At 48.0% G+C, this 60007-nt stretch overlaps 7 protein-coding genes and 1 pseudogene across 8 annotated transcripts; 5 read left to right on the forward strand and 3 right to left on the reverse strand.

The window, feature by feature from the left end:
• Nucleotides 1–609: 609 nt before the first annotated feature.
• Nucleotides 610–2779, forward strand: LOC117855617 (E3 ubiquitin protein ligase RIE1). The gene is made up of 3 exons (XM_034738005.2): nucleotides 610–1323; nucleotides 1436–1790; nucleotides 2234–2779. The coding sequence occupies exons 1-3, from the start codon at nucleotides 647–649 to the stop codon at nucleotides 2375–2377; spliced, it is 1176 nt and encodes a 391-aa protein (XP_034593896.2). The 5' UTR covers nucleotides 610–646; the 3' UTR covers nucleotides 2378–2779.
• A 4738-nt stretch (nucleotides 2780–7517) lies between these two features.
• On the forward strand, nucleotides 7518–12640 carry LOC117856038 (farnesyl pyrophosphate synthase). The gene is made up of 11 exons (XM_034738448.2): nucleotides 7518–7860; nucleotides 8940–9080; nucleotides 10360–10446; nucleotides 10794–10910; nucleotides 11000–11088; nucleotides 11286–11337; nucleotides 11442–11537; nucleotides 11616–11660; nucleotides 11782–11871; nucleotides 11945–12016; nucleotides 12326–12640. Exons 1-11 carry the CDS (start codon nucleotides 7711–7713, stop codon nucleotides 12452–12454), a joined length of 1068 nt encoding a protein of 355 aa, XP_034594339.1. The 5' UTR covers nucleotides 7518–7710; the 3' UTR covers nucleotides 12455–12640.
• A 562-nt stretch (nucleotides 12641–13202) lies between these two features.
• LOC117856036 (disease resistance protein RPS2) lies at nucleotides 13203–16476 on the reverse strand. Of its 2 annotated transcripts, none has more exons than XM_034738446.2 (2): nucleotides 15973–16476; nucleotides 13203–15898 (listed from the first exon to the last, which is right to left on the reverse strand). In XM_034738446.2, exon 2 carries the CDS (start codon nucleotides 15863–15865, stop codon nucleotides 13337–13339), a length of 2529 nt encoding a protein of 842 aa, XP_034594337.1. In that variant the 5' UTR covers nucleotides 15866–15898; nucleotides 15973–16476; the 3' UTR covers nucleotides 13203–13336. The 2 variants fall into 2 exon arrangements, with proteins under 2 accessions (XP_034594337.1, XP_034594335.1); XM_034738444.2 differs by having other exon boundaries at nucleotides 13203–15908.
• A 155-nt stretch (nucleotides 16477–16631) lies between these two features.
• LOC117856037 (AP-1 complex subunit mu-2) lies at nucleotides 16632–20615 on the reverse strand. The gene is made up of 11 exons (XM_034738447.2): nucleotides 20251–20615; nucleotides 20011–20160; nucleotides 19861–19923; nucleotides 19600–19776; nucleotides 19406–19509; nucleotides 17982–18089; nucleotides 17801–17897; nucleotides 17608–17705; nucleotides 17385–17526; nucleotides 17180–17302; nucleotides 16632–17074 (listed from the first exon to the last, which is right to left on the reverse strand). The coding sequence occupies exons 1-11, from the start codon at nucleotides 20377–20379 to the stop codon at nucleotides 16976–16978; spliced, it is 1290 nt and encodes a 429-aa protein (XP_034594338.1). The 5' UTR covers nucleotides 20380–20615; the 3' UTR covers nucleotides 16632–16975.
• Nucleotides 20616–26681: 6066 nt separating this feature from the next.
• LOC117859264 (uncharacterized) lies at nucleotides 26682–27756 on the reverse strand. The gene is made up of 2 exons (XM_034742473.2): nucleotides 27428–27756; nucleotides 26682–27313 (listed from the first exon to the last, which is right to left on the reverse strand). Exons 1-2 carry the CDS (start codon nucleotides 27617–27619, stop codon nucleotides 26882–26884), a joined length of 624 nt encoding a protein of 207 aa, XP_034598364.1. The 5' UTR covers nucleotides 27620–27756; the 3' UTR covers nucleotides 26682–26881.
• A 4369-nt stretch (nucleotides 27757–32125) lies between these two features.
• On the forward strand, nucleotides 32126–34081 carry LOC117858261 (high-affinity nitrate transporter 2.3). Its single transcript, XM_034741300.2, has one exon. The coding sequence runs from the start codon at nucleotides 32283–32285 to the stop codon at nucleotides 33822–33824; it is 1542 nt and encodes a 513-aa protein (XP_034597191.1). The 5' UTR covers nucleotides 32126–32282; the 3' UTR covers nucleotides 33825–34081.
• A 16143-nt stretch (nucleotides 34082–50224) lies between these two features.
• On the forward strand, nucleotides 50225–52862 carry LOC117856470 (high-affinity nitrate transporter 2.3-like; annotated as a pseudogene).
• A 1345-nt stretch (nucleotides 52863–54207) lies between these two features.
• On the forward strand, nucleotides 54208–57296 carry LOC117858790 (uncharacterized). Its single transcript, XM_034741921.2, has 5 exons — nucleotides 54208–54412; nucleotides 54780–54846; nucleotides 54940–55329; nucleotides 55807–56144; nucleotides 56962–57296. Exons 1-5 carry the CDS (start codon nucleotides 54293–54295, stop codon nucleotides 57175–57177), a joined length of 1131 nt encoding a protein of 376 aa, XP_034597812.1. The 5' UTR covers nucleotides 54208–54292; the 3' UTR covers nucleotides 57178–57296.
• The last annotated feature ends 2711 nt before the right edge of the window (nucleotides 57297–60007 follow it).

Here is a 60007-nt window from a genome sequence, read left to right on the forward strand (position 1 = left end):
AGGGTGTTTGGCTGGACTAAAAATTTATGTCACATCGAATATTCGAAGACTAATTAGGAGATTAAATATGAGCTAATTATAAAACTAATTACACAGATGAAGGCTAATTTGTGAGATGAATCTATTAAGCCTAATTAATCCATTATTAGCATATGTTTACTATAGCATCACCTTGTCAAATCATGGACTAATTAGGCTTAATAGATTCGTCTCGCAAATTAGCCTCCATCTGTACAATTGGTTTTGTAATTAGTGTATGTTTAATACTTCTAATTAGTATCTAAATATTCAATGTGACAGGAATTTTAGGAGCTCCTAAAGAACAAACACCCCCTAGGAATCAGGAAAAAAAAAAAACCTCTTCGCTCTAAACACCAATGTGGCACTGGAATTATCACGTGCTGGAATAATTGCCAATCCAGTAACGAGCAGACCAGAAGATTGGTAACCTGAATGTTTAAGAAACCTAATACTAACAGCTAAATATCGTATGTAAAGCGTAGGGACGTAATCTGAACGTGCAAGAAAACCACTAATTCAGGCCATCTGCTCGCCATGACCCGGACCGCCCATGTTGCTTCCCACCTAAACAAAACCAAGCACAAGCCGAGGCTGCAAGAGCGGAAAGAGCCAGGAGGAAGGAAGCATGGCGCGAGCGAGGAAGGAGACGGTTAGGCCAACCGTTTGTATCCTCCAGTCCTCCACGCACCTCCTCCTCCACTCTTGGCGCCAAAGCAAAGCCGTTAGATTATTGGTCGCCATCCCGAACCCAACCCGCCCGCCCTCCGCCCCTCCCACCATTTATCCTTCCCGGAGAAAACAAGCGCGCCATGCCAATGCCCCCTCCGCCCTCCTCCGGCATCGTCGCGCCAGAGCAGCAATGCGGCCGCCTTCCTCTTCCTCTTCGTCGGCGACGGCAATGGCGGCGCCGGGAGGCCGCGGCGGCGGCCGGGTGTCCGCGTTCACGATGCGCGCGGTGGCGCGCATGTCGAGGGCGCGGTGGTTCATCTTCCTGCGCCGGGTGTACCAGTACCAGAACGGGCCCAGGTCCGACCTGGGCTCCAACCCCTTCAACTCGCCCGGCTGGCTCGCGCTCGAGCTCGGCGTCATCGTCGCGCAGATGGTCCTGACCACCGCCGTCGTCGCCACCTCACCCAGGGAGCGCCCCGCGTGGCCGCTCCGCCTCTGGGTCGCCGCGTACAACGTCGGCAACGTGCTCAGCCTCCCGCTCCTCTATTGGCGCCACCGGCATTCCTCCGCCGGCGGCCGCGGCGACGCGATGTCGGACGACCTCGAGATGCACGCCGCCAACGATGCTCTAAGGTACGGCGAACTTATTAGCGTCTTAATACATTCATCTGTGTTCGTACCAACGTGAAATTTCTTGATGGAAATATATGTAATGGGATTCTCTGGCGAATTGAATCGAATGCAGGAACAGCTCGTTCCTGATGAACAAGGCGCGGGCGTTCCTGGAGCTGTTCTTCGCGATGTGGTTCGTGATGGGCAACGTGTGGGTGTTCGACGCGCGGCTGGGGTCGTTCCACCGCGCGCCGAGGCTGTACGCGCTCTGCATCGGCCTGCTCGCCTGGAACGCCGTCGTCTACTCGCTCCCCTTCCTCCTTTTCCTCCTGCTCTGCTGCTTCGTGCCCATGGTCGGCTACGCGCTCGGATACAACATGAACTCGGCCTCCGTCGGCCGGGGCGCCTCCGACGAGCAGCTCGCCGCGCTGCCGCGGTGGCGGTTCAAGGAGCCGGATGTGCCGAGGGATCGAGACCACGACGACCAAGTGAGTAAATCGATCTCTCTTTCGCTCATGATGTTGCATACATTTGCAGACCAAGTTAGTTGTAGACTTGTAGCAAAAATTACAGCATTTCTAGCGTGGTGAGGTAGGAAACGGAGTTACGGAGTACTCCTGGATCGGTAAAGGATATCGCAAACAAATGATTGGTAATTAAAGTCAGCTGCAGGCCGGAATAGGATATCGCAAAAGTGACAAAACGTGCGTACGAAACTATAGAGAACATGCTCCCTTTTTGGATGATACTAAAGATAAGGAGTCCTAACCTTGCCTTTTTGGATCCTGCCAATTATAAGCACCTTTTTTCCTGCTATATCACCAACCGAACGAGCAAGCATGGACCCATCCTTAGCTTCATAGCTTGTTATATCTTGCTCATTGTTATGTGTCAAGCAAACTTGTTTCTGATGGAACTGCAAAAACCGCAGGAGTGCTGCATCTGCCTGGCGCAGTACAGGGAGAAGGAGGAGGTGCGGCAGCTGCCGTGCACGCACATGTTCCACCTCAAGTGCGTGGACAGGTGGCTCAGGATCATCTCCTCTTGCCCTCTATGCAAGCAAGAGCTCAAGTGATTGATGCCGACTCCACTCCTACAGATATATACATTCTCTGACCGCGCCCGCCGATCAGCGGGGCTTGCACCCTAAGACAGGGAGATTGGCCGGACGCGCCGCGCCACCCGCATGTACTGCGACCTCCGGCCGACACGGCGATGCGTGCGTCGTACCTCTCTCTCAGGGGTTTCGACGGACCTGTACTGACCTAGATGCTGACAGGCGATTGGGACACTTGCACTTGCAGCAGGTAGCTGAAAAGGGCGTGATATATACTTGGTCTAGGAAAGGTGGAAAATGTGTGAAGAAAAGGAAGAAGATTCGTTTGTGTGTGTAATTTGTTGTGCCTGCCTTTGCTCCACAGAAAACTGAATACAAATATTTGGCGTAGAGATCAAATGAAAACAACAAGTTCTTCTCTTTGTTCCGATTTATACAATTCGATGTGTTTAGTGTTTACTACTACCCCCTGTTAGATATAGTTGACGTTTCAAGAAGTATCTAATTGTAGGTCAAATCAGATGTCCAAAATGTCATTTGGTTCGGACTGGAACGTTGCTCGTTTCCTCTCCTCACCGTCGGCTTTCTTCTTGAGGCTATCGAGGAAACAGTTGTGTTTTCCGGCCCAGTCCAGCTGGTGCCTTCCGTCTCTCTTATATACTACACGGAGCCGGACTGGCAGGCAGGCGACAGCAGTCAACAGAGGTAGGCAGGCACTCAAGACTCCTGGGCTGCTGCAATGCTGCACTCTGTTTGTTCCCCAGTTTTGTTGCAACAATTTGGCCCATGTACCATTAGAAAGGTTTAGAATTTTTTCATTTTTATAAAGCTTTACATTACGTCATGGGCTGGCACAAGCAGCAAACTAAGAGTTGAATATATTAGGAGGGCTTGGGACAGGCCGTAAATCGGACCGAGCAAACGAAAATAAACGGGCGTCCCTGTACGTCTACCGGAAGTTGTTTAAACGTGTGAACTATAAAGCCCAATAGGTATCCAAAAGACCCAATTGTGCTGTTTCCGTTCCCTTCCAGGGACGCACCGCGGCTTGATTGGTTTGCTGTCGGCCGGAGCCTCCCGTTGGCCAGGCTCTCGAGATGCGGAGGCCTTACTAGCGTGCCCAGCAGTTTTTCTCCTCTTCGCGTCGCTCACGTGCACGCCAGCGCACCGCGCGAGCCTGGTTAAAGCGGAAACGAGGAAAAATTCTGGCCTAGCCGAAGAACAGCTTTCGGATGGCGAGAGCCTAGCCACGCTCCTAGTCTAGACAACCAATCACGCACACCCCCCCATGGGCCTGGATGACTGAAATGCAGGCATCCAACCATGCTCTTAGAGTTTTTTGATCGCGTGCGCCTCCGACCAGAATGGCCCGTGCGGGTGTTTATTTTTTTCCATGTAACACCAGTTCTCAACTGTTTTTTTGACTTTTTTGCTGGGTGACTTTTTTTTGACTTTTTTGCGGGTAAAACATTCAGCCTGTTGTGCTTTCGGCCGTGCGGAGAGGGGAGATTTAACTATTTGCCACTTTTACGGATGGCACTCATTCGTTTGCTAATTTTATGTTGGCGCGCATAAAAGTAGCAAACGAAAGAGTGCCATCCGTAAAAGTGTGGTAAATAGTTAAATCTTCCTGCAGAGAGGGGAGGAGCAAGTACAGCCTGCTGGGTTAAAGCGCGCCCACGACTTGTTCCTCTCTATTTGCACGGTCCAATTTTGGGGTCGAGTACGACCTGGCCGAACAAGCTTTGTTCCTCTCTATTTGCACGGTCCAATTTTGGGGTCGAGTACGGCCTGACCGAACAAGCCTATATGTATTCAGACCTTTTAGCTAGTGACGTCCCGCAAGGAAGTAAGAAGACAGACTCCTACTAGGATTGCTCCGTAATCCTACTAGGACTTATACCATATAATTCTACTAGAACTTCTCCCTGTAACCGACTAGTAATCTCGCCACCTGGAGTATATAAAGGAGGGTAGGGGTCCCTAGATCGACAGAACCACAACAAAGGACTAAATCCTCAATACCAAACAACACCCAAGCGCATGGCGTAATATACAACACCACAAACAAGATGTAGGATATTATGCTACTCTGGCCGACCTGAACCTGTATAATTTGTGTCTTGTATCCTCACTTTTACCTTCAAGTTCCAGATCCGACGATCCCCTACTAACCAATCTACTACCTCAGGATACCCCTCGGTAGGTTGCTGGATATAAAACACCGATACGTACGTAGACCAAATGTTGCATCAAAGATGGGACCCTGTGTGGCTGTGTGTGTGACGCATCTGCTCCAATCCGTTTCAAATTGTAGGTCATTCTAGATTTTTTAGTTTATAAATATTATTATGCATCTAGATATATTGTATGTATAAGTACATAATAATACATATGAATTTAGAAAAATCAAAACAAACCTACAATTTAGAACCGGTGAGCAGTTCACTGCTCCGACTGCCCAATTGTGTGATTCTGTGGAAGCTTCGCATAGACACCGTTCGTTCGGTCTTCGCTGCTGCCCAATTCTTTCGGTCATTGTATACGAGCAGACAATTTGCTTGATCCAGCAAGGCAGCGAGCCAGTTTCCCTTCTTCCCCGACTGCCCATTTCGCCCGGGTTACTTGTCTCCTCTACTCCGCCGTGCAGGCTCCAATTCCGCCGGCTGCCACTACGGGGAGACCGGCCGCCCCATGAGGCCACGACCAACGGAGCCCCCTTGGACCAGGATACGACGCTGCCTGCATGGTGTTCTAGTCCGTTTCCATGTCAACAATGAACAAAGCAGTAAATCACACATTGACAAAAGGGCTTCGTCGTCCCTATTTCTGTCTCCCGAAGAATTTTATATAGGTGTTTGGTTTTTTAGTCCGGACTAAAATTCATGTCACATCGAATATTTGGATGTTAATTAGGATGATTAAATATGAGCTAATTATAAAACTAATTACACAGATGGAGACTAATTCACGAGACGAATGTATTAAGCCTAATTAATTCATTATTAGCACTGTTTACTGTAGCACCATATTATCAAATCATGAACTAATTAGGTTTAATAGATTCATCTCGCAAATTAGCCTCTAATTCTGAAATTAATTTTGTAATTAGTCTATATTTAATATTTCTTATTAGTATCTAAACATTCGACGTGACAAGAATTCTAGGAGCTACTGGAGAACCAAACAAGACCTAAGCCTGTGTGTCCTGCATGTGTTCTACCACCGGTGACGGTCAGGACGTAAGGGGCCGGCGCCACTACCGGAGTCCCGGTCCTTCACACGTGGTTAGCGAAGCCAACCACACGCCTCCACGCCCCGCGACGCGACCCCCACTGGTCGCTGGTCGCGGCACGCACGGTGAAGTCGTGCCGAAAAAGTTTTCTGGGACATGTTGCATTTGCCACGACTGACCGGCGGCGATCGAGTGGCGGACAGGTATCTAGCCACTGGGCTCGTCGCGGAGCGCCCAGGGCGCAGCCGGTGCGCGTGGGGTGTCAGGAACATGCTACCCGTACCGTCTGTTCCTCGCCAAACCGTAGCGTACTAACGTTTCCCATGCGCGCGCGGTTGACCGGGCGGCGGATGCGCATGCGCGCCCACGTTTTTCCGGCACTTCCTCCCCTTTCCCATGGACGGAAGTCGGAAGAGCGAGAACGACACAGCGCACGAAATTCTCCGGATGTGCCATCTCTGATGGGCTTCAGTACGGTGAATGTGGAAACTGGGTCGTAAGCTTCGGAACGTCCAAGCACACAGGTGCTGTACCAGCGCCTGCGCAGCTACTACAGCGACCCCGACGAGCACATGGAGCGTGTGCCCGATCGCCGGCCGGTCATCGCCGAGGAAAAAGCACCGATCTCCGCCACAAAAGTTGTTGGTTGTTTTGGAAGGTGGGTGCGTCGCCTTTCGGGGCCATGAATGCGTTGCGTTGCTTCGGGCGTCACGGAGGGAAGACCACCATTGAATTCGTTTTGCACAACTGTTCTCCCCACTAATGCACACGCTGACCAGCTTGGCTGGAGGGCGACGTAGCGATGCCTACGTGCCGATACATCGCCCCGCATCAGCATCGGCGCGCGCCCGCCCGCCATCTCCGCAACCGTCTGCCATCCCCGACCTCCCTTGCCCTGCCCATCCAGAGCGAACTCTGCAGCGGAACAACGCCCAGCCGGAGGCATGGCGGTGGTGCACGGATCGGTTCTCAACCGGACGGTTAATTTGTTTTGCACCGAAAATTGACACAGCCAAGCTAAATTTTATAGTCACTAAATTCAAGTAATTTTGATTCAACGCGCTGAACGTTTATCGGAGGAACTGAAAGAGAGAAACGTTTCTGAGTCTGAGGGGGGGAAAGAATCAAAACGGAAAGCGTTTCTCAGAGGATGTGGAACCCTGCTAGTGAGGCTTAACTTCTGCAAAAGCACCTATGATATTTTGTGCATAAAACAACAACCTCTTTAGTAGGACCACAGCTATGAGTAGAATACAAAAGTACAGAAAGCGTTTCTTAGAGAATACGGAGCCCTGCTCTATCTTCAGCAAATCCACCTTGTTTTCTGCATAATAACAAACTTTTTTGACATAGAACCACAAGTAGAAAACAGAGTACTCTATGTGGAAAGAAAAAAAAATAGAGAATCATAAACGTGAAAGGAGGAAATTTGTGGTTCTCAACAACTATCTTCACTGCTATGACCATTTTGTGAAATAGTTTCAAGTACTCTCTGATCCGTTTTGAAATATATTTTGTTTAGAACAAGTTATTTTGTATTTTTAAAAAATAGAGAGTAACTTTTATGTACTTATTAGTATTTCACAAGCTGTCCATATAGAAGTTCGTTTTTGCGAGCATCACCATGTCATAGCTCGATTAGAGAACACTTCGATATCGTTGCAGGAAAGAGTTCGATAAGCCCAAAGCTTATTTTTCCATACATCCAAAAGTAGATTGCCTCAGTTTCTCTCTCTTCAGTTCTTTTATATGAAACCGAAAAACTCAGCTGTATTTGTTTGCACCCGAAAACTGACTTTTCGAACAAACACTTAAATTTTCCAGCGTGCTACGGCCACCAGCTCAGCACCATCCGGCCCCCGGTTGTCGCCGTCACGGTCTCCGTGGCACCTCCCGTCCATAAATAAACGTGTGCCCATAAATTTGCTCGGCCGCAACCGCACTCCGCACCCAACGCCATCCCGTGCGGCAGCGGCACACGCACAGCAGCTTCTCGTCCTCCTCCTCTAGGCTCCCTCTCCAATTCTGTCCACAGTATTCCGGCCCCCTCCCCGTCTCCTCCGCCCGCGCGACGTGACGCGAGGAAGAGCTCCGAGCCTCCGACCCCGAGGGCCCAATGGCGACGGCGGGGGCGGTGGTGGCCAACGGCTCCGGCGGCCCCGACACCAGGGCCGCGTTCAAGGAGATATACAGCAAGCTCAAGGAGGAGATGCTCGAGGACCCCGCCTTCGAGTTCACCGACGAGTCGCTCCAGTGGATCGACCGCGTAATGCTCTCCTTCTCCTCCCCTTAATTTTACCGCGGGTGTTGGCTTGATCTGGTCTGGCGGAGGAGCGCCTCAGAGCCTCGGGTTTTTACCGGGTTTTGTGGGCTTTCGGTGATACCGAGGATCTGATGCATGGCAGTTGAAATTCTCCCGGTTTGCGCGATTATGCGTTAAATAATTTTAGAATGCTAGGAGAGAGTAGGAGTACTAGTGTAACATAGACATGAAGGATTGATGTTTAGGTTGGTTTGGACTTGTTAGAGTTGGGTTGTTCTGGAAGTTGGAGCAACAAAGCGAGTGATCCCTTAATCTCTCTGTGTGTTTAGGATCGGACTTTGGTTTTACTGTGAGCTATCTAAGGATCGATCAATTTGTTGCGAATGGCCTAACTGTGTTGTGAAATCTGCAGTTGCCCAAAGTAACTTCCCTTCTTCAGGAGTAATAATTTGATCAGCTCAGTTTAGTTGATCCCTCTGACTGTTGGCTTTTTGAGTTGTGATTTTTGAAACGTTTCTAAGGTCACTAAGGGGTTCTGAATATGCTGCCAGTGTTGCATACCATCTAGGACTATGGTAATTGACTTGAGAGATTGTTTTTTTAAAGAAAGTGTGTTGCTGTCTGAAAACAATTAAGTTGAGCAGGTCACCTTTTGGTGTTCATATGAAAACAATTTCTTTTTATCTGGGGAAGTACTATCACCATGCAATATTTTTGTAACTTAAAACATATGTACTTGTAAAAACTAATTGTTAAAATACATCTCAGGGACTTAATAGATACCTAAAGTGCCAGAAATTCTGGCTAAGTTGTCAAAAGCAAAAGAAATTTGACTATTACCAAAAGTAAGTCAGTTTCCATTGGTTAAGCGAGTTCACCAGGAAGGTCGTATAAGGATCTTCCAGTGTTCTCATTGCCATTTGCCGTTTGTGGTCTGTTAAAAAAGAAATCTACAGAAAATTGACTACCCACATATGGATTCTATTGTTTCTGATGATGTCCTTTTAGCTTCTTCTGTTAAGTTTCTGATACTATCACTAGCTTATGTAACTTTTCTGACCTGTTTATTTCGTCTGGAGCAGATGGTTGATTACAATGTGCTCGGAGGAAAGTGCAACCGTGGGCTCTCTGTCATTGACAGCTACAAGATATTGAAGGGTGTTGATGTTTTGAGTAAGGAGGAGACGTTCCTTGCCTGCACCCTTGGCTGGTGTATTGAATGGGTAATACTTCCTGCCAGTGTTGTTTTCAAACATATTTGTTAAATGTCAATAGCATGAAATATTTGTTAGGGAGCTGCTAGCGCCTGTACGTCCAATCCGGGCGCTAGCATCGGACACTTCGTCATCCATCTGAAAAATTCCCACCGCAACATTGAACCGATGCTGCATGCAACATCACCCGTTGTAACATTGAAAAGTGTTATATGCAACAGCAAAATAAAACGATTGAAACATCGAAAATACACACACAAAAAATACTTTACAACTACATCTAAACTTCATGAATAATCTTACTACTTGACCAATCACAAAGGGAAAATACTGTGAAAATGATTTGAAATGGTACAAAACCGAGATAAATCAAGACATGAGCCACAAATATTGAAATTTTGGGATCGCAACAACTCAAAACTCCCACTGCAACATGCCAAAATAGTAGATGAAACATGAAACAAAACTAATTCAGCAAAAATATTGTGCAAACATCTTGATTGGTCTGCTTTAACATCTCTAATTATTTTGTGCAATATTCAAAATCATCAATTGGAAGTGCAACAAGCAAAAATTTAGAGAAAAATCCTGCCGAAACATCACGATATGTTTCATGCAACATCGATAAAAAAAATAAAAAAACGCTCAAACAGTCAAAATATTGCATTGCAACATTTATAAATTAAAGCTGCAACACCTCCAAACAACAATTGCAACATTAGCTAAAGGGGGAAAATGACGCTGTGCCCCCTTCCTCCTGCTGGCCGACGCCGTCCCCAGTACCCGCCGCGAGCGCCTTGCTCTTGCTGGCCGATGCCGCCCCCGGCCCCACCCCGCACCTGCTGGCTGCCGGTCTCCACCTTGCGCGCCCGTGCCTGCTGGCCGCCGCCGCCCCCGTGCTCGCCCGCGCCTGCTGGCCACCGCCAGACCCTGTACCCACGACGCCCACACCTACTGGCAGCTGCTGCCGGCCTCGCCACCACACCCTCTGCCCGCGCGCGCCGGCAGCCTCGCCGCTGCGCCGCCGGTCACGTCGCCCGCCCGCATGTGCTGCCTGCCGCACGGCCCAGAGAGAGATGGAGACGTGAGTGGTGCCTGGTGAAAGGATGAATGGATAAGGTTTGGAGTAAAATGATAAGCTATGGTAAAAAAACAAAGGGAGGGGTGTTATCAGTGGGAGGCTGGCTGACCCTCACGTGGTGCACGTCCCGTCCGCGTCGGACGGCTGGGTAGTAGCATTACCGTATTTGTTAAGGTGGGAACTTGAATTACTATTCTCACTTTTCAGCTTCAAGCTTATTTCCTGGTGCTTGATGATATAATGGACAACTCCCAGACACGACGTGGCCAGCCTTGCTGGTTCAGGGTGCCTCAGGTCAGATGAGAATCAATTATTCTTTTTCCTGTATGAAATTATTTGGCTACGTTGTTGTTGTGATGGCTGTATCAAGGCTTTACTTGAGAAGGATTTGACTTTACTTGAGAAGGATTTGATGTTGGCACCGATTGTTGAAGAATTGTTCATCTGTTAAAAGTTAACTTTCATGCCGCATGTTTCTATTTGATCTCCTCTTAAGCCATGTATTTTCATGCCCATGTATCTGCTTGATTCCTAATAGTAATAGGGGACACTTTTATACTAATGCTGTAGTTTTAACAGATTGTTTTCGGCTTTTTGCCTGCAAACTATGACACCAATTTCTGGCCTTTGGTTTGCAATAGGTCGGCCTTATTGCTGTAAATGATGGGATTATCCTTCGCAACCATATTTCACGGATCCTCCAACGCCACTTCAAAGGAAAGCCATACTATGTTGATCTCATTGATTTGTTCAATGAGGTAATAATATCTTCTGACATAAGCATAGGTTCACGCTAAATTTACTGAGTTCTTCTAAAAAATGACTGATTCTCTGTTTACATTTTTAGGTTGAATTCAAGACTGCTTCAGGGCAGTTGTTGGATCTTATCACTACTCATGAGGGTGAAAAGGATCTAAGTAAATATAATTTGACGGTGTAAGCATTTAACACAGTACATTAACTCAATTCACGCGCGCTTTATTACATATATCTTGGTAACCAACTGTAACAAAAGAAAATCTTCACCTCTGCCCGTGTAGTTTTCAGAATGAATCATCATTATTTGTTTGGTACCTCAAACTTGGGATATCATTTTTTATTGCTAATCTCTTTCGATGACTTGCATTTTGCAGTCACCGTCGCATCGTTCAATACAAGACAGCCTACTATTCATTTTATCTCCCTGTAAGAGTTATAATTTTATATGTTGCTTCCAATTATCTGGATGGGGTAATCATAGCATTAAATTAGATAGATGTTTCTGCTAACAATATTCTACTCCATTCAAGGTTGCATGTGCACTGCTGCTGGCTGGTGAAAACTTGGATAACTTCGGTGATGTAAAGAACATTCTTGTTGAAATGGGAACATATTTTCAAGTCCAGGTAATGATCTTGTTTTTCAGGTAAAACGATATGAATTGTCTACATTGAATTACATCTGATTAATTATGTTTTATACAGGATGATTATCTAGATTGTTTTGGTGATCCTGAATTCATTGGCAAGGTTAGCATATGCACCTTTTTTCCTTTTACTAATTTGAATAAGTGTTAACTGTACGGCAGATTTCAGTCAAGGCCCTATATTCTTTAATTTATGATCTAATGAGCATGAACTCTTATCACAGATCGGAACTGATATTGAAGACTTCAAGTGTTCTTGGTTAGTTGTCCAAGCCCTCGAACGTGCTGATGAGGACCAAAAGAAAATCCTATTTGTAAGTAATTTTAATTTGGTCCGTTTTCAGAACAAAGAAGACAGTGTCTAAACCCCTCATGTCTGGTCAACAGGAAAATTATGGGAAGTCTGATCCAGCATGTGTTGCTAAGGTGAAGGACTTGTACAAAGAGCTTAATCTGGAGGTATGTCCTGACCATCATATTCTTATCATTTACGGTGGAGTCAACCATGTAAAAATCACGAATAGCAGCATAAGGCATGAAATAGAGACCCTGTCTGACACTGTCCCTGAAGTTGTAGTGAAGAACAATATTTTGTTATTATCTATAAACTATAAAATCTTACACACGATGGCATCGTTTTGGTTCAATATGCTGAAACATCCATATTTTTGCCAATTTCCATTTACCCGTGACAGAACCTGACACTCTTGTTTTCATATTTGTTCTATTTTGGTGACGCCCTTTACTCATTGGCATACATAAATCCAGGAGGTCTTCCATGAGTACGAGAAGGAGAGCTACAACAAGCTGATCGCCGACATCGAGGCCCAGCCGAGCAAGGCGGTTCAGACTGTTCTGAAGTCCTTCCTGCACAAGATCTACAAGAGGGACAAGTAGAGCCCAGCTACGCTTGTGGAGAAGCTGCTCCACCAACGCTCACGTCAGTTTCTACTTACTAGACTTGACGCGGACGGACGTGTAACATGTACTGTGTTGTTTGTGTTTCGTTTTCGTGTTGTACCGTACTCCTGGTCTATTATATGTAATAAAGCATAGTGCTATTTAGGGTGTGCATTGTGTTAACCAGCTTGTGTCGCTAGCATGTATTCCTGTCCCTGTTGTGTGTTGTGTTCATCCTGCCCTTTTGATTCCAAAAATTTGAGGCGGTGAGAAGCCAGGCGCTAAAAACATGTGTTCATTTGTTGTGCTTGAACGTGACGGGCTTGATGTGCCGGGCAGGCACCAGAGGGCCATCCGCCAGCAGCATTATTCGAGCATCGAGCGCTGTGGTGACTAGTGAGCAAGAAGACGGGCGGCACAGTGCTATGGGGCCTCAGGATTGCTGATGTGGCCAATTTGATCTTGGCTGCATGCATCTGCATGCGAGGAACAAGATCCCTGCGGTGGTAACTAATTTGGTTGATTCCAGCAATTGCAGAACTTTATCCTTGAAAGTGAAATTTTCTCTTCTACGGTGGCGCAAGAAGATGCTGGAAGCGTGTAAAAAGAAAAAGATGCTGGAAGGAATAGGAACTGTACGCTCGGCTCAGACAGCGTAGCCTTGTGCCGTACAACAAATGGGTCGAAACGAATGGCTACAGCAACAATGGCGCGGGGACGAGTACGAACATGGTTCCCTCCAAACTATCAAACCGTCGATCAGCAACTTGTCGTCGCACCACTGAAAATTTAGGGAGTGGATGTAACGAAAAAAAAAAGTTGTGACAAGATAGACACGCCGTGTCACTCATGTTCCAGGGAATCCGACCCCAAACTTTCCTAGATAAACACGGGTTTGAAGCTAGTTTTGGCGGCATCGTCCACCCAGTCCAGCCCTGCCCACCACTCCGCGGCGCACCTCACCGCCGCCGCGGCCTTCGGCTTGGCGACAGAAAGGCTGCCCAGCTTCGGGCACCTCCTCACCTCCAAAACCTCCAGCGCCGGCAGTGCCAACGACGCACCCCCTCCCGCGACCAAGCTCTTCAGCTCCGGCAGGTTCACGAGCTGCACGTGCGTCACGTTCGGGAACGCGGCGGGCGCCGTGGCGTCCGACGCCGCCGGGCCGTCACGAACAACCAGGGCCTCGATGCCGGTGCAAGACCAGACGTACAGGCGGCGCAACGACAGGAACGGCAGGTCACCCCGCCACATGATCTTTACCTTGGGAAGCCGATGCAAGACGAGCTCCTGCAGGCTGAGCAGCGAAGCTCGCCGGCTGCTGCAGTCCACGCTGATGGTCACGTCTTCAAGATTGGCGCAGTTGGAGATGCGGAGCCACTGCAACGCGTTCATGTTCGCCCAGAGCGCCCCGGCCGGCAGCCTGATGCCACCCAGGCCTTGGCATCTGGACAGGTGCAGACGGCGAGTGGAGGCGCCGAGCTGCGCAGATGTGGCGAGCCTCCTGAGCGCCTCTACTGTCTGAAGCGTGAGGTCCAGCGACCGCAGCTGCCACAGGCTCTCCAGCTCGTCGAAGTTGGCGCTGCCGGCCGCCTCCCAGTCCGCGTAGCTGGAGTACATGTGCAACGCTCGCAGCTGCTGTAGGCTGGAGATCGTCCCGCTGGGAACGACTCGCAGGCGCGGCGTCCACGAGAGCTGCAAGAACCTCAGCTCCCCGAGCGTCCCAACCTCTTGCGGCAGCGCGACGAGGTTGGTGTGCGAGACGTCGAGGTGCTGCAGGTCCGACAGAGCGCTGATGCCCACGGGAAGCCGCTCGATCGCCGTGTTTGAGAGATCCAGCACTCTCAGCCGTGGCATGCATTGGAAGAAGGTGTCAGGGACCTCTGCCAGCTTGCGGTTCTCGCAGAGAAGCAAAGTCAACAGGTCAGGGCACGACGGCGCCGACGGCAGAACAGAGATCTGGTTGTGCATCAACGACATACGCCGTGCTCTCTTCCACCCCTCGGAGTCCGGTGCTTCGGCGAGGCCAGCGCCCGGCCGCACCAGCCACCGGCTCGTCTCCCTCCCGCACGCCGACACCAACCAGGCGATAAGAAGGCGCACCACCGGGTGAACCCTGATCTTGTCGGCGTCATCGCCTCTCTCCAGCAACGAGGCAGCCTCCAGGTTGCCAAGGAGACTGTACCCCCTGTTGTACGCCTCCTCAGGGTTGCTGAAACCATCAATGGCTTCCTCGCCAATGCAGTAGTCGATGACCCATGTCTTGGAGATGCTGAAGCCCGGTGGGAACATTGCGCAGTACAAGAGGCATGTCTTCAGGTCGTCATCGCAGAACCGGTCGTAGCTGCTCTTCAACGGGGACAGCACGTCGTCCACCATGCCGGCGACCTGCCATGGCCTGGTGCTCAAGGCCATGGTTGCGTGCTTCCACTCTTGCACCGTTCGCTTGCTCGCCACTGCACGAGCAACCGTGACGAGCGCACAGGGCAAGCCCCCACAGTTTTTGGCCAGCTCCTCGGCGTTCGCCCGCACCTCTGAGCTTGACAGGACAAGCTCGGCTCCAGCTGCTCTCCCTTGAAACAGCGCCCATGAGCTCTCCCACGGCAGGCATTCTACTCTCATCTTCTTCCTGACATCCATCCGGTCGCACACCTCCTCGTTGCGCGTCGCCAGCACAATCTTGCTGTTAGAACGGCGCAGCGCTGCGGATGAGCAGGGGAGCCCCACGGCACCAAGATTGATCGGCGCCCGCAGGTTGTCGACGATGAGCAAGAATTTCTTCTTGCTCAACGTGCTGAACAGGACAGCCGCTCGGTCCTTCTTCGTTGCCTTCTCCTGCAACGGCAACCGAAGCTGATTCATCACACTGCTCTGGAGCTCCTCCTCGTAGTCACAGCCGTCGTCGTCTCGCATCTCTGCACAGACGATGATGTCCAGACGCGTCATCCTGGAGATCACGCCATTGTGGAACGCGTGCAACAGCGTTGACTTCCCCACTCCAGCCATGCCATGGATGCCCACTATGCTGACACTATCATCTTGCATCAGAGCATACAGCTCCTCCAAGATGGGCTCCCTTCCGATACACTCGTTGCTGGGCATCTCCATGAACAAGTTGGAACATACCTGACTGACCACCGTCTCAAAGTCGCCTTTGCTCTTGAGGCTGCGTGCCAGCGACCGCATCTCGTCGGCCCTCTTGCTGATCTGGTAGGCGAACCAGAGGCTCCATGAGCTCGGCCGACTACGGAAGTCGTCCTGAATCATTGCGGCGTCTCGCTCCAACACCGCCACGGACTCCATCCACCACTGCAGCTGGCTCGTCGGCTTCATCCCCTGCTCAACCGCGGCGCTGACGCGGCGCTCCACGTCATCCCTCCTGCTTCCCAGCTCCTTCATCTCCCTTGACATGGAGCGGATGAAGCTTTCGCAGGATAAGACATACTGGAAGGTCCTGGAGAACAACTCCGTGAAAGGGCCGAAGACGAAATCAAACAAGGATCTGATGAAATCCATACCCAGGAAAGGAGCGGTCCGGCCACGGCCAATTCAAATGATGCAGAGGAAATAACCAAAATGCAGCGGAGAAAGGAGGGGGAAGAGCTAGCCAATTCGAAGGACGCAGAGGAAAATAGGCGAGAGTCTCCTCGCTTTTGCAACGAAATAAACTCTCCCAGTCTTCCTACAGGAAGTCTCCACCACTCTTCCTACAGAGAGCTTAGCTATCAGAACAAGCCCAAGACATATTCCAGTAGACTTCACAAAACACGCATTGACCAACCGCCCACACGGTTTTTAATTGAAAACAGAGGGCGACAGGCGAACTTCAATCAATACCCAAAAATTTTAAAAGTACCTAACATCTATAAAATGTGTTTAGGGTACGAAATGCATGTTCAACTTCCTCAGATGAAGCACTCTTAACTCTCGTCTTATGGAATACTGACCTTCTTCAGTACATGCAACAAATGATAGTATGATATATTAAGGATTTGGGCCCCTTTGTACCAACAATGCCAACATCATAAACATCTCAAAATAAAAACAAAAAAATTAAATGAAATTAATGAAGTCATAAAAAGTTTTGGTAGTTTTCCTTTCTATACCCTGGCTACAAGAGTAGAAGATCAACGTAGTTTCAACCTGCAGAATTACCACCCATTTATGACACGAGGTGTTTCGTCGAACTCAAATCAGCTCAAGTTTTCCGTGTAATACAAAAGGAAACAAATTCAAGTTTGGTACCCACAAAAATAAATCAATAATAATACAAGTGAACTGAAAAGTGAAAGTTTCCTTTTTTTCTCCAAAACTATACTTGATGGGTAACTTACAGTAACCATGGGTAAGCCTAACAAGATGAACAACAAGCCACAGGGGGGGAACCCTTGTATGGCAGAGCTTCGGGAGAAAACTTCCATGCTACATCGGAATGCAAACCGTTTGCTGCATATCGGGCAAATATGTCTTCAGAGTCTTACGGTTTCATCGGTGTCTTCCAGCAGCAAGAAAAGAGATAACTCATATAAGTCTCAGCTCATATTCACCAGCCATTGTAATGTATCTAACCCAGGGAAGTGCCTGGTAACCACTCTTTTCAATTATCTTCAGATACCGAACCTGCACAATATACAGGATAGCAAACCATTCACAGATTGAAGATGCTAGGGAAAATACAATAGATAGAATATTAGAATGACAAACTGCAAGCGGCAAATGTATTACCTGAATGCCTGATACGGTGAAATACGGTATCTCAAATTTCACTCGTATCGGCGCCTTCTTTTCTGGGGCACCTTCTTCCGCTGTTATGCTAGGAAGACTAAATTCTGCTCTGCACATGTATTCCTAGAGGAATAGCTTCAGTACATTAGCAAACCTCAAAGTAGCAAAGAACAGAAATCAAAGAATTAATTTCAGATAGTAGTACCTTGCCACCAGGAAATGATTTTACTTTCCAGACCATTGCATCTCTCTCAGGGGCATATGCAGCAGAACCCATTGAAGTTCTTATATTTGGGTTTGTGGCATCTGAAGGAACAGGCACTTCAATTTCCACATTTGTTGCCGTGCTGCAAATGCAAAAAGGTAACCCGTTCTTTGAAACAGCCCACTCCTGCAAGAGATGCAATTTTTTGTTAGAAAACACTCACCTCCTTTCCTTGAACTGACTCCTTGCCTTCACCATGAGTTCTATACGGCTTCTAGAGTGTTTCTCGATTTGTGCTTCCACCCAGATAAGAGGTTTTACCTAAAGGATATCAAATGAAGACAGGCATGTGAAAAACAACCGAACAAAGAAATTTCATATGTCTAAAGCATCCCACAGTTGATCAGGAAGAGAACCTGAGTGCTAAGCCTGTACGTCATTAGATCAAAAGATCCATCAGGAGGTATGAAGGATATAGTTCTATCATTCTCAAATCTAGCCAAACGTACACACCTAAACAAGAATAGGGAGAATGGTCATGCTCAAGTAGTAATGCAACAAGTTTGGTAAGCAAAAGAGCAATGTCAGTTTGCTTACTGATGAAATTTGATATCATCAAGGTCTATCGCTTTCCCTTTAGTTGCTCGGCCTTGAGCCTCCAAAAGAACCCTATCATTCAAGCCAAGTTTGCACTCTGGCATTCCACTGTTTCAAATGTCTCACTGTTAGGGTTAAAGGTGTGTATATCTGAATGCAAGGAGAATATCGATGATATCAAGTATGACAGCATAAAATGATTATTATGAAACAGAATAAATCAACTTCTAAAAATCAGTACAAAAACATTCCCGTATCTTATCTTTAAAGTAGGCCATGAGTCTCCAGCTTTTCTCAAAATTTTAAAACAGAAACACAACCAAAAAACCTAACTGAATACTAAACTAATAATAATCTGGTGCAGTACGAACATTACAAGCGTAAATAATGTGTGCACCTTAAAATTTATCTCACTTTGCTAAACATCCCTATCTGAATTCAGGATATACAAAATACAGAAGTAATTATCGACCCAACAGCTAGCAAATTCCTTCATAGTATACTCACGCCCTGGCAAACCACATCTAACCCTTCCTTTTGAAGTTCTATTGTTAGGTAGTAATTGCTGATTGAGTTTCAAATTTAGCTAACTTGCTTCATGGCTATTTGTAGCACTTCGAGTTCACATACAAGTATGCACAGGTGGAATAAAATCCATAGCTCCTAATTAGTACATTTTCTGCTCAAGTAAACTTTGAAGTTGGCATAAACAATAGCCATAGCAATAAAATGTTTAGCAAAATAATTAAAATGGTAATAAAATTCCAGCTCTACGATATGGCTGCATTGTTGGGCAAGCCCAAGATACTCATCGTGCTCTCTGACTTATTCAAGGGCTTACATGGTTAGACCACGTAAAACTGATCAAGTAGAAGAAAATAAATATGAAGAATCTTCAAGGCTATGAATTCATGCAAGCTTTCAAAAGCAAAGACACCAAAATTGAAGCAATTATTGTATGATACAAGTTACAAGCAGGTTCTATTGAAAACAAAAGTGAAATAGAATTACATAATAAATACCCTGAATAAAGATTAAGCATATTAGCTAGCAAGAAAAATTAACTGGAATCAGATCGAGTAACATAATACATGTAACATCCTTTAACTTCAATTTAAAATTTCCATATCTATCAATCACTAATCTCCACATCATAACAAAGACGGACCTTATCCCTGTCAAGCATAAAATCTGTCAATCTCAGGACCAAATTTGCCCATAACAATCCAAGCAACAAGTTTTCTATAAATACTTTGTAATTATCAATAAACCGATCGTTTGTCTGAATAACGGTATTCTACAAGGAACTAATGAGTCACAACACTTATTTAGTTGTGAGATCACATGATCAGGGGCTTCTAGTCTTTCATGTTTAGCAAATATGGTCTCATATAGTCATATTGCAACAAACAATGCAAACTCACCTCAAATATGTTCTCATCTTCAGTGCCCCAACAACATCTGATCTCACAATCTGCCCATTGCTGTTAACTAGAATGTTAACACTCTCCACTACATCCAAGAAGACCTGCGAAAACAGAGTGTGGTGGTTTGTCAAGTACCGTAACAGAACTGTCTGCCTGCACTAACAGAAACGGTAAATAGCAAATCAGCATACTTCATTCTTCTTGTACCGGATCCCCTCACTTCTCCATGACACAGCATTTGTCACAGCCATGGGTGGCCTCTGCGAGACCTCCATCCTGTAGGCGTCTGTCTTGATGAACTCGCTCAAGATCTTCGCCTCCGTGTATTGTGGGTACCCAAAATCCATCATCTCATCAAGCAACTCGTACTGTAGACATAAAATGGGCACCCTATTTTGTCAACTCCCAGCAATCTACCATCAAACAGAAGCAGTGCTTGAACATTTGCTTACCACGACGACAAAGTTATCTCTGAGCGACTCCTCCTCCAACTCCTCGAAGTAGTGCTTGAACACCTGCACTCACGCACAAGCCGCGTGAACAAACCGGGAGCTACAATGACACCAACATATCTCAGCAAACAGGGAGGCGAGGGCTCGTACATCTACGACGCGGTGGAGGAAGAGGAGGATGCTGGCCGCGTTGCAGTTCTGGCGGGCTGCGGTGAGGAGGAAGACGTTGTTGTGCTGGATGAACATGTACGTGACGCCAGCGTCGTCGTAGACCACCGGCGACTGCACTTCCGCATCTCCCTACCCATTCCACAGGAACTCAGCACCGGGGCCGCACAGATCTCAGGAGCAGACAGAAGGTGAGGCCCGGGGGGCCGATCGCTCACTTACCTCCTTGTCGAGGAGCTTGGTGAAGAAGCGCTCGGCCTGGAGCGCGGAGACGTCGCCGCGGTAGTCGCGCCAGACTAGGACGCGGCCCTTGATGTCCAGCAGGAAGAGCGCGGACACCGCGCCCGCCATGGTGGTGGGGGCGATCTCGTCCACGCCCGCCCACCGGATCTGGATCTGCACGCCCCGCCTGCGCCTCTCTCTATCTGCGGCCGGCGGCGGCCATTCGGGAGGGGCGCGGGGGAGGGATGCCCTCGGATCTCGCCTGCCGCACCGGCACCCGACGTGCTCGCGGCGGTGCGGTGCTGCGGTGGATCGGAGCCGGAACGCAAAGATCGGGAAGACGGAAGTGGAGAGGGTGAGGAGGGGGGCAGGATCCGAATGGTTTTCTTACGGACGTCCCACTGGACGGTGGGGCCTGTATGCTGTCCGATGTGGATCTGCTCTGGACTCTGGTTGAAGCTGTTGGGGGTCCTACTAGGCTACTAGCTAGTACTTGTTGAGGCATTTCAGGCAGATGAGCCATGTAGGCACCGTGAAAAGATGTTTGGGAGACTTGAGTTAACTTTAACCCTATCACATTCGATGTTTGGATGCTAATTAAGATAATTAAATATAAGCTAATTATAAAACTAATAGCAGAACCCCTAGGCTAAATCGCGAGACGAATCTATTAAGCCTAATTAATCCATCATTAGCGAATGGTTACTGTAGCTCCACATTATCAAATCATGGACTAATTAGGCTTAATAGATTCGTCTCACGATTTAGCCTAGGGGTTGTGCAATTAGTTTTGTAATTAACCGATGTTTAATACTCTTAATTAGTGTCCAAACTCTGATGTGATATGGGCTAAATTTTAGCCCCTGTGTGCTAAACACCCCTCAGTCATTTGACAGTGTCTTCTGTTTATGCGAGAAATGAAATAGCATTTCGCACAAAATTTTCTCGGTCTTCGCTGTATTGATGAAAAAAGTGGACGTGAAGAAACCGTACTAAATTTATGCGATGGCAATTGCTACCGAAGAAGTATCCAATCACAACTTAATAGTGAATTAAGCGTAGCTTAGTTAGTCAGTTTTTTTATGTACAACCTACCACTCAAGTTTGAGTTCTCCATTCATGTTGGATGTTCGTATTTTCTTAGATTTGTTATAAGAATTAATGACGCTATTGTTTCAATGATAAAGGATGTTGTGTGTTTTGCGAAAATAAATAAACATACAGACCTTCAAGCACTTTATTAGCTTTAAATGAAAGATAGCTCCATTGTTGAAAAACTAAAAGAAGAGAACTCCAGTACCTTTCTTTTTTTTGAGAGGAAGAACTCCATTATCTAAAAAGAAATGAAAAGGATAGCTAACATTTTTGTAAAAAGTAAGGGGTGCAAATGGGCTTGATTGTGCATTGCAAAGTTGTCCTAAGTGGGCTTGGCGTCTTGGGGCCTTGGGCTGCTTAATTTGTACAAGTTCCATCCATACAGAGCCCTCTCAAGAGAAAGAGAGCGATGGGTGCACGTTTTCTCCTGGGACTCAAAACCCGTCCGTTCTGGCTCCTTGTACCCATAAGGGCAAGTACATTGGTGTCGTCTAATAGGCGGTCTCATGCATTGACACGTAATCTTGAGACGATTCAACAGGCAACCCGTACAATGGGTTGTCCTATAAGTTGTCTGGTAGTGGTATATAATTCCTTAATTTGTGCATAAGAAAAATAAAATATTATAAGTTGCATGACAACAATAACTCGTACAATGGTTGTTAAGTTGTCTCGTAGTCCTACAATTTAGCTCATGAGGTGGTTGTTTCGCGAAGCAACGACCTCTTTCTCTCTCCTCGCTCTCTCTCCTCCACATCATCAAAAATCCTATATGGCACTGCATGAGACAACCTATGAGACCGCTGACGTGTAGCAATGTACTTGCCCTAAAACCGGACATGTGACCTCCCCGACCGGATTCGGACATGGTTTTGTCCGAGCTGGCACCACGTCACCGTTCCTACGTGTCTGGCCCACTTGTCAGTCTGCCAGCCACGTGGGGAATAAAAAAGGCGACGCCACCGTCGGTGGCATCTCCCCATCCGTCCCATGTTCGCATTGGAAAAAGCTATCACATTATATCTATATAAGTTGTCACCAGACATACTACGTGATATTGTTTGCATAAGAGTTGTTATATGATCTTTATATAAATTGATATATTTTGTCTCTGTATAGTATATTCACTACTAGACCAAAAGATATAGGGCCTGTTCGCTTCAGCTTATAAGCCGGCTGAAAAGCTGCAACGGCTGATTTGTTGTGAGAGAAAAACACTGTTTTGTGGGTGATAAGCCGGTTGAATAAGCTGAAGCGAACAGGCCCATATAACATAAGTTGTTGCACAGTCATTGTATAAGTTTGCTATGGTACCTCTACTTAAACCATCACAATGTTTAAACCATCACATCTATAGTTGTATATTAATCTGTACATAAGTTGTTACAGTTTGTATATAAATTTCTAGTCACAATCAATATAACTTGATAGCCATGTAAAATATCTTTAAAATATATCAAATATGGATCTTGTTTGTAGATTTTATTGCAAGGAACATGATGATGCAAACGGATTTAGAAATGGATACTCGATGACGGAGTAACGATCGTTTAAAGGGAACATAAGCATTTTTTATCGCTGATGTCACTATGGAAGTCGCGCGCTGCCTGTTCACACGACGGGTCGCGCGTTAACCTCGTCCATTCGCATTCGCCCAGTTCATCGAGAGTTCGAGACCACTGAGCTCGCTGGTTCATCGAATCCACGGTGAGCTGCACCGTGCTAGAGTTGCAGCAGGTTAAGCTCTCAATGCCAGCGTATCCATCTAAGAAGCGGCAAGAAATTAATCTTCCGCCGTTCTGCGTACACCTGACCTGCATTCGCCGCTGCATCTTGTGCTCGTCCTCTCGCTGTCTCTTGCCATGCGCGGATGACGACGACGGACACGAGAAGGAAGCCTTATAATTCATTCTTTGGTCAGAAGAGAAATTTTGGATCACGTACGGTGGTATAAGAATTAGTCGAGTTCGAGTCACGGCAAAGAAAGGTTAATTGCGTATGTTGACAGCTGATTGGTCTCCTTCAACAGTTGCTTGATTTCAAGCCGCAGTCTGATCTGCTCATCACTATAAAGCACGGAACACATCAGTGATAAGTGGAAACACTAGAGAACATATATGCAGCAGGCTATAATAGATGCGCAGGATACGGAAACTCGAGCCTGCATTCCACATCCTCGCCCAATGGTTCAGAAGTTTGCCCCAAAATTCAAATTACTTAGTGCTAAAGGAGCAGTTTCCTCATAATTAGATTCCTATTCATCGCCGAAATTGACGGAATCACTAAGCAAGTTACTCTTTCGCCCAATAAGAATTCACGGAAAATCCAGGGCTCGAGACAACCAGACGATGAGACGAGCAACACGCGAGGGCGAGGGGGTCAGCACTGACCTTCCTGGCGAGGTGGTCGCGTTCGAGCAGCTGCAGCGCGGGGACGAGGAGGAAGACGAAGATAGCAGCCAGGGACATGGTTGTCGGCCGCCGGCGGAGGCGGAGTTTGTCTCTCCCATCTCCGGTTGGGTCAGGATGCATGCGATGCGTGTCTCGAGCTTGACGATCCGACCGAGCCACCCCCTAATCGTGCGCCTGGCGGAACCCTGAAAGAAGATCACAGCGGCTGACATGTGGACCCCACCGAATATTTGCCAGCAAGGATAGGTGAGGTGGCGCCACGTGGAACAAAACCGGCCATGTCAGCCAAAAACAGCTTTGGATTCGAGTTGAAGATAAAAAACATCCGGTTTTGCAAGTAAGAGTAGGCGAAACGGATGGTTTTTGACTCGTGGGAGAAAACATGAACTTGGCCCATATTACATGGAGGTGAATATGACTTTTTCCTAAAATAAAACGGGAATGATGGCCATCGCGCCCGGATGTGCTAAATGGGTTGATTTCGTCATTTGTTTTGCGACCTCTATGCTATCTGTTGTTACGACCCGCGTGCCTGGTAGGATGGTCTTTTTGCCACCGCTGCTAGCGCTGATGCTTTATTTCTTCTATCCTTTTAGTCTTATTTCACTTTTCACTTTTTATTTCTTCCTTGTACTTGCTTTTTCATTTATTCTCATTCTTTATATTTTCCATTCTTAATATTCATGTATTCTTTATTTCCTTATTAGTTAGCATCTTTTATAATTTTTCTTTTTCATATTTCTCTCTCTCCTTGCTTTAATCTATCATTTCAATTATTTTTTTATTTAAAGTGTTGTTTTAATTGTCACAAAAAATTAAAGTGTTGGCTCAATATTTATTGACGTTTACCAATATTTTTCTTTAAAAACTTTTACGTTCACCAACAATGTTTTTAACTTTTTTGGACATTCGTCAACATTTCTTGACTTATTTTTTTTACATTCACAAACATTTTTCTTAACATTTATTTTGACATTAACCAATATTTATTTAATATTCCTAACATTTTTTCATTCACCAATAATTTTCTTTAAAGTGTTGGCTTAATTTTTACAAACATTTCTTAAAGTGTTGGCTCAACGTTTATTGATGGTGACCAATATTTTTCTTTAACATTATTTTCACATGCACCAACCTTCAATAACATTATTTACTATAGAATTTGTCTTTACCATTTTTTCCAGAAAAAAAACATAATTCAATGGCCAACAACACTTCTTAAATTGTTGCCTCATCATTTTTCTACATTCGCCAACATTTTTTAATGTTTTGGATATGTGCATGTATAAATAAGGAGATTCATGTGGAACGAACATTTTTCTTTGAAGTGTTGGCTAAATAATCAGCGCAATAGTGGCGCGCAACTAGGATTCGCCTTGTGGCACAAAGAGATGCGGGCCTGGTCTTTCATGTGCACGGCTCGCAAGCAAAATGTGATTTTTTTTTTAGCTTTCAACTATGTTGCAATTGTTTGTCATCTGACTCACGACAATTCCTGACCTTTAAACCATAGAGAGAAAAAAAAGCAAACCGATTCACAGCTGGGACCAGAAAAACTATGGCATTGACCTGATCGGTTTGGTTCAACCTACAATTGAACCAATACGAACCGGTTGAACCAACGAACCATTGAACCGTTATTGGTGAACCAGTGATTAGTTCGATGTCTGGATGTTAGTTTGGAACTTTGGACAATAGACTATTGCGATATTTCTATGTTATCTTATCTATTATGACACATGCAATATGTTTGGGTACGAAAACTTGCATATTTGCCATGCAAATCATGAAAAAATAATATTATATTAATAAATAATGAACCACTAATTGGGCTGGTGAACTAGAGAACCGATAGCCTGACCGATTCGATCTCCAGTCTAGCTTTTCTTTCTATGCTTTAAACCGCCAGGTGCACACGCTAGGAGGCTGCACGAGCAGAGGGTTCAACAACATTCTGCGATGAGCAGCCATTAGTCGCGCGCACTATGAATAGTGCCTCCTCGTTTGGCTTAGTATGGAAATCCATTCATGTTAAAACTCAAATTTTGGGGTTTTTTTCAAACACGACTTCTACCCAATTCATGTATCCCCTTTCTATTATTGTTATTTTTTTAGTTACCTTATGCAATTAAGATAGTAATATATACAGTTTGATTGATTAAAATTGATGTAAGCGAAGTCGGTTGAAATGAAACCCTCTGGCCGCCAATGCTAGTTTTGACATGTTTCAGTCTTCGAAATGATGTGCACCTAGTTTCACCCAGATAAAATCCTTTGTCTCTCCATTAATTCATTGCCACATCATAAAAATATTGGTGCGGCACTCAATTTAATTGGAATGAAACTCACATTGGGAGTGGCGGGTGTTCTCAGTGGAATGTTTTATTGCGTGGTTTCCAATAGTGTCATGTCATCTTAGCATATTTGAGTTGATGAATAAAATTATGTTTCCTAATGCAAAGTTTTATCTCACCATCAAAATCTTGCACCTAAGTGACTATCGGGAGTTGATGAAACATAAACTCTCTCATTGAGAGTTTCACATATGGTTCCCAACGTGTTGGAAACAGTGAGCCCTAGTTTCATCCTGCTAATACTGCTCCCATATCTCTCTCCAAATATTTTGACATGTCATCGTATTAACTGAGGTGACGCAGAAACATCTATAAAATTCCAACTAAAAATGGTCTTAATGGGGTGAACGACTAGTTACTGCTCTAATGGTCACTAAAAATGCAATCATAAACATTTTTTGTGACAGAAATGCTATCAAAAGTTTGGACGGTGTTGCATATCTAACATGTTTGCCAATACTTTGGTTTAAAACTTTAAATAGCTGATAACTAGACCTACATTACAGCATTAGTTTAGGAATTAAATTCGAGTACATAAACCTTACCAGCCGGTTACTCTCCATGCTCAGAATAAAATAAACCGGCCACAACTACAATTGTGTTTCTTTAGTCCCAAATACACCTATATATATACGCTGAAAGGTATTATATTAGTAAACATATAAACCTATGATAAACGCACTGCGCCTCCCCATGGCAAATGTACAACAACAGTGCAACGTACACTAGCAGATGGCTACCATTCATGCATGTCCACGTCTGCCTAGGCCCCTAGGGCTGCTCCTTGATGGTGGATGCCAGGTCGAGGCAGTTGCTGACGAGGCGGCTGATGTGGCGCTGCGCCCCGGGTATGGGCGACTTCAGGTCCGGCCGCTCGTCGAAGATGTCCTCGCAGTCGGTGGAGAAGGTGCCCGCCGCGGAGAGCTCCGACATGAGGTCCGCGCTGCTGCCGCCGCTCCTCAGCGTGTCCCGCGTGCTGTTCAGCGAGTCCACCAGCGACGCGTAGCTCTCCCGGCACGACTGCAGTGACGACGCCATCCCCTCGCCCTCCGCGCCGCCGCCAGACTTTATCGCCTGGTCCAGCTTCATCGCCGCCATCGCCGCCTTCACTGCCGTGATCCGCAGGGACGTGTCCAGCAGTTGCTCTGGCGTCGACACGCCGGGCAGCATCGCCATCGTGGTGCACAGCGTCTTGTAGTGCATCTAAACGCGCCATCATGTGTAAGCAATAATCTTCAAGAATATATCCCTACAGGAAGCATTGCGCGTACTTCGTCTCTGTACTCCATAAATTGACGTTTCGTGTATGTGTGCTACCTGTTGGCATAGCGCTATGAGTTCATCGCGGCCGGCGGTGGCGAACAGGCGGCGGCCGTCGGAGGCGGGGGCTGGGGCGGCCGCGGTGGGCGGGTTGACGATGGGGTGGACCACGCGGGCGCCAACTGAATCCAAAGACGCCGCCGAGGCGGCGACGAGAATCAGGGCTGCGAGGTCTCGGAATCGGAACATTGCTCGGTTCCTTGAATTGAGGAATGAGCGTGAGCAAAACAAGAGAGACGAGAGCGTGAGAGAGAGGCTATAAACAGAAGCCGTTCGTGTGTCCGGAAAAATGGTGCTGGTAAAGAGGTCGGCTCTTGACTGCAAGTGAAAATTGGCCGTAAACTTTTTTGGGTTGCTCTGGCTGGCTAGCCTTCATTATAGGTCGCTCCACCCGTTGCAATTGGTTTCGCAATTTTTGTTGGGTATGGAGCACATGAAAAAAAAATTGCATTTCCCAAAAAAAAATTGCAAATGGAGAGCCACCAGGGAAATGCATATGCTGATATGCATGAGCACGAACTGAAAAGCCCTCTCTGTTTTCCTTTTTCTTTTTGGAGTTCTAGAAACATTATCCAGCCTATATGCATTGCAACAGGACAAGAGTTCATATCCATCTCCATTTTCTGGCTCTGAAGAAATTCTAGTCAGTAAAGACGTGCTATATATCCGTTTCTTTTCCTTAAAAAAATCTGTATTTGTGCATAGAATTGGTTGTACCCAAATGGCAGTTGTACCTTCAACATGAGCAAATTAAATCTTCTGTGTTTTCAAAGTACGTCTTCTGCAGTGAGATTATCATTTTGATTGGAGTATACTTCATCAACCTAAGCCGCACAGAAATGACATTGTCTCTCTCTCAAATACCCAAGAGAGGAAAATGACATTTTAAAAAAGGATAATTCAATTTCTTCGTAGAAGATTATTCATGACTCCAATCCACTCAGGGAAAAAAATAAGAATGTTCACAACTATCCAACCAAGGGTTTATACATGAGTAGGTTAATTCTATCGATTCAATAGCCAGCTCGTGTATTTCAAGCATCTTCTATTTTATGATATCATCAGAATTACTTAAAGTAGCCGCAAGATTCCGGCACTAGGGAGCCGGCACATACATCAACGCCGATAAAATACAGAGCACAAAAAAATCAAAGTCGTCTCAACTCTCAACGCTCAACTAGATACATAAATAGTGTTGAAACGGAATCTTGAATCTTCGTAGGTCAGAGCAAGGACACCATGGAATCTGGACTAAACTAACCAGCAGGACGTAACGATGACGCCTCTAGGAGCAGGGGATTGGCGAGGAACTCCGCGGCTGGTCACCGAATTGCCACATTCAGCAGTTGGGATCGCCGGTATGATGGAGTTGAAGGCCAGGGCATCCCTATCTCAGGTCCGTAGGGCAGTGGAAACTGGGAACCAATTGGATTCGATCGAGACAGAGTTTGACAATTTGGCAGGAGCAAGTTGGCGTCTATCTTAGCTGTTGTTATGTATCACAACGCCTAGAGAAAAACTTTGGTACTACAGGACATGCGACCAGGAAACTTCAGGCCTGAACCAATAATTTCAGTCTGAAGTCTGAACTGGTGGTCTCGAAAAGAATGGATAGAGCCGCTGCATGTTCTCGCAAGATCTGGACAATGACGAAGGCAAATTGGCCGCTTTCTTCAATTTGCAAAGAATTTCGTCTTAGATCAATCCATGTTCATACCTGCCACTGAATGTCCAATATTGTCTGCTTCTCCGTACATCAGTATTCCGTGAACAGCAAACGTAACTAGTTGGAAGACTAGTAAGATTTGCCGAATTCACAGAACTAAATGAATTACTACTGTATTATACTCCCCCGTCCTAAATTATTAGTCGTTTTGGATTTTCTAGGTTTTTACCTTTTACTACGCATTTAGATATAATATATATCAAGATGCATAGCAAAATCTATGAATCCAAAAAGTTCAAAACGACTTATAATTTGGAACGGACGGAGTAATAATAAGTCAATGTTACACTAAATTCAGGATGATCAAGAATGGTTGATGGTGGAATATGTAGCTAATATTATCATTTTGAAATGCATGAATTCGGTCCATGACATCCATCATGCATATGATGTGTGGACTATTTCAAATGTCTTTGGTTCCTTATGTGTCCAGATCTATCAGAATCCAAATCTGAATAGGTTAAGCGCATCACTTAATCTGACATATCACTTCCCCGTATCTGAAAGCCAACAAGGTTAATTATGCGAGATCCCAAAGTCAGATGCAGAATCCGCCATGTTCTGACGAAAGCCCGCAGTCCGTGGGGGTGGCACAGCGATTACTTTAGGCTGCTAGCTAGTTGCTACGAGTACGAAAGAATCTTGATTTCATAGTTTGAGGTAGAGAATCACAAAGTTGGGTGTCTCAGTTCTATAGAATCTCATAATAAATTAAGTTCATGGCAAGTACTGCAAGCTTGCTTGTTTGTTTACATGCTAGTTGTAGCATTCTTTTGTTATTCCAAGCAAGCTCAAGCCAATGCTTCCGACCATGACAAATATCCTAGGAAATGTACTTCTCGGCAAACCTCGTTTATCTTTGAGACAACAAAGGTTAGAACTTTTCAGGATGATGATACCTAATCAAATTGGATGTCAAAATAGTTCAAATAATGAAAAGAGAAAACAGCAAGGCGGATCACCTAGTCATTTTCCTCAAATAATGAAAAGAGAAAACAGCAAGGCGGATCACCTAGTCATTTTCCTCCAAATAATAAAAAGATAAAATAGAAAGGCGACCGCCTAGTCATTTTCCTAACCAATAGTTTTGTGGCTAGTTTAAACCTTTTGTGCTTTTTAAGAGCTGAATCAGCTCAAAGGTTTTGGTATGTTTTCCATTCTCCTGTATCCGTGCTGTTTGTGAATTCCTTATACTCAAATGAGAAACGTTTTTTTCTTCCAAAACAAAAGATATCTATACTTATCCATAACTAAATTTGGTGCAACTCTTTGCTCAGGTTTTTTTTAGTAGTTTTCCCCTTTGAAAATCTAGAGGTCACGGTAATTAAGGTCCAGTTTGGATCCATTGACTAAAGTTTAGTTGGCTAAATTTAGCTACTATGGATCCAAACAGGACCTAGCTAAACTTTAGCTTGCTAAAGATTATTTTAGTTGGTTGAACCCAGCTAAACTCAGCTAAACTAATAAAGTGGGAGGGAGGGGTAAGATAGATAAATACCTCTTCAACTATCATTTAGCTAGTGGATCCAAACACCTCTAGCTAAACTTTAGCTAGCTAAAATAAAGTTTCTTTTTTTTCCTTGCGAATTAGCTAAAATAAAGTTTCTAAAGTTTATCAAGCTAAATTTTAGTTGGGTGGATCAAAGCAGGGTCTAAGTAGATAAAACGTAATGTCATTTTGCCTATGTACAAACGCAGCGTCGGTTGATTCGCCATACACATTATGCCAGGATTATACCATGCTTGTCTAATTGCATCTATATATGAACCTGGACTGAGTTTTCTAGCTGTTGTCCATGCGCTGTTGCAACTATGTACACACATAGTTTCCAACCCGTAGTAAAGGATCTCCAACTATTTATGAAGAATATTTTCATTTGGTGGAGCATTATCCCAGTGGAGTATATATGGTGTCCCAATCTTTGCTGAAAACCGTAGTCCTATGCTGGTGTCCTCTTTTTCCTTGTACCGGAAAGTATATGCTGGTGTCCATTTTTTCCCTGAACCAAAAGGTATATGCTGTCATAATCTTAGCTGTGTTGGTAGGTCCATGAAAAGATACTTATAGTTTGATCTTTTCAAATGTATCATTGGTGTGACCGCCAATAAGTTAACGGGTCTGTTCGCTTCAGCTTATAAGCCGGCTGAAAAGCTGAAACGGCTGATTTGTTGTGAGAGGAAAATACTGTTTGGTGGCTAATAAGCCGATTGAATAAGCTGAAGCGAATGCGCCCAACATCTTTAAATGCCTTTCCAACCCACTTGTGACATTTTTCTTCATTTTTAGACGTCATTTGGACGCACATACCTGTTTCTAGCAAAACAGCGGCTAGCTCCAATTCCACTGTTTGACAATAGAAAACAACAGAACAAGTAATGTGCAAGACAGGATCTTGTCGCACCACCATGTCATGTGACGTTTCTTGAATGATTTTCTTTTCCTTGGATGATTAACCCGGTCTGGAAGAAGATAAGAGACATGCCTGTGATGTATGTAGCACAACAGCAGCATCCGTTGCATCGTGTTAGAATGATTAGAAAACTTTCGCCCAAAAATTTGTAAAATGAGACGCTCTCTTTGTAACGAAAGCGTCGACCATCGATGCTTGCTGCACGACGGCAGTTAAGCTGGGTGCGGTGCTTGGGGAATTCACAGCTCCACACCAAGCCTTCAAAGCCAAAGGATTCCTCGCTCGCCAACAGGATTCCTCGGATCTCGAGGAGTGTTGAAGCTGTGCTAGTCGTAGTTCCACGGGCCTACAAGGTCAGGGGTCCGATTCTTCCCTTGTCCACCCCGAAAGCGACACAAACCAGCTCGCCACTCGCCAACACAAGCCGCGACGTGAGAGAGCACCGGTGCCGGAGCACACTCCGGGGCCGTGCGCGCCGGCCTTCCATTGGTCCCATAAGATCGCCCCCACCTCATGCCTCAAATCTTTAATCGTTTCATAGTTACCCCCTCGCCGTCCCCAACCATCGCGCGCGCGGCGACCGGAGCTGCCAGCTCCAAGCTCTGTGCCGCTCTATATAAACTCCTCGCGCCGCAGCATCAGTACAGCCACGTACTACCGACGGTGAGTTACGGAGTAAGAGTAGTGAGGCACAGAGAAGCAGGCGGCCGGCGGCATGGCGGAGGGGGAGTTCAAGCCGGCGGCGATGGGGGTGGAGGCGGCGCCCAAGCCGCCGTTCAGGATGCCGGTGGACTCCGACAACCAGGCCACCGAGTTCTGGCTCTTCTCCTTCGCGAGGCCGCACATGAGCGCCTTCCACCTGTCGTGGTTCTCCTTCTTCTGCTGCTTCCTCTCCACCTTCGCGGCGCCGCCGCTGCTGCCGCTCATCCGCGACACGCTCGGGCTCACGGCCACGGACATCGGCAACGCCGGGATCGCCTCCGTGTCCGGCGCCGTCTTCGCGCGTGTCGCCATGGGCACGGCGTGCGACCTGGTGGGGCCCCGCCTGGCGTCCGCCTCCATCATACTCCTCACCACTCCCGCCGTCTACTGCTCGGCCATCATCGACTCGGCGTCCTCCTTCCTCCTCGTGCGCTTCTTCACGGGGTTCTCGCTGGCGTCGTTCGTGTCCACGCAGTTCTGGATGAGCTCCATGTTCTCGCCGCCCAAGGTGGGTCTGGCCAACGGCGTCGCCGGCGGGTGGGGCAACCTCGGCGGCGGCGCCGTGCAGCTGCTGATGCCGCTGGTGTACGAGGTCATCCGCAAGGTCGGGAGCACGCCCTTCACGGCGTGGCGCGTGGCGTTCTTCATCCCGGGCCTGATGCAGACGGTGTCGGCCATCGCGGTGCTGGCGTTCGGGCAGGACATGCCCGACGGCAACTACCGGAAGCTGCACAAGTCCGGGGACATGCACAAGGACAGCTTCGGCAACGTGTTCCGCCACGCCGTGACCAACTACCGCGGCTGGATCCTGGCGCTCACCTACGGCTACTGCTTCGGCGTGGAGCTCGCCGTGGACAACATCATCGCGCAGTACTTCTACGACCGGTTCGGCGTGAAGCTCAGGACCGCCGGGTTCATCGCCGCCAGCTTCGGGATGGCCAACATCATCTCCCGCCCCGGCGGCGGGCTCATGTCCGACTGGCTCTCGGCCCGGTACGGCATGCGCGGCAGGCTGTGGGGGCTGTGGGTGGTGCAGACCATCGGGGGCGTCCTGTGCGTGGTGCTGGGCGCCGTGGACTACTCCTTCGGCGCGTCCGTCGCCGTCATGATCCTCTTCTCCTTCTTCGTGCAGGCGGCCTGCGGGCTCACCTTCGGCATCGTGCCGTTCGTCTCCCGGAGGTCGCTGGGGCTCATCTCCGGCATGACCGGCGGCGGGGGCAACGTGGGCGCCGTGCTCACGCAGGTCATCTTCTTCCACGGCTCCAAATACAAGACGGAGACGGGGATCAAGTACATGGGGCTCATGATCATCGCCTGCACGCTGCCGATCACGCTCATCTACTTCCCGCAGTGGGGAGGCATGTTCATGGGGCCGCGGCCCGGGGCGACGGCGGAGGACTACTACAACCGGGAGTGGACGGCGCAGGAGCGCGAGAAGGGGTACAACGCCGGGTGCGTACGCTTCGCGGAGAACAGCGTGCTGGAAGGGGGGAGGTTGGGCAGCCAGTCCAAGCACACTACTGTCCCCGTCGAGTCCTCGCCGGCCGACGTGTGAAAGCCATGCCCATGGTTTTGGTGCTGCTCGTATAGTCAAGGTGACAAGGTCCCGCGTGAACAATTGGTTGTGTGCTGTTTTACTGTGTGTTGTGCAGCCATGTGGTAATTTCTTGGTTTGAAGGAAAAGCTGATGACGAGTTTCGGCAAAGAGAGCTGAGTGACATCATAAGGCATTGTATATTTGTGATTTCTTATTTCAGTCCTTGGTCAATATCCAACCAAAAGATATACTACTTATCACATTTCACAGTACAACTCTGATGATCATCACAATTTTTTTTTGAGCAGTCGGGGGGGGGGGGGGGGGGGGGGGGCGAATTTTGTCCCCACCTGAATATATTACCACTAGATGTCGGCGTGCCGAGAATGGTAGGTTCTTTTTTTTTTTAAATGAGCCAGCAGGAGAGCTGCTGCTATATTAAAAGAGAGGAAAAGCCCGACGGGCCGTATACAAACGTACTATACAAGCTGTACACTCGCATCCCCGAAACGGGGAGGCAGAACTCCGCTATGACAACTAGTACAAAACAGGACACTCAACCTGAGAGAAAGTCCCCCAAGTGTTTAGCTCCCGCAGCAACCCACATCACAGCTTGGTTCTTGATGCTGTCGGTTATCTGGGTAACTGTCGTGTGTTTGTGTTGGAAGACCCTCCGATTTCTCTCTAGCCAGATTTCCCAAAGAACGAGTATAATTAGGGTCCGCAACCCTTTCCCCCCGTTCCCCTCGGCCACCGGGCTAGCCAGCGTAGCTATCCACCAATTATGTATGGAGTCGTGCCTATCCCAACGGCTTGGATCAATGTTAGGGCATTGCGTCCATGTGTTAATTTCCGTCCAAATTAGCCGTGTGAAACTGCAGTCGGCGAAAAGGTGATACCCTGTCTCCTGCGCTGTGCTACAAAGGGTGCAGGTTGGGTTACTGGTCCATCCCCGACGCTGGAGTCTATCCGCTGTCCAAATTCTATCTTGCACGGCTAACCAGCTGAAGAATTTGCACTTTGGTGGCGCCCATGTTTTCCAGATTAGGTTCTCGAGATTAGTTGTCATGGATCCTATGAATTGTACTCTGTATGCCGATTGTGTGCTATATTTCCCATTCGGCGTGAATTTCCATGTGATGGTGTCCGGGACACCTGGCGTAAGGTGCAAGCGGTTGGTCTCAACCCATAGTCGGTAGTACTCAGTGAAATATGTGGTAGTAAATCCTTGATGAAGAAGGTTTAAATCTCTTATCCACGTGTGATTTGCGATTGCATCATGTAGTGTCCTGTTCTTCCTTCTGGAGATACGATATAGATTTGGCGCAATGTCCCTTGGCCTTTGTCCATTTACCCAGCCACTGTCCCAGAAGGAAGTCTTGTTGCCGTCTCCCACTGTAATCTTGGTTGCCGCCGCAAAGAGTTTGCGGTCCGTTTGGGAGCAAGGGATGTCCTGGCTTTCCCAGGAAGGACCATCATTCATCCAGTCCTGCCAGAGCCATCGTAACCGCAAGGCCCTGGAGAATTTTCCGAGGTGTAACACACCTAGCCCTCCTCCCCTTTTAGGCCTTGCAGATCGTGTCCAATTCACTTTGCATTTCCCGCCTGTGAGCGGCTCCGTCCCCGCCCATAGGAATTTCCTTCGCTTAGCATCAATAATCTTCAGTATCTCTTTGGGCGCTTCGAGGGCCGATAGTAAGTAAACCGGCTGAGCAGTTAATACTGATTTGACCAAAGTGAGTCTGCCAGCTATCGTCATGTTTCTGCCACTCCAACTATTTAACTTGGCCACGATCTTGTCTAACAAGGGTTGGAAATCTACAGCTTTCAGTCGCAGTGTGGATAGTGGTAGCCCAAGGTATTTGATTGGAAAGGCTCCCCTTCTCGCCGGTAGATTTTTCAGTACCACGTCCAATTGCACGCCTTCGCAACAGATAGGGACGATAGTCGATTTGCGGAAGTTTGTTTTGAGACCTGTTGCATCCCCGAAATTTTCCAAGATGTTAGTTAGTGCATCAATTTCCTCTTTTCTTGGTGCTATGAATAATGCCGCATCATCCGCGTACATCGAAATACGGCATGAGGGCGCCCTTCCGCGTAGTCTGGTAAGGATGTTCATATCTGTCGCTAATTGCAGGATCCTTTGAAGGGGATCGATCGCTATAACGAATAGAAGCGGTGATAATGGGTCACCTTGCCTCAACCCACGACCATGTTTTATTGGTGGATTCGGGACTCCATTTAGGAGGACGCGTGAAGAAGAGGTAGACAGAATGGCCGCAGTCCAATCGCACCAGCGAGCGGGGAATCCCAAGTGGCGCAGAAGTAGGAGAAGGTAGTCCCATCGTATGGAGTCGAAGGCTTTAGCGATGTCCAATTTGAGGAAAATAGCTGGCACTTTGTTCCTATGATATCTTCTTGCCGTACTTCGCACTGTCATAAAGTTGTCATGGATACTCCGCGTCTTAATGAACGCGCTTTGGCATTTGGAGACAATTGTATTCATGTGGGGTTGTAATCTCAGTGCCATAGCCTTCGTGATGATCTTGATGAACGAGTGAATGAGGCTTATAGGCCTGAAGTCCTGCACAGTGTTCGCCCCCTCTTTCTTCGGGATGAGAATGATGGTAGCTGTGTTAATTAGCTGGAGGCTGTTGCATCGGAGATAGTAGAACGCATTTACTGCTGCCATTACGTCCTGTTTTATGGTGCTCCAGCATGATTTTAGGAATAGCCCCGTAAACCCGTCCGGACCAGGGGCTTTATCCCCTGGCATGCTAAGGATTGCTTGCTTGATTTCCTCTTCGGAGAATGGTGAGTCTAGAAATGACAGATCATGCTGGTTGAGGCGAAGAAGGTCCCAATTGAGGTCCACTATGCGTGGTTGGGGCTGCTTCATGGCTGCCGTAAAAAAATCTTGTATGTCGGCCGCCTTTTTCTTCGTGTGTGCACGCCCAGCCATTCTCTCTTTTAAGCTTCGGTATGTAATTTTTGCGCTTCCTGGAGTTTACTCGCCGGTGAAAAAAACGCGTATTAGCGTCTCCGAGTTTAAGGTTTGAGCTTCTGCTTGCTTGATTTTTGCGCGCGCGCTCAATTATGGCTAGCCCCATGACCCTTAGCTTTAGTCTGCTCCGCAGGGTTCGCTCGGCCTCCGTAAGTTGCCGGTGTTCTTGCGCTATGTCGAACCGTAGAATCACATCCAGGGCCATATGCAACTGCATTCTCGCATCCGGTATGAGGCGTCCACTCCACTCTCTTAGTGCGACAGCTGTGGTGTGAAGCTTGTGAAAGAGCCTGTGAAAAGGCTCGTGATGCGGCGAGTGCGTGGTCCACGCACGTGCTACAGTATCCGTAAACCCCGGGAGTATTGTCCAATAGTTCTCAAACTTGAAGGATCTGGGGCGCCTGGGGCCACTCTGATTAGAGAGCAAGATAGGACAATGGTCGGATAGGGAAGTTGAAAGAGCGTGTAGAACGTGGGTGTTGAATGCATTTTCCCATTCCGCATTTGCAAAAACTCTATCCAGTCTAACAAGTGTCGGGCTTTGCCTCTCGTTGCTCCAAGTGAATTGCCTATTTTGAAGATGTATCTCGCGTAGATCAGTGTCATCTAGTGCTTGTTTGAATAAATTCATAAGCCTCAGGTTTAGCTTGTTATTATTTTTGTCGCTTGCTTTGTAAATAATGTTGAAGTCGCCCAGGACTAACCATTGAGAGCCGCGTTGAGGTCGCTGTGCTTGTATTTCTACTAGGAACTGGGGTTTTTCATTAGATTGTGTTGGCCCATAAACCACGGTGAGCGTGAACGAATTCTCCGTTTCCTGCATTGCTACTGTTGCTGTTATGTGATAGGTTCCTAGCACAATGTCTGTGAGCGCAACGTGAGAGCTGTTCCATAACAGTAGGATGCCACCCCTGGTTCCATTAGGTCCCCCAGCCGGCTTGTACGAGTGGCTGTCAAGCCTGGAGCCTCCTAAATAGCTTGCCGTGAAGTGGTCAATATTACTTAACTTGGTTTCCTGGAGGCATGCAATGTGGCAAAGGGTTGATGAAATGGTCTCCCGTACTGTATCTCTCCTCGCTCTCTGGTTTAGGCCTCTCACGTTCCAGCATAGGATTTCAAGATTCATGAGGGATTTGTGAAACGCTTGTCCCTGACTGGCTTTGCCCACTCCATGGGACGGTACATGCACAAGCATTGCAGCACCCACCCACACTTGGTATACGCAGCACCCACCAGTGTTGACATGCTGCCATTGCTCGTGACACTGAGCACCAGCTGCAGAGAAAGACCACGTTCGAGCAGGCAGCTGAAGGCAAATAATGCACCAGAGGAGCACCGTAGCATTGTTGCATACAAGCAGCAGACAGCAGGCAGCCAACAGGCAGCACAGGCATACTTCTCTTGGTCAACACACGAAGGGGACGAATTGCAGACATAAGTGAAACCCTATAGCATTGTTCAGGTGGCAAGATTACATTTGAGCTGAACTGTAGCATAACTGATACGACGGCTGAGCTGCAGAAATTAGTGATTACAGATCTTGTGGTTAACATGATAAGTAGCAGGACTCTCTTTGGTTGCTGCATTTGGATCAGATGATGGCCTGCGGAGCTGCAGTCGCTGCAGCAAAGGCCCCTCCGTGAATGTTGTTGGCGGCTTCCCCTTCTCCCTCCTGAGCTATGTCCCCGTGAAAGTCTTCAATGGCTTCGCCAGCCACCCTAGCCATTGCTTCATCAAGCTCTTGAGCAGCAGGGTCATCAAGGTTGAAAGCCGCCGTCAGCGCCGCAATAACATCTTGAGGCACCGGACCCTGAAACATAGACAAGTAATCCTGCAAAGCAGCCTCGATGGGCGTCGACATGTCAAAAACACGTTTTGGTCGTCGCGGCTTAGGCGCCTTGCCCTGCTGATGCTGCGTCTGGTCCTCCTTGCCTGTCTCCATTGTCTGGAGCTGAAGCACCTGTGCCGGCTTGGTGAAGAAGGTGCTGACCGCAGAGATTGGCCCGGCCATGCTGCTGACGTTTCCAGTGTTTGTTGCTGCTCCATGCTGCTGCTTCAGCACCTGCTCGATATGTGCATTGTTAGAGGGGCAATGGTCCCTGTCAACCGAAGGTGACAGCGGCTGTGGCAGCTCGTGGGTGATTCGCTGGAGGTGCACCTGGAGGCTGTTCAGCGCCTCCTCCACCTCCTGGACCGAGATTGGGTCTGCAGCCGTGTCCTGCAAATCATTCAGGCCACCTGTGCCGCCGGGGGAGGTGCGCGCCATCTGTTCAAGAGGAGGGGAGTTAAGAAAGGTGTGCCTGCTAGGTGAGATGCAATGGCATTAGAGGTGTAGACGAAGGTAGCATTGGAGGCTCCTGGTTCCAGCCAGGCGAGAGCTCCTGTACCGTAGTTGTGTCCCCCATGGATGAGTTGTGGATGGGCATTGCCAGGTCGACTTTGATGCGATTGAACGCTTGTGACACCTTGACCGTCGGCTGGCTGTTCTTGTCTTTGCGCTGCTCCCTGGACCAGACTTCATCCCCTTCATGTGTAAGGTGAAGAGCATCGGCCAGGATGGCCGCTTTGTTGATGTAGTCATACAGGCTGGGCAGTTGGGGAGGATTGCCGTCGGTCTTTCCATCTTGCCTGCATAGAAAGTTTGCAGCTGCTTCCTTCATATTAGAAGCACGGTTAGCGAACAGGAACTTTAGTTCAAGCGCTCTCGCGTCACGAACAGGGCCGAACAGGGAGAGCTGATGAGGCATGGAGGTGCCGCTGGGTTGGGTTTGGTGCTGCCGCTCCCCGTGCTTGCTCCCGCCACCCCAGTTCCGGCGCCTGGGCGAGCGGTCGCGCTCCCGGCCGGTGTCGCCGCCCGTGCCCTTGTGCGCGTCATGTGCGCGTCGGGTACGGTCACCTCGCCCGTGCTGATCGCGGTCGTTGTCGTCGTCGTTTCGCCGGCGCCAGACGTTCCACCTGCTGGTGGGATGGTCGTTGTTGTAGCTCCTTCGCTGGCGATCCTCCTTTTCATCGTGCCGGTCGCTCTCCCCCGCCGCACTGCTCCGACCATGGCGAGGATGGTCAGAGCGCGGAGGCGAAAGTTGGCGCTCTACATGTTCCACCCGTCGAGGTCTCGTCTCCCCGTCGATGCACCCAAGGTGCCAGGGAGGGAGCCGGCGGATCGACGGCGTGCAAGACGTCCGGTCGTCGAGGTTGACGGATGCAAGGGTGTAGTCTTGGATCTCCTCGAGGTGAAGGATGACGCAGTGCTTGACGCCACGCTGCCACTGTCCCGGTGGTGTCTTGGACACCATCACGTCCTCCAGCCTGGGGTCGCGTGCCCGGCCGGTGAACGTGAGCCAGGCACACTTTGGGATGGAGCTTGGGTTAGCTGTCCAAGCCCAAAGGTTGATCGTCTTCGTCTCGTGCGGTTGCTCCAGGTTGGTGTCGATGGCCTCAAGGGCGCAGGTGCTGCCGATGAGCCGTTCCACAATGTCAGCTCGCCAAGCATGCATCGGCACGCCGTCAAGGCAGAGCCTGACACGGAAGAGTAGCGCTGCGCCTTCAGCATCACGCAGGCTTCTCCACTTGGTGAAGTAGACTTCCACGCCGGAACCTGCAGCCTTCCCCTTCTGGAGAGCTTCGGTGCAGTGGTGACTGTACTTAAACTTGATCAAGAAAGCCTCAGGAAAGTGGCGTGAGACGGTCACCTCTCCGTGGCGCAACCTGAACTCCTCCCTGATGGCGCGTTCGACGTCGCGTGGGTCGACAGGTTCCTGGCCACGCACAGCCCAAGTGACCACCGCCGTCGTCTCCCAGTCACGCAGATCGGTGTCGATGTCCCCGGTTGCTTGAACCAGGCAATCCACCTGCTCCGGCCTAGTCGCGGGGTCGCCGAGCCGTGACATGGTCATCGAGGGTGCGGGCTTCGGCGGCGGGGGCAGGTGTTGGCGAGGAGGCGATCGGATCCGACGAGGTGTCGGCTGTTGTCGTGGCGGAGACCGAGCTTGGCGTGGGGGTGACTGCTGACGAAGAGGAGGTCGAGCTTGGTGACAAAGGGGTTGTTGGCGAGCTAAAGCCCGAGCCTGGCGAAGATGCACCTGTGAAGGCCGAGCGTGGTGAAGGGGGGGCGCGCGTCGATTCTGCTCCCCGGCGAACTCCGCGCGACGGTGAGGGCGCTGCACAGATGGCCTTTTGCTGAGGCGACGGCCAGTAGGGCAGAGCTTGGCGCGGTGACCGTAGCGGAGGCAGAGGTAGCACCTGACGGGGTCGCGGCAGGATGCGGCGCGATGATCCGGGGCCAAACAGATGAAGCAACGCCTGTTTGTTCTGGCCCGAAAAGCTTGCAGCGTTGGGGAAGGTTGGAGTCGGGGGCGTTCACTGTCGGAGTGTCGATGGGGAGAAGGTCGGCCAGGCGGACTTGAATGGCGCCCTCTCCTCCACCAGTGAGGCTGTCTGACGGCCGTCCAGCCATCTTGAGGAGTGAAGAGGTCGTCCTTGCGCCGCGCTCCGGTCACCTCGGGCACAGCTTTAGAGGCAGCAAGGCGGGAGATGAGTGGAGAAGACGCGCTGCGGGAGTAACTGCTCCGGATGAGGCGGTAGCTGGGCGGAGAAGACGCACAGCCATGGGCGGAGTTACTGCAGCAGGTGGGAGCAGTAAAAGCGGATAGAGGAGCCTTACCAGGTGGCGGCGCATGATCACCCTTGACAACTTGCGCGTAGGAGAGAAAGGGCCGGGCGAGGCGTGATTGCTGCGGATCTGGCGAGATTCGTGCTACGGAGCTTACCTGGGAAGCATCTGGAGTTCTGCAGTTCAAATTGATGAAAGGGGATCTGGGGGGAAAAGCAGCTGCCAGGGTCTCTGTGCGGGGTCTGGAAGCTGGACGAGGGGCCAGCGGTGGGGATGGCCAGGAGGCCGCGGAGGTTCTGGTTGCTGGGAGGGAGCGGCGCTGGAGCTTGGTCGGCGGGGCGGGGCGGGGCGCGCCGCCGGAGGCGGCGGGGGAGGGAGCTGTGGGGACATTGCTGCCACTCCAGGTAGTAGACAGATTTTTTTTTGTTTTTCTTTTTTTTGGTTTTTCTTTAATGGTAGGTTCTTACAACAACAGGCCAAAGCCTGGAGAGGAAAGCAGAGAAGCAAATGTATGAAAGACGTAATTACATGGCAAATTTAGAGCACCAGAAGTCCAGCACAGGATGGAGAGAGGCAGGGAGGCGGTGGCGCCACAGGGGAGCTTCAGACCTGCAGATGGACAGCAAGACCGGCAGTGATGGGGAGGCTGCCTGGAAGACCACAGCATTCAGATGTTTCCAGAGGTGCCAGCAGCAGAACAACACCATTGTAGAGAGGGCCTGCGGAGAGAAGCTGGAGGGTGGTGCCACAGTCCAGAGAGCATAGACCGCCGGCAGCTGGGCGGCGTCCCAGCCGATGTGGCACCAGAAGGATGCGGCGAACGGCACCGAGAGATGATATGGTCGGCATCTTCAGGAGCGAGGCCGCAGATTGCACATGTATCATTGTCGACCACATTGACATATTTTAGTCTTGACTTGCACTGGATACGCCCCTGAGCCAGGAGCCAGGCGAAGAAACGAACCTTTGGAGGAGCTTTGTTCTTCCAGATGAAGGTGTGGGAGGAACATGGGCTGCCTGTCGAGGTTGAGGCGCGGTAGATGGCAGCTGTGGAGAGCTGACCGGTTTGTTTCTGGAAGATGCACTGTCGATTGTCCGCCGAGTGTGATACACTGGTTGCAGCGAGAAGTGAGTGAACGGTGTCAAGCTCCTGAAGGGCCGGGGGGGACAGTCGTGGCACAAGGAAGTGTTCGAGTCCCAGCGAGCGCACGTCATGAAACGAGGCGTTGTGTGAGCTGACATGGCTGTATAGTGCAGGGAAGGCTGTAGCGAGGGACTGGGAGCTAGTCCAGCAGTCCTCCCAGAAGAAGGCTGTAGAGGAGCCATCGCCGACGGTGACCCTTGTGATCTGACGGTAAGCCGGAAGGAGGGACCTGAGCGCGTCCCAGTGTGCACCATCTACATCACCGTGTAAAGTAGCAAGGTTGACCATGCGGCGTGCCCAGAGGGCCCATGACGAGCCGGTTGGGTGATGTAGCCGGTGTAGCAGCTTGAGTAGAAGACATGCATTCTGTGCTGCCAGTTGCTTGACGCCCAGACCACCATCTTGTTTGGAGAGGCAGACGCGCTCCCATGCCACAAGGCACTGGGCGCCAGACACCTTGTCACTGCCCGCCCAGAGGAAAGCTCGGCGCCATTTGTCAAGGGCGTCAATCGTTCCCGCAGGAAGGAACAGAGAAGACATGAGGGAAGCCGGGAGGGCGTCCAGGACCGAATTGATGAGCACCAGGCGGCCGGCGCGGTTGAGGAGCAGGGCTTTCCATCCAGACAGGTATCTGTCAACTTTAGCGATGAGTGGTGAGAAGGCCGAAACCTAAGAAAAGGAGACTCATATATCATCACAATTCACAGAGGAGACTGAAACCTAAGAAAAGAATTGGGATGTTTATGAATATATCAGCAATCTGATACTATGCGTGCTTGTCATGTACAGAAACTTTCAGTATGTTATGGCTCCGAAGATATTCTCGTGACTCATGCCAACTGGATGTTCTAACCAGCAAACAAGATCTTTGCAAGGTTATAAATAGACTACTAAAGGTTTTTTTCACTATACAATATACATGTACCAAATCCTAATATGTATGATGCTCGTGAAAAGATAGACCTTTTATACAGCGAAACGACTAGCTACTGGAATACCATGAACTACGAAAAAGAATGCAATCTCTATTTGTCAATTTGATTATATGAAAGATGAGTGTGTTGGGCCAAATCTCTCCTAAAGAGCGCTCAAGAATTTGATCCTTCAATTGCAGCATCTTTTTTGCCACAAAAACAACAATATGCATGGGGCCCATCACGACCTACTTGGAAATTTGGAATACGTGGTCTTGAATGATTTAGCCCACTAGCGTCGACCGCGTCAGGTTTTTTCTTTAGAAAAAGTCCTATTTACCTCCCTGAGTATGGGCTGAGTCCACATTTTCTCCCGTGACTATAAAACCATCTATTTGGACTCCTCGAACTCCTGCAACTGGATATAGGACCAACCATACCCGAATTCACACCGGTTTAGTCCGAGCTGGCTCCACATCAGCTCCACGCCACTTATCCGACATGTCACATGCCCATTATAATCCTCTTCTCCCCTCCACCTTCCTTTTGCATTCGTCACGCCGATCTTTGCCATGGTCGATGTAGTGCCCCCTCCGCGACGAGATTGGCTGTCAAATTGTCTCCTCCTTCTTCCCCAAAATCGATGGAATAGAGGGCGGCCGTCGTCCTCCACACCTCTTTGCCTCCTTCCTGGCCGCGAGGGCACAGAGGCCATGCCGGCAGCTAGTGCAGGGATCCTCCTCGCCTCTTCGGGTTCGGGCTCGCATACATCGGCACTACGGCGACCATCACGGCCCGTGCGGCGCCGCACCACTCCACGCGGAGGTAGAGTCGAACGGGTGCAAGGCCTGGCTGCTCGTGCGAAGCCTGCATGCGGTGAGCATGTAGGCGTCTAGTGCCCACCTGCTACACAATCTCTAGTGCCACCTTCGCAGCGTAGAGGTCCCCTGCCCACATCTACATCGGAGCACAAATTGGAGCAATGTGCGGGAGAAATTTGTTTGTGAAAGATTTTGCAGCCCAGCTATGCTTGTGCATAAGCAAATTTTAGTTTTGTGTGGATGCTAGCTTTAAATTTGGTGTCAATTTCTTGATTTGGGCATCTAATCTCTGAAATTTCTTATGCAAAATTATCCATGAAAAAACTGCCGGCCTTTTCCCGGGGCCGTTATTCCTAATCCCCGTCATAATGCCATCCACCGGAAGCTAGGAAAGGTCACCAGACGACACGCCGGTGACGTGAACAAGAGATTGAGAGCCTACTCGATGCTTTGTGCCGGTGGCTGCTGCTTCCGCCTTGGTGCGAGCCTAGGAAGACGACCACGACGAGGCTGAGGAGGCAGAGATGTAGAGTCCGATGCCCCTCGTCCAGGTTGCGCCGGTTCGGCGCGCTGCCGGTTTCCCACGGCGGCGCACAGCGCCAGCAGGTCCGGGAGCAAAGAGGTGTCCGCCCCACGCGCACTTGCCGTGGCCGCCGCCCTAGGCCGCGCTCGCCATCTTGTTCTGCACTCGCTATGGCTGCCGCCTCGATGGCAAGTAATATGTGACTGCAGCTAAGAGAGGGGAGGGGGCCTGATATGTGGGCCCTGCATAGGTTGCCACCTAGGATGAGTGACATGGCGCCACGTTGGACAAAACCCAGGTGGATTTGGGTTAGGGAGGTCGTGTGTCCGGTATCGGCACTAGGAGGAGTCTCAACGGATGGTTTTTGAATCGCGGGACTAAATATGGACTCGGCCTGTATCCCAGGGAGGTAAATAGGACTTTTTCGCATGCCCACCCACCCACCAGGCCACCACCAAACGGCTGATGGGCTGGTCCCTAAACATCTCAAAGGCCTATATCAATAATTTGCCTGGCAAGACATGCGCATTTCATTTCTCAGCCCACCATGTGCTGGTTCAGCATTACTTAGAAAAAACAATGGCACATCTAATTTCTACTAGTATACATGATGCTCTATTGGTACGTCTAAGTTGGTCCACTAGTATACATACACTTTTCATTCTATTAATTCATGAACAATGCCCCATACATTTTATTTTGTTTCATTACGCATGTGAGACAAAAATATCATTTGAATAAAAACATCGCATGGAACTGTTAATAAAGAAATAACTAACGAAAACATGACATGGAACTATTAAAGAAATAATTAAAATACACTTTCAGAACAGTTAACATACACTATCTGAACAATTAAATACATTATCGGAACAATTGAAATACACTATGCAAAATCTGGAATAGTGGGGATGCACTATTGAAAGAATAGAGATGCAATATCAGAACAATTGAAATGCACTATTGGAACCATAAATATATACTATCATAATAATTAAACCTCCATCCTTAAAAAACTAAAATAAACAAATTTACGGTAAAAATAGAATATAAAAAGTAAAATATGTACAATATTTAATTAACCAATACTAGAAAAACAAAATGACTAGAAATGAAAATAAAGCATAATAGAAAAAGGAAGAAAATAAAAATAGGCTAATATATTGTCCTCGCTTACACTTAGCTTGATCAAATTTTACTCTACGTAGGCCAACAAAAATAAAGAAGAAAATTTAAAATAGAAAAATGAAATGGGCTAAAAGAGGGGTGGGTGGTGAAAGGAAGGCTTCCTTTTTCCACCTAAAAGAAAGGAAGACTCCTGGTACTAAGCGTTGTTGGGTTAGGTCTCATTTCAATTCGAAAGAGCAAATAGTTGAAGCCAAACTTAAATCTTGTAGTCCAGAGAATTCGATCCTTAGCACGACTGCGTACGGTCCTTCTTGATATGTTTGTGTGTGCATATTTAGTGCTTGGTTGTGTGTAACCGGTTTAGCAATTGTTTCTTCGCATGTAATTGGTGTTGGACTTGGTGTAACTGGTGTTGGCGTGAGATGTCCTCATCAGATAGCCAACCCGTTTATCAATACTAGTAATATACCATCAAGGTCTCATCTCAATTCGCCGACCAATTTTTTTTTTTTGAAGAGAACCTTAAATCTTGTAGTCCGGAGGAAGGACAACACTAGTTTTGTACTAGCTTGATTAGTCAGCATGATCTGTCAATGATAGCTCTAAACAATGATAGAAACAGAAGCTGTAGGGATTGTTGAGTAAACTGTGTGCAGCAGCACTGGCTACCGAGTTGCCACCGGTACAAAACTCGCCTTTAGTCCCGGTTGATAGGGGGCAAATCTTCCAAAAATCCCTCTAGGATAAAGTAATCGAGACGAGGGGAGTCTCTCCAGGATAAAGTAATCGAGACGAGGGGGGGTCTTTAGTCCCGAATCGCTCAATCATGACTAAAGACACCCTTTAGTCCCGGTTGGTTAGTCCCAGTTGTTAAAACCAACCGGGACTAAAGGGTCCTTCCGTCGTAAGTCACAAGTCATGCGATTTTTCACGTGAAATATGCGCGTGCGCGATGCGTGGGATTCGAACCCACGACCTCAAGCCTCGAGCGTAGCTTCCTTACCATCCCACCTACACAACACATCTGACTATACAGGGGATGCAATCCTTTTATATTACCTCATGGGGAACCCTTTAGTCTCGGTTTGTGTTACCAACCGGGACTAAAGACATTCCCGGTTGGTAACACAAACTGAGACTAAAGGGTCCGAGGGCTTTAGTCCTTTTTCAGCCACCCGTGGAGGTCACCCTTTAGTCCCGGTAAATGGTCGAGGGCTTCAGTCCCGGGTGGTAATACCAATCGGGGCTAAAGGTAGGTCCCCCACGGGTGGCTGATTTTTTCACTCGGGACTAAAGGATCTTCCACGGGTGGCTGATTTTTGACCCGCGACTAAAAGGGGCTTTAGTCCCGATTGGTATTTGACCCGGGACTAAAGCCTCTTTAGTCACGGGTCTGATTTTATTCGGAACTAAAGAGGATTGGATGAAAGGTCAGTTCTGTAATAGTGTGCCACATTCATCTTTTGGGTTGCCGTTATGGAGTTGAAGGCCATGCCCATGTTGATCTGGTCCATGTTTGTGACAGACCAATTGGATTCCATCTGCATATCTGGCCAGGGTTTGACATTCTGTCACGAGCAAGTTGGTGCGCATGAAGGAATTATGCGTAATCATATCCATGTGTAATTAGGCCCCATCCGTTGCTATGACCGTACATCCTAACATGCCTGCCTTGTTATTGTCGTTATAACCGTCAGCTGCCAACCCATATACTGTATGATATATGCATGCGGCAGTCATCGTTTTTGAATTTATCTTCTGTGGATTATATTACGCGCAGTTTATTGCAAATGTACATACTATATAAATATGAATGTGAATATGTGATGAAAGGGCAATTCTATACAATCCAGATGCTAAAATGGTGTTTTCATGTTCCAAATATGGAAGCATAACAAGATTCACAGCCCACGACGTCATGAGTACAATATTCCACATGCTTTTCGGTTAGTTGACATCATTAGAAGAAGAGGGTACACCATAAAGTAAGCCCCTGGCTTAAGCTGACATCTCACTATGTAAAATGACTTTTCTTAAACAATGTTTAAATGACTTTTCAAATGCACCCAAGTATTTACATGACAAAACATCTACCTCCAAGCCCAAATATAAGTTCATACAAATTTGTATTAAATCAATTTATTGACTTTGACCATCAATAACTGAAAAATCATATGAGCCAGCATGAAAAATTAGCAAAAAAAATCTAATCCGTTCATGGCCACGCATCGGTGATGTACGTGTTTTCCGCGTGTTCCGTTGTCAGGCCCGAACTCGGAACTTCTTACATTGTGTGATCCCTCCTCATTACCATCACTCCTACACATCATTGTTGATAGTAATAGAGTTTTTTTTTTGACCTTGTTCTCTCAAACTTATTCGTACAATAACGGTACGGATGAGTCGATGCAACTGGTGCTTTTTGACAGTCCGCCTGTCGACAATCGCCAACATGGCAAACGGCGGCGTGCGGTGGCGTCGGCGAAGATGAACAGATGAAGGCATCAAAAGTCCACTCGCGAGCTCCGACGATCACCAAGTTGGCAAACGTCAGCTTGCTGTGGAGTCTGCGAAAATGAACAGACGAAGGCGTCGACAGTCTACTCGTGGGCTCGCTGCAAATCCCTTGTTCTCCGTGACTCTTCTATAGCGTTGATACTTAGTCGGCCACAAAGGTTTAAGCTTCACCTGCCTCAGCGTGGTGTAGAAAATATGCAGGGGATTAGTAGCAAGGGCCAGCTAATCCTGGGGAACAAATTTGTCGCTAGGATATTGGAGGGAGTGCTATGACTCCTCTAATAAACAAGTCGATGCCGGCGCTTGAGCCTGGTGCGATGTTTGGGGATTCCACACCGAAGAATCATCGCTGGCCACGGACGGTGTCATTAGGGACCCTCTTAATAATAAGTACCAATTTTTAGAGTTCCAATAATAATAAGTAACAATAATAAGTAATATCGATAAATATTCAACATACATATAAAATACTTCCTCCGTCCTGAAATACAAGGCATCCTACGATTTTTAGGATAGATTAACAAGGTGGGAAAATATCTCATATACCCTTAGCTAATGGTAATACAAGGCAAGTTTTCCTGTTAACAAGGAAAATATTTGGCAAGTTTTTAATTGAGTTGATTGAGTACTTGCTAAAAATTCCTAGGTCACCTTATATTTGGAGATAAATTTTGAATCCTTGGATGCCTTATATTTCAAGACAGATGGTGAAACGACCTGAATTCCTATTTCAGAGAATTCAAGCCTACGTACCTCCGTAATAGTCCTAGGAAGACTATCATGTGCGAATCCCTATCTCAGATAGTACAGATCCATACCAACACAGAAATATAGAATAGCAACAAAGTAACAATATCATAAATATCGAGTAACAATACTTCAGCTCATGCCGGTACAAGTCCATCAGGACAGAATCATGAAAGGTAAAACATCTACGCAGCGGAAACATGTAGCATGGTGAACAACATCTCCAGAGGCGACTTGAGCGAGGGACCATCCCTAGTCTTCCCATCCGTCATTGTCAAAGTCGTAGTCAGGCTCCGACCCTAAAAAGCCACTAGCTACCGAGAAGTAGGTAGGCCATGTCAACTTCCAAAAGCAGCAAGCTAAAAAACGGAGGAATAATACTATACGTATGGAACAACCTATATATGGATGTAGAGGTATATGCAGTAGCAGCAACAATCAAGGATGCATCAAAGCAATACCATCTCCAAGGTTAACACCTCACATCAATGAAGTCGTCACAAATCACCAGATCCTTCACCCAAAATCCAGTACCCAAACACACTAGGTGATGTGAGAGCTCCCTCCCCTCACATCTCAACGGCAAACGCCGGCCTATCTCAGAAAGGGAAGGTAGAAGTAAAAATATAAGTCTAGTCATAAGTAGCAGTAGTCAACAACACTGTCCATAACCAGTGGACACGGACTATAGCTATAGGTTTATACACTCTACAGAGGCTGTACAACTGTACCCGCATGAATGGAGCCTGAACGGTAGCGATCCGTCCAAACCCCACCTAACAGCCAGAGCCCTAGTAAGTGGATAGTACTCTCCTGTTTCCTCGAGTCTGGAACTGTCCTCAACTATGGGGCACGCCGTCACTAGTTGAGGACCTCGAAACTGTGAAACCTACCCACGCCAGGGTGCAGCCTGGTCAGAGCAGGTCAACACCTCGAACTCCTTCCACTGATTCTCCAATCCGCCTACAAGCTGAGCACTATCCATCACTAGTCTCAGACCGAACCCTGCCCATGACAAGGCGAACGGTATGTATGAAAATAGATACTGTGACCGGTGGTAAACTGACTCGGTCCTTAGGGGCCGAGAACGAGCACTCAACTCCACAAGTATGTGCCGAAGCACCTGCAACGTACAAATTCACCACCTACTCCTCAGTGTTAAACAAGGTACCCGCCACAGGCACAGGGGGGTGGAGAGAGTCCAGAATGCTCTCCCCTAGCAAGGCACTCCCCAGTGCCAACCGCGGCTCGCTTAACACGTCAAGGAATCACATTCACCCAAAACACACATGAAAGTGTACCAGGAATCCCATCACTAAAGCTATGGCATATGCCCATCCATAACTCAAAAGCATGTATACGGATATAAGTAGGGTGGACTAGCTAGGGGTCTGTAGCTAGTCCACAAGTAGGTAACAAGGAAAACAAGATAAACAATTATCAAGGTATGGCTAGAAACATAGGCTATGGAATCAATTATCATCCAAGCATCATAAATAAAGCGCTAGCAACTAAGCATGCATAGGATCTATATGATTGGGAGTGACATGACACCTTGTCCGTAGTTGTTGGGATCCTCCTCGGTGTAGTTGGGGTCTTGAGAGTCTTCCGGGTCGTAGCTGGGGTCTGAACAGAACGAGATACGACGCAATATAAATTAATCGGCATTACATCTAGGCAAAAACTCCAAGAAAGCTAGATTTAGAAGATCCAAATAACATCAAACTAGCTATAAACAGCACGGGCTCGATTTTATGAATAAAACCCTCCTTTTATCCACGTCCTTTAGTTTTGCTAATTCAACTGGTTTCGAAAATGAATTAGTTATAAATTTTTAAAGATTAAAAGATTTATTTAATTATTTAATTAATTTTGAAAAATATAAACTATGGTTACACGTGTCAGCTTCTAGTTACGCAATGTGGTAGCACGGGAGGGTGCCACGTGTTGGCTCACGTCAGCGTTGGCCAGTCAAACGGTTCGTGTTCGGCACGGTGTTCGCGCACCTCGCCATGGGTACGGCGTGCGACCTCGTCGGGCCCCGCGTGGCGTCCGCGGCCATCATCCTCCTGACCACGCCCGCCGTGTGCTGCTCGGCCATCATGAACTCGGCATCCGCGTTCCTGTTGGCGCGGTTCTTCAAGGGCATCTCGCTGGCGTCGTTCGTGTCCACGCAGTTCTGGATGAGCTCCATGTTCTCGTCCAACAAGGTGGGGCTGGCCAACGGCTACGCCGGCGGGTGGGGCAACCTCGGCGGTGGCGCCGTGCAGTTGCTGATGCCGCTAGTGTACGAGGCCATCCTGAAGCTCAGGAGCACGCCGTTCACGGCGTGGCGCCTGGCTTTCTTCATCCCGGCCGTGATGCAGTCGTGCTCGGCCATCGCGGTGCTGGCGTTCGGGCAGGACATGCCCGACGGCAACTACTGGAAGCTGCACAAGTACGGGGAGATGCAGAAGGCCAGCGTCGGCGGTGTGCTCCGTCACGGGGTCGGCAACTACCGGGCCTGGATCCTGGCGCTCCTGTCCTACTGCTTCGGCGTGGAGCTGACCATCAACAACATCGTGGCGCAGTACTTCTTCGACCTCTTCGACGTCAACCTCCGGACGGCCGGGCTCATCGCGGCCAGCTTCGGGATGGTCAACCTCTTCTCCCGGCCCATAGGCGGGAGCCTGTCCGACGGGCTCTCGGCCCGGTTCGGCATGCGCGGCAGGCTGTGGGGGCTGTGGGCCGTCCAGACCGTCGAGGGCATCCTGTGCATCGTGCTCGGCTTAGTCCACGGCTCCTTCGCAGCGTCCGTGGCTGTCATGATCCTCTTCTCCCTGTTCGTGCAGGCCGCCGAGGGCCTCACCTTCGGCGTGGTGCCCTTCGTCTCGCGGAGGTCGCTGGGGCTCGTCAACGGCATGACGGGCGGCGGCGGCAGCGTCGGCGCCGTGCTCACGCAGCTCATCTTCTTCCATGGCTCCAAGTACAAGACGGAGACGGGGATCATGTACATGGGGGTCATGATCATCGCCTGCACGCTGCCCACCGCGCTCATCTACTTCCCGCAGTGGGGCGGCATGCTGGCGGGGCCGCGCCCGAGGGCCACGGCGGAGGAATACTACAACCGGGAGTGGACCCAGGAGGAGCGCGCGACAAGGGGTTCAACACGGCCAGCGTGCGGTTCGCGGAGAACAGCGTGCGCGAGGTCGGCCGGAGGTTGGCGACGGGCATCCAGCCCATGAACACCGTCCCCGTCTAGTACGTCCTCCATGGCCGATCGGTCAAATATTACATGCGTGTACGTATATGAGTAAAGGTCCAGCCCGCTCGCTCGCGTGCGATGGCATGTGCCGTGTTGCCGGCAGCAGTGCGGGCTCGTGGCCAACAGGATGTATCTTTGTGTGCGAGCTCTCGGTTGTACGTACAGGGCTTTTCTGCGTGTGATCGCAGTTGTTGGCGCCTGGTTTGTATTTTGTAACTTTGTATACTGTAATACTTCTGTCATCTGGTGGTTCTAAAGTCTAAAAATACTACTCATACCAACACCCAAATAGTCTTTGAAGTTACTATTAAGATACGCGCACCTTTATACCTTTGTTTTAATCTGCACACCCAATTTTTTTGACAAGACCTCATCTCTGCACTTCGTTCGTACTCTTTTCATTTCAAATTGTAGATCGTTTTGACTTTTATATTTAGATGCATACAAATATCTACGAACCTAGAAAAGTTAAAATAACCTACAATTTGGGACGGAGGGAGCAGTAAACTTACTAGTACACCACACTCTCAACTTGTGGTCTCACCCATACGGCCGTGGGATCATTGTTTTGAAATCTTCATGGTGTATGCACCCTATCCTGCCCTCCTTCCTCGTCTTCGCTCGAAACACTCTAAACTCCACTTTGGAGAAGGGGGTGATAGTGGAGCAAGTGTCCATTGGTAGGGGTGGTTATGGTTTGGAGGAGAAAGATGTGATGAAGGAAGAAAAAGTCAACGGATCAGAAGACATTCGATGTGGATAAGGTAATAGCTCAAATTTTAAAGTTGACCAATAGCAGCGGGCTCGGGACTCGTAGATCAGTAGATCCCCAATTGACCAAATCAAATGCTAGTTGTTGCTAAGAATTGGGCAGACATGGACAAACCTGAGATCCGCCGCCGGTATATGAGTTGGTGTTGGACTTGGACGACGACTTCTCGGAATCCCTTGGGGATGAAGATCCACCGCTTCAACCGCTTCCGCCGCTCGCCTCACTTCTGCCCCGTCCATCGCTTAACCCCACCGGCCGCCACGGCCTTCTTCACTTCCCACTCCTTCTCCTTCTCCTTGTGGGCATGGTACTAGAGGCAGGCCTCATAGGGACAACCGGTCTCGCAGAAGAAGCGGGTAGCTGCTGGCGGGAAGTTCACCTCCTCGGGTTGTGAGGGGCTAGGGCTACCTCGGGCACACCCCTTCGACCTCCGGCGCCGTCCTCTCCGCTGACCATCACGCCTCACGAATCCACAGAGCCTGGAGAATCATCGGGGGGGGGGGGGGAGAGAGAGAGGATGGCCAGAGGAAATGGGGGCGGTGAGTTACCGCTAGGGTTAGGAGGTGGGGGTATATACACAACTAGTGAATGAAGGGGTAACCTTACTCGAACCATGCAACTCATCTAGAATATACACCCTACCAAACACCACGAAATATGCTTCAATTGTGCAGGCCAGCAGTTTATGCACCTACCAATTGCTTGCACAGGCCAAAACTCTTTATGCACACTATCAATGACGGCCCAAGACCATGAGCTACTCTTAGCCAGGCTCACCAATCACACTACCGTAGAAAATCCTACAGGGCTTATCCAGCACAGCGCACTGCCCATCAAATTGAAGCTCTCTAAAATGGCGGCCTGGTTCAAAATACACGAGGACCACACACCAAACGGACCTGGCCAAGCCCAGCCCAGCGGCCGCACCTCCCCCACGCACGAGGCCACGAGCTCTCTGCGCCTGCGCGACCCGGTGCGCCGGTGCCCGTCCACTCCCGTCCGCCCCACCTGCCGCCCCAGTCGCACGCACTACAGCAGATAACACAACGGAAGGCGGACGCCGATGGCCGCCGTGGCAAGCCCCGCCCTCCGGTTCCACCCGAGGGCCGCCTACCCGTCGGCGCCGGCCTCCTCCGCCTCTCCGCGCTGCCGATTCGACGCCGTTGCTTACTCCTGCTCCAAGGCAAGTCCTCCTCCCCTCCTCCTCTTTAAACACCTATAAATTTCCTCTGATTGTTGCTTGGTTGGTATATTAGCTTGTTTGGCCCGGAATTTTGAGTGGTGTTCTTGGTTACTTGATTTGGCGCGCGCTCATTGAACCCCTCGTACCAATACATATTATCCAGCTGAAAGGAAGACTCGAATCTCTCTTATCTGTACAAATTTCATGACAAACATCCAGAATTTGCTTTACATGCTCATAGTCACAAGTGTGCAGTCTATACTTCATATGCTTGTGTAATTCTGCATGATATTAATTTGAAGAGACGCTTAAACTTATTTTATTTTGTTATACTGACAAGTGTGCTGGTATGGCTTATGTATCTCAGTTTGCGAGGCCATTTCCAATTCAGAGAGTCAACGGAAGCACGACGCAGAATTTTGGTGCTCTAAAAGGTAATTCCTTTGTATTTTTCATCTGCTTTTCTGTAAGCACTCTTTTGAATTTCGAGTAGTACTTTGTGCTGATCTTTTACTACACGCTTACAGGCCAAGTTTTAAGCAGCATAAGCAACTATGATGGAAGGTTGCATATTAAGCATCCTATATGCTTTGCTGCTACTGACAAGCAGGAGCCAGTCGTTTCACTTACCTTGGACACCCCGGTTTTACAAGAGTCAGCAAGTGGTAATGAAGTGGCCCCTGCATCTGAAAGCTCCTCCTATTTCACTGGCAGAGGTGCTGGAAAACCAGGATTCATCTCGTTTCAAGGAAACAGCTTCCAAAATACAGCTGTGGAGGGTGTGCCACATCCTGGCAAGGAAGCATCTAGATTAGTATGGTTTATTGGTCCCACTATCCTTGTGTCGTTCTTGGTTCTTCCATCTCTTTACTTGCGCAAGGTACTCTCAGCCATGTTTGAGGATTCCTTGTTGACAGGTATGCTTTCTTTGATAGGTCCAGGATGGTGATGTTTCCATTATAGATTATGCATGTTTCAATCATGGTTATAATTTCTCTCGGGTTTTAATTAATTGTAGACTCCCAGTAGTAAATTTAGATATGTGCGTCTCTAGTTCCATGTAGTAATTATAATAGATGAAAAAACATTATGCTATTTACTCTATCATATCCTCTCTCTTTCTGTAGTATTTGTTTGTGAAAGAAGTTATATATATATAACTACAGTAAAAAAAATAGAGCGAGAGGTTGATCCTGCATTGCTCGATATCTTGCTTCCCCCTGCTCCAAAATACTACTCATTGTGTCACCATGTGTAGCCTAAATGATCCATCTTGGCATCTTTAACATAATTCATTTGTTAGGATTTGATGTATTTACTAAAGAAGATCAGCAATATCACCTTGCATCATCAGAAAAAAGCATTACTTGATGGATTATTTATCTTGTTTGCAGACTTTCTTATACTATTCTTTACCGAGGCTTTGTTTTATGGAGGAGTAGCAATTTTTGTCTTCTTGATTGATAAAGTCTGGAGACCTTTGCAGCAAGTAGCACCGAAGAGTTACATTTGGTCAAAATCCAGATTTTTCCGCATTTCCTCAGTAACTACAATGGTTTTGAGCTTGATAATACCACTTTTAACAATGGGCATGGTGTGGCCCTGGACCGGACCAGCAGCATCAGCGACTCTTGCCCCTTATTTAGTTGGACTTGTTGTACAGTTTGCATTCGAACAGTATGCACGGCATCGGAAATCACCTTCTTGGCCAGTTATTCCTATTATCTTCAAGGTAATTTTGTTCTTAAATTTATCTTGGTATGATTGCATCGTGAATTAAGTGTGTTATTAATTGTGCTTTCTAGTTATAGTCAAGTTCGGATAGGTGGAAAGCATAGATCCTTTTATTTCATCTCTTTAGTCTGTGATCTGGTCGATCATACCTGATGTTTGGGATTTGGGACTTGGGAGTGATTATCGATATATAAAGTAATTCTGGGGAAGCATTTTGAAGAATCGAATGGCAGCAACTATGTCAAGAAATGTGGAAGATAAGAAATATAATCCAGTGAAGTAGTCTAGTAGATTAGTTTATGATATTTTGACAAATGATGCTCTGTTGTTTTTCATTTGGATATGTGGAGTCACAAAGACCAAAATAATTGATTCTTTTGAAAAACAATGCCATGGTAAGCCAATAATATCATTTTGTTGATGTAAAAGTTTTATCATGTATATCTTGCTATCCCCATCTACAGCGTAGGTGCATGCAATGTTTTCAAGCATGGTCTAATAGTGAGCACGGAATGTCTATACAATGCTCCTTAGTTTCTCACCATGATTAGCTGATTTTTGCTGCATGAATAACCTTGAGACTTGTGTGCATGCTTATGTAGAAGCTAGTGTCAGATTACTTGCAGTCACTATATGTTGTTCTCGTGAGGCATTGCTGGTTTCCCTCCTCTTCTCTTGTTCATTTCAACCAATCAAGCAATTGCATGTTTATGTTTTTGTATGGATGGATAAGCACTTAAATGTTACATGACGCTCTCATCTCCAGTGAAATGCTTCAATCTGTTCTCAGCATGTGTTTTCCCCCCTCCTTCCAGGTGTACAGGCTTCACCAACTGAATCGGGCAGCTCAGCTGGTGACGGCACTCACATTTTCTGTCAGAGGAACAGAGACAACAAACCAAACTCTGGCTATCATGAACTCATTAGGAGCATTACTGACTGTTCTTCAAATTCTTGGCGTTATTTGTGTATGGTCTCTCTCAAGCTTTCTGATGAGGTTTCTTCCCTCTTCAGACATTCCAGATCCCTGACTTATTGCAGCTTTGGTAGAACCTTAAAACATGGGGATAGCTTCCCTATTGTAAATTGGTTTACACAGCCAGTTGACATGTTTGCAAGGTTTAGCATTGCATTAGGGTGTCTTGATGCATTCAACGGCTTCGTAACTGCAGAGAAAATACATTGCCCCACTCCTCTTCGCTAAAACAAAACGAAAGAAACTGTCGGTAGAGGATGCCCTACGCAATAATAATTGGATTCGCGACCTTAACCACCGGACAGGCTTCACGACGACACATCTGCTAGAATTTGTAACCTTATGGAACCTCATCAACCTCATCAGACCGATTGAACTACAGCCGCAACAGGAAGACCATGTAATTTGGAAACTAACCCCCCACGGCGAATACACGACCGATTGAACTACAGCCGCAACAGGAAGACCATGTAATTTGGAAACTAACCTCCCACGGAGAATACACCGCAACATCGGCTTACATAGCTCAATTCACGGGCTGCATCGCTATGCTAAAGATTGCAACTATCTGGAAAACATGGGCTCCCCAAACTGCAAATTCTTCGCATGGCTGATCCTTCAAAATCGAGTCTGATCCTCTGACAGACTAGCACGGATCATAGCCCATCATGTCCCCTATGCAGGAGGACAATGGAAACACCACATCACCTTCTCTCGAGCTGTTGTTATACGAGACGCGTATGGAGCCAAGTGACAGCATGGATTGGACAACCTAATCTCGACCCGGCGGAATAGTCGCAAAGCGCGACGCCACTGGAACGGTGGGCAAACATCATGACAACGTCAGACATCTCCCACAAGACTATCCGTAGCCTAGCGCTACTTGTCAGCTGGGAAATCCGGAAGGAAAGGAATGACAGAATCTTCAACCATCATGAATCATCGGTGCCGACCATCATGGCTAAAATCAAGAGCGAAGCATCATCATGGATTGCGGCAGGAGCTAAGTGCTGGGTAGCCCTCTTAACGCGAGTGTAATTCTGTATAGTTTTTTTCCTTTGCCGGCTAGCTGGCTTATAAAACCTCCTCTATTTCAATGAAATAGGCACAATCTCGTACCCGTTCGTTAAAAAAAACTGCAGAGAAATTGTTCAATTAGTAGGAATAATCAGCATGTGTGAGCTGTGCACACCGTAGAACGTTGATGCACAGCAATATAATCGCATGACGTGTTTCCGTGCTCTTCTTGCGGATCAATTTTGTCCGAATGTATGTGTAGGTTAAGTTTAATTTAATGCTCCACCAGACCCTTGCAAAACACATGTAAAAATATAATTTACAAACTGAAGGCAATGCAGCATATATTGCCATGTAGTCAGTCCCTGTTTATGCTGGGATACAGTGGAGCTGAATCTAAACAATTCAGACTTCTCTGGCTGTCTCCTTTTTGTGTTGGTAATTCCGTTCTTTCCCTTTGGAAAACATACTTCATGTACGCTACTGAATTCAGTTTTCCCTGAATTAGGTGCACCATGAAAAGTGAATGACCTTTCTGTAATGATTTTGCTGCTTTTGGCCAGTAAAATGTCTTTTAGTTTCTTGGACTGCAGCATGTGGCGACAGACTGAAACAGCATCTCCTCCGAATATGCTTTTTTCAGATTTTTGCTATTCTTGCGTTCGCTTAATGTGCGACGCCACAAGTAATTTTAGGGAAAAGGAATCATGGCTTAGTTTCAATCATGCGGATCGACTGTGCCCATCGGATTTCCCCTTGCAGAGGCTTCTGAACCATATTTGCCAAGACATCAGCTTCTGGCATCAAATTTTTCATCCTATCACTGTGCTAGTGTTAGTGAGAAGATTTTTGTGCATTTATACAATCACCACCAGAGAAAACGGCAGGCTTCGTTTTCTTGAAAATAAAACCAAGATTTCTTTTTCTTAAAAGAATGAAATCAAATCGTTTTCACTGCGTCGTCCACGCCATATTTGAGTAGCTGTTCGTTCGTAGCTTCTTCCTTTTTTTTTTTAACTTTCGCTGTAAGTAACAGTTTCTTTTTTAGAGGCGAACGCAGTTATCGTATTTCAATTCAACTCTGCTCAGAGTAGCATCTAGCAGTGTCATCCGTTCATCCTAGAAAACAGTTAAGGTTCTCGAACGCCATAAACTTGCAGATCCAACAGTTTCGGCATCAAAAGACAGAAAACAGAGCCCACCACAAAAATCACATGACCTCCCAAAGCAGAAAAGACTTCCATTTTTAGAAACAGGATGGGTGAAAGAAAAAAGTAACCAAGTGATGTGCGCTCGCCTCATCTCGAGGATTGGAGGTAGATGAACTCCAAGCCTCAAGAGCAGAGTGAAGCAAGCGCTTCGCCACTACACGTAGCCCATCGTTATGTGCAAAAGGTGGCCGGGCTGCCCAGACGAGATTCGTCGCAGCCGGATTGGAAGTTTTTGCACCAGCACACAGACACAAATGTTTCACCAAAAACAGCAGCCACGACGAGAGGAAATGAAGCTCAAAACATCCCATGAAGAAACCATGGGAACGAAAAACAGAGCTCGCTAGCTCACTGCAAGGGAGCACAGAGCCTCACCCGCACACTCAAAAGAACACAAAGAGATAAGGTAAATCCGGTTCCCAGCTACTACTCTCCATCAAGAACGGCGCACTGAAGGTGTAGCTGAAACTCTGAGCTTGTCTTGCCTTTTATAGGGAGGCTGCCTCTTTGGGGGAATGGTTTGCTCTCAGGATTGGTCGCTAGGGTTTCGGGCGGGCAGCCCGGGCAGCGGGCAGTGCCCCAATTGGCATTAAATTATGGAAGCAACTTGTCAGAGACGATAGTTATCTCTTATTTTTCTCCTGAGAAAACGTCTCG

Source organism: Setaria viridis, chromosome 5, assembly GCF_005286985.2.
Source record: "Setaria viridis chromosome 5, Setaria_viridis_v4.0, whole genome shotgun sequence".
NCBI lineage: Eukaryota > Viridiplantae > Streptophyta > Magnoliopsida > Poales > Poaceae > Setaria > Setaria viridis.

Coding starts and splice junctions, on each gene's coding strand:
- LOC117855617 (XM_034738005.2), top strand. CDS start 647: ATGGCGCGAGCGAGGAAGGAGACGGTTAGGCCAACCGTTTGTATCCTC. Junction 1,324..1,435: donor GCCGCCAACGATGCTCTAAG/GTACGGCGAACT, acceptor AATCGAATGCAG/GAACAGCTCGTTCCTGATGA. Junction 1,791..2,233: donor ATCGAGACCACGACGACCAA/GTGAGTAAATCG, acceptor CAAAAACCGCAG/GAGTGCTGCATCTGCCTGGC.
- LOC117856038 (XM_034738448.2), top strand. CDS start 7,711: ATGGCGACGGCGGGGGCGGTGGTGGCCAACGGCTCCGGCGGCCCCGAC. Junction 9,081..10,359: donor TTGGCTGGTGTATTGAATGG/GTAATACTTCCT, acceptor CTCACTTTTCAG/CTTCAAGCTTATTTCCTGGT. Junction 11,872..11,944: donor ACCAAAAGAAAATCCTATTT/GTAAGTAATTTT, acceptor TCTGGTCAACAG/GAAAATTATGGGAAGTCTGA.
- LOC117856036 (XM_034738446.2), bottom strand. CDS start 15,865: ATGTCAAGGGAGATGAAGGAGCTGGGAAGCAGGAGGGATGACGTGGAG.
- LOC117856037 (XM_034738447.2), bottom strand. CDS start 20,379: ATGGCGGGCGCGGTGTCCGCGCTCTTCCTGCTGGACATCAAGGGCCGC. Junction 20,161..20,250: donor CCAAGCTCCTCGACAAGGAG/GTAAGTGAGCGA, acceptor TGGAATGGGTAG/GGAGATGCGGAAGTGCAGTC. Junction 17,706..17,800: donor CGTACAGGCTTAGCACTCAG/GTTCTCTTCCTG, acceptor GATATCCTTTAG/GTAAAACCTCTTATCTGGGT.
- LOC117859264 (XM_034742473.2), bottom strand. CDS start 27,619: ATGTTCCGATTCCGAGACCTCGCAGCCCTGATTCTCGTCGCCGCCTCG. Junction 27,314..27,427: donor TCATAGCGCTATGCCAACAG/GTAGCACACATA, acceptor TGGCGCGTTTAG/ATGCACTACAAGACGCTGTG.
- LOC117858261 (XM_034741300.2), top strand. CDS start 32,283: ATGGCGGAGGGGGAGTTCAAGCCGGCGGCGATGGGGGTGGAGGCGGCG.
- LOC117858790 (XM_034741921.2), top strand. CDS start 54,293: ATGGCCGCCGTGGCAAGCCCCGCCCTCCGGTTCCACCCGAGGGCCGCC. Junction 54,413..54,779: donor TTGCTTACTCCTGCTCCAAG/GCAAGTCCTCCT, acceptor TATGTATCTCAG/TTTGCGAGGCCATTTCCAAT. Junction 56,145..56,961: donor TTATTCCTATTATCTTCAAG/GTAATTTTGTTC, acceptor CCCTCCTTCCAG/GTGTACAGGCTTCACCAACT.